Here is a 71600-nt window from a genome sequence, read left to right as displayed (position 1 = left end):
AATGGTATATTCCTATGATGCTTTCACTCTTTGGTAATGAGGACTTTTGCTTAACAGTCCTTTACACTTATTTTTAAAGATAAGAGAATGCACTTTAATGTTAAGTGTCAGTCTTGTGATTTTATAGGAATACAGTGTCATCTATTGTTACTGTCTAGGTGGCTTACCAGTTTAGGAAACTGATATATTTCTGTGCTTTCTGTGGATCTAGAGGTTTTATCTCTCTTTCTGGTTTTCCCCTTTCAACCATAATCTAGTCCTTAAAATAGAACAGTTTAAATCCATCATGTGGAAGATCACTTATTCTTTTATAAGAAGCAATGGTTTCCTTTTGCTGTGATTAAATTAACCTTATCAAAGGAAATTCTTTATAATCCTTCTTCCCTTGATTTGTAATCACTTATGTCTGTCATCCTATTTATTGATTTCATTCCCCATTGAAGTGCTGAATAAAATTCTAATTTTGACTTGACTAATGACAGCGATTTAATTATGAAATCACTTTAGAATTATCCAAAGCATGGCAATAAATTCAAATATGAAAGTGATGTTGAGATTTAAATAAAGGCATAACAGTAAGTTAAATGAATATTACTTTTTAGTAGCCCCAGGATGCTTAATTATAAGGTAATCAAATAAGACCACATAGTTGTGTAATACATCAAAGGGTATTTGACATGTATTTTATTTATTTTTTAAATTTTTTTTAAATTTTGTATATCACTGTTCACTTTTAAACAATATTTGCTTCCCCCCACCCACTCAGGTGTAGGCCCCATAGAGTTTCCTTCACCAATAGACCTGTGCATCATCACCTCAGTCCCTTGTGCTCCTCCCTCCCTTCCTCTTATCCCTCTCTTCCTCCTCCCCTGCAGTATGACATATATTTTAATAAGATAAATGAAAGGTATATAATCTGATTACAATGTTATGATTCAGTATTTATGACTAGAATAGTCCTACAGCAATAAACTACAGCAATGAGTTTTTGACACTTGTTATTGTAGATAGCTTTTTTAAAATCATGAGTTGCAAAGAAAGTAGTTACTTGGTAACAGTTTATTTTTTGGTTTTTGAAAGAATTTTTTCTCCCCGGCCAAGTCTCAGTTGCTTAAACAAACAAACAAAAAATCATCAAGACAATTATATGGCTAAAACTTGATTAAAATACAAATATACATTGATCATAATAGCTATCAGATTAAAATGGTCTTATTCATGTGATGATTTCAACCTTTCATTTAGTTTTGATATAGATACCTGGCTTATGGCTGATTCATTAGAGAAATGCTTGATGTGCTTATCATTTTCATATGTTGCCATTCCTAGCTGATCTGTTCTTGTTTTCAGACATTAAAATAATATTTTCAGAATCCTGAGTTCTGAAGATTATAAATTTTAATTTGCTTCTTTATACAAACAGAGCAGATGGCTGGTATGGAAAGAACATTACATCTAACTATTTTAGTGTGAAGTTAAGGAAGTTGGTTTCTAAAGGGTATTGCAGGACACCTGTGTTAAAAAATAAGTGAGCCCATTTTGTTTTTTATGGTGAACTACAATCCTTAAAAATAGGAGTTTTACATTAGAAAAAACAACCAACATTCAATTATTGCTTATAATTCCCCAGTTATGATATGCCATAACATGAAAATAACTCACTCTAAAAACCAAACACCGAAACTGGCTTCTCATGTATAAAAATAAGGAGGATTTATGTTTAAAACTCAATTCTGATCATGTGTTACCCAAACATAGCAACTTCTAAAAATAAATTTGATTCCCATAGAATTCCTACAGAATTACATAAAGTATACTTGCTATGTTAAAAAGTAAATGCAGATAAGATAAAAACTGAAGAAGGTCATGCTGCTCAGGTGTATGTTTTTCTACCATGTGTCTTATTTCTAGTTTCAGTACATTTGTCCTTATAGGAATGTTAACAACTCATTGCCATTTTAGGAAAACAGAACACTTAGAGGAAACAAGTCATAGACTTCCTGTCACTGTAATTCAAGTTACAAATCTTACTGGGAAATTGAGTTTCTTTTTTTTTTTTAAATCTCTGAACACAAATTCTGTACATTCTTCACATGCATGTTCCATAAAAGGAAACATTTGAAGAGATAAATATTTCATCCAAACTGGATATGTTCTATGAGCAAAAATTACTTATAACCTCTGAAATTTAGTTACTTACAACTCAATAAATTTTTGTTTTTAAAGAAATGAATACAAAATCACTTTTCCCATTCTTTCCAAGTTTTACGTTATCAATTTTAAAAACATTTTTCCTTTGTGGTTACAAAGTTAATTTCAGTAGATATTGGAATCTGTTTTCTATTATATAAAGACTAAAGTTTCCCTAATGTATTTTGTGTCTTGTTATTGTATCTTATTAAATCTAAATTATTTTCCATCCCTATCCTATAATATCAGTGTCATAGTTTTAATGAGATTTTATGTCAATGCCTCTTGGGAAGACAATGCCTCTTTACCAGAGGCACTTGGTAAACATCATATATCTTAAGTGTTTTGTACCCTTTCTCCCCAACTTCCTCTTAAAAACCATCAGCTCACAGTCTACCATGGTTTACCATACTTGACTTTTAGGAAGCATTATGTTGCTTTTTAGACATTTTTTAATTAATTGTTTTGTTGTCTTTTTTTTTGGTCTTTTTTTTTTTCATGTGTCTCTTTGCTTACAGGTCTACTATTTAAGAGATGTACGTTGCTGCTACCCACAAAGGAAAGACTAAAGTACATTCACAAGATACTTGCAGAAGTAAGGTTATACTTCTGAATTAGTTCACAATCTTGATTTCCAGTAAAGACAGTCTGTTAATAATGTCTTACACTCATTTTAAATCTATCTTTAATAGGACTTCATGAATTAGTAGTAAAAATTATTTGATGATAATCTAATCCTTTATAGTTTTCCAATTATAAACCACCAAAATGTAGTGCATCTGTCTTCTACTTATTATAAAACAACTTTTATGTATAACTTAGTATATCATTCAAGTTTATCAGGTTTATCAGAGTATAAAAGTATTTTTGCTCCACATGGAAATCCTGAGAATGTTTCAAAGTGGTGACTTAGATATTTTATTAAATGAAATAATTTTTTGAATGTTAAAATCTTACCATCCAAATGTACAAAAACATAAGAAAGTATGTTTAATATATATTTTTATGATAATATATGACTTGAAATTGTATATGAATGTGTTTGAATATAACCTCCAAATAAGACATTGAGTTTTACTATGCAAACCCAAACATGCATCTAATGTTGATGGTTCACTCCTACTCTCAATAGTAGGTGATTTCTGATGCACTGTTTTTTTTTAATGTCAGTATTTGCATTGTGTTCAGATTGATATTATTGCAGCAGCTTCCCATCCATTTCTTACTACGTGATACTTTTTTTTTTTTAGATTTATTTATTTATTTTTATTTATTTATACAAGCACTGGGTACAGTCAGAAGCGCGGGAGAGTGAGAGAATTCACCAGAGCCAGAGTGGGGAGCAGAGCAGGCAGAAGGACCGAAGTACACACTGCTGAGGGGAGCAGCGGGCAGCAGGAGAGGTCTGCGCGCCATGTGGGACCCTCCTCAGGTGGCCCGGGAGCAGCCGGGGATCGAACAGGCGCTGCAGAGGCTGCGGGCAGCTTCACAACCCAGGGCTCAACTGCTGCGCCACCAGGGAGGCCCCATGATACATTTTTAAAATATTTAATTATTTATACATACAAGAACTGGGATGTAGGCCAGAGGTGCAAGGGGTGAGAGGATTCACCAGAAACAGAAAGGGGAATAGAACAGGCGGCTCTACTGAAATACACTGCTGAGGGGAGCAGGGGGGCAGGCTGGAGAGGTCTGCTGAACCATGTGGCTTAGCTCCATGGCTGGGGATCAAACTCAGGCCAGGCCACAGTGCTGGCAATAGCTTGATAGTGCTGAGACTTTAACCCCTGTGCCACCAGGGAGTTCCCATTTTTTTACTATAAATCAAGGTTCTCTTCCTAAAGCATCACTTTCACCAAGTTCAGGTGCTTGTTTAAAAATCTTTCAGTGGCTACTCAATTTCAGGAAGCAAGGTCCAAGGAAGTTCATAGCTGTTATTTAGGGTTCTCTCTGATAATGCAAACTTATATCCTCCTAATTTGGACCCAATTGAGCTAGTATATCTTTCTTCTCAAATAAACCTTTTTTATTCGTACTTCTATACAGTTTTGTCCTTATTGTTTCCCTCACCAATCCTTTCCATTTGTTGTATCTAAACTCTACTTCAGGACATTGCTTCCCTTCTGTCATGGTTCTGATACAGTGTTTATTTGGTCATCCTAACATATTCTCACCTGAATTATCAAAATGATTTCACATGTGTATATCCTATTCTCTGAATAAGTGTTAGACCCTTGAATCAGAGACTATTTTATACATCTTCTTATCCCCACCTAATATATCATGATGCTTGTCAGTTATTTAGCTTTTTAGTTATTTTCATTTAATACTGAAAAAAATTCTTACATGTTTCCATTAAATTTGGATGTCAAACCATTTTACAATTCCACTGAAAAGGAAGAATTAACAGATATTCTCTTTATAGGTTTCCTGTTTTAAATTCAGTGGCTGTGCAGCTCCAATGCAATGTTTAGGATTACAATGTTATGGCATATTTTTACAGGTACACTTTTTTAAAAAATTTTTTTAAAGATTTATTTATTTATACAAGAACTGGAGTACAGGTCAGAGGCATGGGAGGGTGAGAGAATTTACCAGAGACAGAGCAGGAAGCAGAACAGGCAGACAGACCAAAGACACTGCTGAGGGGAGCAGCAGGCGAGGCAGGAGAGGTCTGCCACACCATGTGGGTTTCTCCCTGGCCGGCTGGGAATCGAACCCACGCTGCAGAGGCTGCAGACAGCTTCACAGCTCACAGTGCACGCTCAACCCACTGCACCACCAGGGAGGGTGTGCAGGTACATTTTTTTTTTTTTAATGAAGTAAAAGGGATGCTTTTTGAATTGTTAACAAGTAGAGCATGTAATTTATCTTTCCATAGCTTAATAAAAGTAATAATATAAAAAGGGAAGAAAAATTGTAAAGATTTGAAAATGTGTTAATCTAATAGTGTGTTTACCACCTCAAATTTTCTTCTTGAATTTCTCATGGTAAGAAATATTTAAGGTTTATTTGCATTATACCAATCTTCTCAAAATTTCCAGTCAATTATAAAGACTAAAAATATCATAGAGGGAGGAGTGTGTGTGTGTGTGTGTGTGTGTGTGTGTGTGTGTGTGATCAATTTTAAGTCTTGGGTCAGTTATTTAAGATGTGATTTTAGAAATCAACATGAAAAAAAATAATCATGGCAGGGTGACAGATGTGTTAACTAACCTTATTGTGATAATCATTTTGCAATATATACATACAATAGTCTCCCTTATCCTTGCATTCACTTTCCACAGTTTTATTATCCACAGTCAACTGCAGTCTGAAAATACTACATACACTAAGATAATTTTGAGAGGCCACATTCACATAACTTTTACTTCAGTATATTGTAATTATTGTTCTACTTAATTTTTAGTTATTGTTGTTAATCCCTTACTGTGCATAATTTATAAATTAACTTTATTAAAAGTATGTATATGTAGGAAAACATGTAGTATATCTATGGTTAAATACTATCCATGACTTCAAGCATCCACAGAGAATCTTGGGATGTGTTGCCAGTGTTGATAAGGGTAGACCACTATGTATAAAATTACTGTGCTGTGTAACTTTTTTTTTTTTTTTTTTTTTTTTTGGTGGGACCCTTGCTGGTGGCTGGGGATCAAACTGGCACTGCAGAGGCTGCGGGCAGCCTCGCAACCCAGCGCTCAACCGCTGCACCACCAGGGGAGGCCTTGTGTGCTGTATAAATTTAACTTTACACACTGTTACATGTCAATTATATCTCAATAAGCTGGAACAAAAAAGAAATGTATTTTCAAAAGAAATCAGCTGTGTGAGAGAAGATTTTGGCTAATCTTTTATTAGAAATAAAAGATTATAAAATAAAAAGAATTTAAAAGAAATAAAAGTAAAATAATATTATTTAGCGGCTTACATGTAATGACTTACTTAAGCCATACAACCTTATGAGGTTTGCAATAGTCATGCTCTTTATCACAGCTGGCGTATAGATGCCCAGATTCCAAGGCACTAAGCCCTGCTACTAACCCTCTTCCAAGATAGATTTTTTTTTTATTTGCTTGTTTCTTTGGACAGGTAATATAAGCACATGTAATCATATAAAATTAAAAAGGTACAAAATGGTAGAAAGTGAAAAGTAAATCTTGTTCCACACGTGTTCGTCAGCCACTGAGTTCCCTTGAACAGAAGCTTCTTGTATGTCCTTCCAGAGAAATTAAGATGAATTTTTAAACTACTGGAATTCAGTTCAATTATTTTAAGAAAAATTTATATGATTAATCAACCTTTGCAAAATTAATTATAGTGCTATAGCATTTGAATTTCCTTTTCATATATGTTTATCTGTACATTATGGTTTAAGATAACACTTAAATTTTGTCCTAATAAAAACATTTTGCTTACTTACATCCAAATGTCAAAAATTGTTGTCACATTAAAATGAGATCATTATCATTTGTAAGAAATATCATAAATGATAGTTGTGGGGGGGAAGAGGTTACACTCTAATTCATAATATAGTTATGAATTAGATGTCAGCTGTGTTTTAGGGTTTGGGCCTTACTTTATTTTCCTCATACAGAGTTACGGGTTTTCTGAAAAAAATACTCTTTTTATAACCAAAATGAAATTGGATTTTGGAGCATTTTTTAGCTTTTGTTTATGTAAATTTTTTTATTAATTTGAATAGTTCCATAGTGGATAAGAACTGTACATCACCTGGATCATGTGCTACAACAGTTACACTCATAAGGCAATAGTGACTTACATTTTAACTTGATAGCCTGAACATCGGCAACATTTCCTTTATTCTATTATCCTCAGACATTAACAGCAGGTTGGGATGAACTTGAGTGCCATCGTGTTTATAACTTCTTATGTGAGCTGACTAATCTCTCCCGCAAGATGCAGACAATTGTCTGCAGCAAACCAGGTAAAGAACTACAGTTCACCATAGACAGAGATTAAAGTGGGGAAAAAAAGCAAAGTTAAAAATTGTTGCATTTATATGTAGTAAAAGAACAAAGAAATGTAAGAGAATGATAGACTCTGAATTGGACAGGGAGCAAATAGTGTCTGTCATGTGATTAGAGAAAGATGTACTCAGAGGGTTTCAACTGTATTAATATTTTTTTCTTAAGATTCAAAGGTGTCCATTGTATATCTTTTAAACCTTTATGCATATCTAAAATACTGCATAGTTTTAAAATGATGGAACCCTATACCATATTAATTACACCGTGTGCAAGGAGAAATGTGTAAGGATGAGCATTAGAGCATGTCACCATGAAAAGCTGTGCACGATCCAAATGCCTATTGTCAGGAGAATGGATAAATGAATTATGGCACACTCATGAAATTAAAAATATTAGTAGTTATAAGGAAAGAACTAGAGTCACACATGTAAATATGGATAAATCTCAAAATGTAAGAAAAAAGGACACTTTCTATATTATATTAATTATATATGTATTTAAAACATGCAAAATAATTCTATATATTCTTTACATTAAAAATGTAAGAACATAGTTGGGAGATTTGATAGTTAATTTTGGTGTTAACCTTGGTAGGGTTGGGTACCCAGGTATTTGATCCAGATGTTTCCCTGAAATTATTTTTTAGGTGAGATTAATATTTAAATCAGTACACTTTGAATAAAGCAGATTACCCTCCATAATGTGGATGGGTCTCATCTAATCATTTGAAAGCCAAAATTGAAAAAGATCGAATGAACTAACAATTCATTTTTTTTATTTTTTTAAATTTTAAATTGACTTTATTCAGAATATATAAAAGCTACAGTAAATCAGAAGCAAGATTTTCCACCATAATTAATAAGGTGGTAGATCGTGTACATACTGCTCATTCTCATTTTAAACTCAGTTGAATTCAAATTTTTTTAAACTGAAATTTAAACCTTCCAAACAAGAAAGAATTCTCCCAGCAGACTGCCTTTACATTTGAACAACTCTTCCTTGCTGGTCTACAGTCTTCAGCTTACTAGCCTACCCTGCAGATACTGGACCTTCACAATTGTGTGAGCCTATTATTCTCAAGATAAATCCTTCTCTGTATATATACACATAACCTTTTAGTTCTGTTCTCTAGAAAACCCTAACTTATACAGGCGGACAAAACTCAAATGCAAGATGTGATTGTCTCTGGGGTAGAAGATGAAGGGGACTGGGAGTGATACATAAGAAGCCTTATATTTACAATGTTTTTAAAATCTGAAGCAAATATATTGATAGTAAAGCTTTGAGAAAGCTGGGAGTTTGGCACACAGTGTTGATTATTGTGTCTGCTTTTAGGCCAGCTTGTTTCCAATCTTTTTGGTATAGGCCTTGAATTATATACTTTACTTTAAATAGTATATAATATTTAAATTATATGTACTTCCCAAAAAAAAAAAACAGTTAAAAAAACAAACAGAAGATACCACTTCATACCTAGAATTTGATTTTAGGGTGGCTAGAATAAAAAAATCAGATAACAAGTGTTGGTGAGAATGTGGAAAAATTGGAACCCACTTCTGGTGGGAATGTCAAATGGTGCATTCACTTTGGAAAGCAGTCTAACAGTTCTTTAAATGATTAAACATAAAGTTATCATATGACCCAGCAGTTCTACCCCTACGTATATCCCCAAAAGAAATGGAAATACAGAAATTGGTACATAAATGTTAATAGCATTAGTTATAATAGCCAAAAGGTGGAAACAACCCAAATGTTCATCTGTGGATAAATGAATGAACAAAATGTGGTATAGTTAATAGTAGACTATCGTTTGGCCATAAAAATAAATGAAGTATTGATACTTGCCATTACATGGATGAACCTGGAAAACATTATGCTAAGGGAAAGAAGCCAGTCACAAAAGACCATATGCTATATTATTCCATTCACATGAAAGTCCAGAATGGGAAATCTGTAGAGAATCTAAATAGATTATTGATCATTTAGAGCTGGGAGTGGTAAAGGATAGGACAGAAGAGCGAGTGCTAAAAGAAGTTTCTTTTTGAGGTGATGAAATTTATTTGGTGATGACTGCACATTATCTGTCAATATACTAAAACATTGAATTGTACACTTTGTATGGGTAAACTGTGGTGTGTAAATTATATCTCAATAAAACTTTTAAAATTAGCCTTTTGCTAATCTGAAATTTTTAAGAGGAAAATAAAATACTGCTTTCAGTACAAAGTATATTGATGATGTCTTTGACGTATGCAATATACCTATCAACCTTTCCAGGAAGAATGATTACAATTCTTTTGTCTTTATAGGAAGTGCACGAAAACTGGAGTTAAGAATCAGACTGTTCTGTAGGAATGTCCTACTTGATCATTGGATACATCAAAGTGATTCTGCTTTTTGGTTGACTCGTATATTAAAACCATGGCCAATGGTGAATCAGGCAAGATTACTATATGTCATCTTTGGACCAATATCTCCTCAAGATGGTGAGAATCCATTTTTTTTTTTTTTAGTTTTTTTTTTTTTTAATAGAGGCATGTTTTTATTTATTTATTTATTATATTTGTTTGTTTTGTTTATACATGCACTGGGTACAGTCAGAAGCGCGGGAGGGTGAGAGAATTCACCAGAGCTAGAGCGGGGAGCAGAGCAGGCAGAAGGACTGAAGTACACTGCTGAGGGGAGCAGCGGGTGGCAGGAGAGGTCTGCGCACCATGTGGGATCCTCCTCCGGTGGCCGGGGAGCAGCCGGGGATCGAACCGGCGTCGCAGAGGCTGTGGGCAGCTTCGCAACCCAGCGCTCAACCGCTGCGCCACCGGGGAGGCCCGAGAATCCATTTTTTTAAGGACATCTGTCTTAACACTGGTTAATTATTTTTACTTCAGGAAGTGTATCTTTTTGTACCTGTTCAGCTTCATCATTCCTGTGCTTTATGATTTTATAGTTGTGTACAACATTAACTTGTGCATAACTTAAGTTTCAGGACAAATAATTATATTGTTGGCCTTTGCTGTATATATTCCCATTATCTTTGTCTTGCCTAAAATAGCTGCTTTTCATTTGTAGACATTATCTTCACTCAAGGTTATGTTTGGTGCTGGAGGGGGCTAATGGTACCAGTGAAGCAAAGTAGCAGTTAGATTTGATATTTTACTTAAATTTAGATGCATAATATGAATTTTTGCATTTTTTGCCTTTCTAATTAAGTTTTATTTAGATTCATGTTAAGATTAGCATATATTTCTTTACCTCATATTGCCTTATTTTAGGAGGTAACTGATTTAAAGTATTCAGAGTAGCAGCAGAAAGTCAGTCTGGGATTAAATTGTGTGTATGTAATTAACAAATATAACAGGCCATATAAGTAATAAAAATTGAATGGATTAATCAATTTTGATTTAAATGTTTGTGAAATTCTTAATTCAGCATGCTCTCTTGTTGGAAAGAAAGGTTTCACTTCTTTTTAATAAGATTACATCAATTGTTTATTCTAATTTCTGCTATAGGAATAGCAGTATCTTCAAACTAGAAGCAATATTCCACTTGGTGAAACTACCTTTTCTTTAATTCAGTTAGCTATCTATCCTTGCTGTGCCTCATCACATCATCAGAGTTGACATTTTGTTATGAAAATGAAAATAAAAGTAGCATATATCTAACTAGTGGACTCCATTATGCAATCCAATTTCCTTTTTAAACAATCCATCAAGTCTTTAGCCAGCTCTCTGTCATAGCTTAGTTTTTGTTTCAATTATCATTCAGGACAGGTTGTTTGGCAGAAAATGATAGAAGGGCCTACCGATGAATCCAATCTGAAAGGCTTGGCTGATGCCATAAAATTGCTGTATGACACAGGCACCAAAGAGTGGACAGCAGATGATGTTATCAGTCTTGTAGATGAACTATCAGGTAAAACATATATCTATCTATTTATATTTACCACACAGAGCAATAGAAATTTGTTATTAGCATATAGTTATAATATTGTAAGGATAATTCTACAGGTAACAAATGAACTACCTATGGGAAATCACTGAATGCTCTAAAATATTTAAAGAGTTTGACATGTTTGAAGAGAATGTGTGTAATGAACTTGCTTTCCTTAATTGCCAATTTTATAAATATGCATATATTACTATTATTATCCAAAACTTTAAAATTTAATTAGCTCAATTATTCCCATTTTGCCAGTTCTTAGAAACACCCTCCTAGATTATATAAGAAAGCCCTCTCCTGTTGGTACAGAAAGCTGAACCAATTTTCCCATACCTACAAGGTTTCTTTCCTTGTACAGAATTGGGCCACCTTGTCTATTGACCTATGGATAGAGAAATGTTTTGAGTATATTACACGTTCATTTGTAAGAGCTGCCTTGACATGACAGTAATCTTCACCTCTGGTTAAATGCTGTAATTGAAATACTTAAGCATTATTTCTGAGCTTTTCCCTTGACACACATTGTATTTCCAATCAAGTGATATAATAGTACATGTATTTAATGATGTTTACTATAGCTATTATGTAATTTCTCATTAAATAACTCTTTCCTCTCATAAAAGTGGTTCCCCGTGAGTGGCTGCTGGAGAATAATGCACGTCTCTTAATCCTAAGTGGAAACAACATCTGTTTCACTTTCATGGCTAGTAAAGCAGTGAATGGAAGGGCCATCGAACTGGCAAGACTGATAGTCTTTTTGGCTTTGGTAAGCAAATAATAAGTTTTTCTTTAGCAAGTTGTTTAACATGATAGTTGCCCTACCAGGGAGTTGCCATAAAGGAACTGAAATATGTACAAAACATTTCGAAAGAATAAGTACTTAAGTATATATGCTTGTAAAATTTTTAAATATAGTAATAAACTATCATATTTGGAATAATTACCTATATTAACTACTCTCCCCACTTCATGCCACTACACATCTCTTCCAAGTTATATTCTTTTTTTAAATTTCATTAAAAAAATAAAATACCTCATTTGATTTGCTTCAGAATTATCAGTGGGCAGCAGGGAGAAGATATGGAAGTGAATGGTGGTCGAAAGGAAACAAGACTGGTAATTGTTGAAGCTGAAAAATGAGTACTGAGAGTTCATTATATTATTTCCCTACTTTAGAATAGTTACAATGTTTTTCAAAATAAAACAGTATAAAAATATAATTAATATTCACTCATCTAACACAAATTGAGGTTTTACCCAATTTCTGTATGCTGTATAAGATTCTAAGACTATGGAAATTAATAGCACAAATCTCTGACCAAGATCTGCTTACAGTCTTTTAAGAGGTAATAAGATATATGTGAATAAATTCAGAGATATTAGTGAAAAATATATGTCCACAAGGTTTAGTGGTATCAGAGAAGAGCCGATATTGGGTGACTATAGAACACAGAAAAAACTCCCCCAATTTCAGTAGAAATAAGTTTTTTAAAATGAATAGAAGGGGGGCCTCCCTAGTGGCGCAAGGGGTTAATACACAACCTATGAAACTGTCCACAGCCACTGCAGCACAAGTTTGATACCCAGCCGGCCAAGGAGCAACCTACATGCACAGTAGACCTCTCCTGACTCGCCCTCTGCTGCTCCCCTCAGCAGTGTACTTCGGTCAATCTGCCTGTTCTGTTCCCCACTCTGTCACTGGTGAATCCTCTCACCCCCGCCCCCACACCTCTGGCCTGTACCCCAGCTCTTGTATGCATAAATAAATAAATCTTTTTTTTAAAAAAAAAAAAGGATAGTAAGAGTTTACAAGCAGGAAGAGTGGGCAAATAATTCAAGCATGCACCTGCATGTGTTACATAGAATCTCATTTATTTGGCTATCATCACAGATGCCAGACCAACCAGTGCTTCAAAAGCAATAGAGTAATCTTCTGTAAAGAGTAATTGATGGGATCTGTACCAAATGTTAAAACACAAACAAAACCTCTGTAGCTCTTTTTAAAATGTGAAAACTTGAGGGAAGCTACTAAATTAACTACATTTTCAATGTACATATTTATCTTAATAATTAAGCAAATTACCTCAGTAAAAAAAAAAAGAAACTGTATGGTTATTCAAGAGACTGTAAGTAATTCAGTATTGTTTCTGAAGAGTGAGATTACAGAAGAGGAAGTATTTTGTGGAGCCTGAACCTGTGTTTTAATAGGGAGCTGCTGAAAAGTCTTAGGAAGGGGAGAGACAGATCTGTTTTATGTTTTTGGAAGGTCTCTTTGGCAAAGGAGATAGAAAGAAGTCACTGGGGTGAAGAAGCTTTCTCTATAAAGTCTTCACTGATTTAACACCCCAACTCTGATAATTAATTTTCTCTTAATTGCTTCAGACTTGTCTTCTTTTTATCTTCCTTCACTAAGTATTCTTAAGTTGTTGTATGTGTGGGGTAAGTCATCTCCCAAAATAGATTGCAAGATCTTTGAAATCCAGAACTGTTTCTTTCATAGAGCCTGGTACTGTAACTTACACAAAAAGTAGTCGAGAAATCTTTCCTGTAATATTAACATTATTTAGCCACACTGCTACATATTTTATTTTCATTCTGGATATTATTTGCTTATGTAAGTTAAATTGGTCATTTAAAATGTTAGTAAATAAAACTTTTGTCAGTTTTAACTATTAATATGCAATCTTTATTTTAAGCATTTCTTTAATTACATTTTAAATACTAGAGACAAATATTCCCTACATATCTCAAAATGGAAATTTGCTATGATACCATAGAGTTCTCTTGCCTATTGAAATTTGCCTATTTATCTGTTACCTTCATTAGACCTCTTGAAAATATAAAAAGACCTCTTGATAAATGCTTTAAGCTTTATGTGTAAGCTTTATGGCTTGCCATTGTCTCTCTTAGCATGTGCTGGGTAAAGACTTATTGGATGAATGAACAGAGGTCATGTTCATGTTTGATAATTGTTTTCAAAATTAGTTCTTATATTAATAAATAATATTCTATGGTAATCTTGAACCAGGCTTTCCTTTACTTCACACATTTTCCCATTAAAATTGTACTATAGGGCCTCCCCGGTGGTGCAGTGGTTGAGCGCTGGGTTGCGAGGCTGCCCGCAGCCTCTGCAGCACTGGTTCGATCCCCGGCATCCCGGCGAGGGTCCCACATGGCATGCAGACCTCTCCTGCCGCCCGCTGCTCCCCTCAGCAGTGTACTTCATCAGTCTGTCTTTTCTGCTCTCTGCCCGGCTCTGGTGAATTCTCTCACCCTCCCGTGCCTCTGACTGTACCCAGTGCTTGTGTAAATAAATAAATAAATCTTTAAAAAACAAACAAACAAACAAAATAAAATAAAATAAAATTGTACTATAAACAAAGGAGTATTAGATATGGTTATTTCTCAGCTTCCATGTGATGTTACGTGCAATAAGTTCATAAACTGTCATTGTTAATAACATTTTAAAATTCCACAGCTTCCTTTATGTGAAGATTTACCATAATGCTTTATATGTCTTAATCAGGTGTGTGAGAAAGAACTATACTGCATGGACTGGGCAGTTAAAATGATGCAAAAAGTCTGTAAAGTATTTAGCACTCCAGTGGAAAGAAATAACTTCCTGCAAAGTGTGGCAAATGCATTTGCATGTGTCATAATGGAGATGCTACAGGCAGTTATGGCTGGTGAGTACATGTGTAGATCGTGCACAGGTGTGAGTAAAATGCGTTCTACTCTCCACTTAGAAATAATTTTGCGTTGACTTTTCTTTCTCAACTAAGAATAGAAGCAGCAGACATTTTTTGTTTTTCCATGAACTATATTTAGTTCCTGGTTTTGTCATTTTTAAAATCTGGTATTGGTTTTAATGGAAAACATAAAATTGAAAAGTCTGCTCTGAAAGGAACTAATTTCAATTTTCCACAGTGAAAAAGTTTAACTTCTTCACTTACCAATTATGATAATCATCACCATATCCTATGTTTGTATAGTTTCAACTTTTATTAATTACTTCACAGTTTTATTAGGTAGCCAACATAATAATCAACCCTATTTTACTTATGAGAAAATTAAGATTAGCAAAATTACCAGACTAGCTCAAGGTCATAAAGTTAGAAGCAATAAAATATGAACAGTGTCTTTTTCTTCTGACTTCCATTCCAGTCCACTTATAAAATTCCATGGCTATGGAATTTATAAATCAATAAACTTCATTGGCTATTATCTGACTTAGTAAAGATCACTAACTAGTCTTCTGCTACATATTATTAGAAAAAGTGGAACCTCTTATGTTTCAAATAAGTCACATTTCGAAAATGCTAACTGTCATTTTCTTTCCCCTGCTGTCCATTCGTGCATATGGCATATAGGAGACCGTGACGAAGATGACAGAAGCTTTTTGAATTTGTTCCATCTTGTGCATGCTCAGGCTAACTTCCATAAAGAGGTCTTATATTTGACCATGAATACTCTCTCTACCTAAATTCTCACAAAGCCTTGCCTTTAGAGAATGCCTCACTGAAATAACAGAAGAGTGCTACTTTCGCATTCTCAAAAATAGCATTCATGGAACTTTTTATCACCTAAATAACTAAGAATTCAGAAGCGGCATAGAATTCTAGAAGCAATCGTTTATACCATTATTAATAAAAAAAAAGTGTAGGCAAACCCAAGAATATATTATTTCTCAAAACAAGCTGTGCCTCTCCAGACTTTTATAAACCAAACACCAAATTAAATGGAATGTTAGTGTCCAAGAATCTTGGGCCTGCCAACCTGTATGTATGGATCTTCAAAGCAAGAGAAAATTCTGTTTTATACTTAGAGCAGACCCAGAGTCACTAGATAGTATGTACATGTTCACTTTGCTTAGGTTGGGTAGCTATAACCTAGAATGTTTTCTGAAGATTTACAATGTGTTTTAGAATGTGCCGATATAAATCACATTCTTTACCACCTTCTAGGCATATCACAAAGAACATTATACTTTGTTCACATTTTGCATGAACAGATCAAAAACCAAAGGAAGTAGGTGTGTATATAAAGACATATTTCCTTCTTTTAAGACAAATCATATACACACATATCTTTTTTAAGACAAATCATACAAAAAGTAGCTATTAATAGAGGGAGGTTTATATTGTCTTAATATAACCAGATCCTCTTTCATTCTTCCCTGGGGACTAGAGTAACATGTTGCAAATAAGATAAAAAGCAAAAGAAAGTAGTTATTTGCTGCCAGAACAGTGTTTACAAATAATTTATGTTTCTTCTAAACTTTTCTTTCTTCAAGTCCTCACTTAAAGAGTGGGACTTGAAGGAAACTAGAAGCATGGATTGTTAGAGCAAGAGCAGACCATGGGAGAAGGGTTTTCTTCACACCAGTAAATGGATTCCAGGAAACTCCAGGACTATGTCAGTCTGACTAGCATCTGCCACCACCAGTTTTGTTATTAAAGTAGAAAATAACCATGCCTCAGCAGGCTAAGATAATGCTGGAGCCCTCCTGGATCACCCATTTTCTTCTCCTTGGGTTTGATTTCCTTTTGCTGTAGACACACCCCTTCCCTTTGGGCATCTCAGAAGTTGACTTTATTTTCCTGAGTCCTTTACTTAGTTCACCTCAGGAGCTGATGAAGGGAAGAAACACTAAAAGATACAGAAATTATTCACATAAGTAGGATATAAATTGTGAGAAATTCTCAAATGTTGGGCAAGGGGGGCTCCCTAAGATTTTACAGGATTAAATGATTTGTAGAGAAAATATAAACAGTGATAAGATTTTTACTGTAGTTCAATAACAAAAGCTCTTACCTTAATTTCTGGAGGGTCAGAAATAAATTGCCATTCTTTGATGGTTGTCCAACTATAATTCCATGGGTGGCAGGAATTTTTACCTACAGAATTTAGCATTTGCATATTTATGAAAAAACTAAAGTCCATGTTTTTATCCTGTTTCATTTTCTTCTTAATTTAAGAATTCACCCACAACTAAATTATAAATGTTAAAAGCTGGCAAATACTAGAACATCTTTATCTGCTTTTTTTTCCCTCTCTTACTTTTTCCCATACATGCTTTGGGGAAAACCTAATCCATTTATCTAACACTGATGATTCCAAGTTGAGAATATACCTTATTGGATTATTTGAGGAAAAAGGGAAAAATACAGTGAAAAAGTAAAAATTTTCATATAAATAATGAATATTTTTGACATTCTACTAAGTAGATTTTGAGTTTTACTTACTTAGAAAAGGAATTTTGGCATTTTGAAGTTTCCTTAATTCCTTGAATTATCCAAGTCTCCATAGAAGTTATTTTCAGCTACTTTTCAAGATAGTATAGTTTAATTTAAAACATTTTTGAGCAAGATATTAACACAGTTGAACTGACACAGTTGCTGCTGTAATTTTTTTAAACTAACATTATTTCATTCTCAATAGTTATGAGATTATTAAGTCATCCTCTTCAGATATTTGGAACGTAAAAAATCTGATTCATTCTTTTCATTCTATTCATTCAATAGACAAATGACATCATCTAGTTAACAATAAAACGTAAAGTAACAAATTTGTCCTCCAATTATTAATAGAAAAAAAATATTTGAGGCCAAATTTGCAGTTTTCTCAATTGAGCAGTCTATTTTTTAATTGAATACATTTGCTATCAGGAATAAAATATGATATCAAATTTTAAATTGGGAAATTGACTTGCAAAAGCATATTTTATTATTAGTACTGATGATTAAGGGATGGGACAGGCAGTCATAATGCTGGCAAAAGAAGTGTTTGCAAAATAAATAACCTTCAAACTTTAGGAGACTGTCCACTTCTAACTTTAGACAGTCATACTAACATCACTGTGTAAACTAATAATGGGTCAGATAATTTATCCAGTCCCTTTTTCCAGATTAGAAGACTGATCTGGACTTCTAGCTCTTTTTTTCCTTTTTATTGTGATTTTCTTTGTCTCCTTTGACTTTGATTAGTTAATGAATTTTTCCCTTGCACTAGAAGGCAAGCTCAACCACAGAGCATTATATTTATCTTTTCTGTTTCTAAACACATCACACCATAACACAGTTGAGAAGTTCAAGTGGTTATGTGTCAGGCTGTTTTCTCCATGGCATGAACTATAGACATCTACTTCACTTCTCCAGCCTCTGTGATACAGTTCTTGCTTCCAGATCTCATAACAAAGATTTTATTGCCAGGTAATTTTTCACCTTTGTAGATTAGAACAAGCAAGAGGTGCCTAACACAAGGTACAATTGGAAGAACCATTTTATGCCCCTAATAAACTATCCTCTTCATATGATTATTACTTAAGAGTAAACCTCTTTAAGTGAATAGTATTCAAATACATGATCACACATTTTTATGTTAATAGGTATTGTGAAGGGTAAAAACACAAAGCCACTACAAAAGTAATACTTTTGTATTACTGAGTAATACTTCTTTACTGATTCCACTGGCAGGCAGGCGGGAAACCTGTTGACATCACCCTCTGGACACATGTTCCTTGGATTATTGAGACATCACTGAGAGCAGATAGGTGTCTTCTCCAGGTTAAAAAGAAAGTGCCAAGGAATTAGAAGCACTTTTTTTTTTTTTTTTTGGTCAAGAAAGTAAATATAACTAGAAGTTTACTTAATTAAAGACTTAAAAAAAACTTAGGTAAACCCTTTAAGGTTTTTAAATTAAAAGGAAAAAATTAGTGCTTATAGATATTCTGAGATCATTGTTTTCTTTAAAGTTCACAACACTGAAAAAAATGCATGGTTGTTTTTGAAAGTTTGTATCAATGGTAAAATATCTCTGATACCTAAGTATTTAATATTTGCTGTTTTATTTATTTATTTATTCCTATTAATAAAAATTAGAAACATTTTTAACTTGTTTAGAGTTTGTCATTATACAAATGATTGGTTTTGTAATTCCTTTAAATTATTTCTTGTACAGGGACTTATTTTTATTTAAGCTGTTTAGTATAGCTTTATTATGCTCAAAAGCCAAAATGTTCTAAAATAATGTTGCAATTAGCTATATATTATATATAAATGCTTAATTTTATACTTTATGAGTAAATAAATTTATCTACTTGCAATAATTCATAAATGGAACAGTAATTTATAAGTAGAACAGTATTCCATATTATTCTTCTGTTTAGTTCATAGACCAAATTTCTAAGCAAAATAACCGGTTACAAAATATATCATAAAATATATAAATTGGGTCTCCCTGGTGGCACAAGGGGTTAAGCACTGCACTATGAAGCAATCCACAGCCTCTGCAGCACAGTTCCATCCCCGGCCAGCCAGGGAGAAACCCACATGGCGCAGCAGACCTCTCCTGTCTCGCCCGCTGCTCCCCTCAGCAGTGTATTTCAGTCAGTCCACCTGTTTTGTTCCCCACTCTGTCTCTGGTGGATCATCTCACCCCACCACCCCCCGCATCTCTGGCCTGTGCCCCAGCTCTTGTATGCATAAATAAATAAATCTTTAAAAATAAAATAAAATATATAACTTACCTGCAATTTTCCATAGCTACAAAAGCTTACTGTTTTTCTAACAAGAAGTTCCTAAATGTGTCTAATTGAATATGACTTAGCATGTTTGAGTTTATAATGGAAGTTATGCCCACACCTTCTTCTCTTCCCTCCTTTATCTAAGACTCTGGTTTTATCTTGGTCTAAAATAGATGGGAGCAAAACTAAGCTTAGCAAACATTTGGAGTGCAATAAAGCCAGTGTAACTTAAAGAAAGCAAATTAGAATTTACAGATAATTTTCTACTTTATGCTTAAGTACTTTATTGAGGGAAATTCCAATATTTTGCAAAATTTAAAATTAAAATTATACTTTTAAGAGATTTTGAAGTTTGAACAGTGCTACATTTAAGTCTTTTTTTTTTTTTAAGATTTATTTATTTATGCATACAGGAACTGGGATACAGGCCAGAGGTGGAGGGGGGTGAGAGAATTCACCAGTGACAGAGTGAGGAGCAGAACAGGCAGACTGACTGAAACACACTGCTGAGGGGAGCAGCGGGCGAGACAGGAGAGGTCTGCTGCACCATGTGGGTATCTCCCTGGCCAGGGATTGAACTTGTGGGGCAGTGGCTGTAGACAGCTTCATAGGTTGTGTCTCAACCCTTTGCACCACCAGGGAGGCCCCGTTAAGCCTTTTAAACTCAAGCAAATTTTCTGAAATTTAGTAAGTCATGTCATGCTGAGTTTCAAAGTCAGAAAATGTGGATTTGATTCTACACATCCAGAACAATGAGTCTTAAATGACTATAACTAACTTACACTTTTCATTTTTTAACTATTTCCCAAAATATATCCTCTTTTTCCTAAAGTAAAATATATCATTTTCCCTTACAAACCCCTTATTTTTATCATGAAAGCATCTATTAATGTAATAATTCTTGACCTTATACCACACTATTTTTTCTTTTAATTGTGTTCCTTTCTATTGAAGTGAGGTTGATTTACAACACTATATATGATTCAGAGGTATAGGTTCACACCTCTTCAGAACAACTTTTTGTAATGAATTCTGTAAGTAGATATACAATCTCCTCAAATCTTTCTTTATACTGGCTTTCTCACCTAAACAAAGCAAGATAGGATTTTTGTTCTAATATCAAGTAACTAGTCATTTATTCTGGAATACAGAAACATTTAATATGTCACCATACTTTAGTAAAATCTTGTTACTCTTGTAAATCTAAAAATAACAATAATAACCATAATAGTAATAATAATATTTATAATCATGATTCTATTTTCTATGTTCCTGAACTTATATTACCAACCCAGAGAAAGTTTATTTCCATCAGATAACTCTAGACACTACTTTTGTTCTAAGTAATCTATAGGTGATGTGGGGGCAAGAAAAATCCCAATTTTATAGGCCATAATTACTCTTACCACAGACTTGTTAAAATTTATACAAAATTTTATAATACATAATTAGTAAACTTTTCAGTGTTTTATTAGGTTTTAGATTGCCAATATACAAATGGTTTAAATGTGGAATTAAAAAAAAATTATTGAAATGATTAACAGCAAAATTCTGTTATAAACTCACATATTATATGAATATAAACACAAATCATAAAAATTCTTCCAAAATGTATTTACTTTTTAAAATCATTTTATTTCACAAGTCACTGAAAAGATAGGTAATCTTGCTGCCCTTATAGTGCACCCACTGCCTGATATATTTTACTGGATTATACCTGAAATTGGTATATACCTTTAAATTGATTAGTCATTTCAATTTCATATGGCTTCAGGCAGAGAACCTTGACTTCATCAAAGACTTAAGAGTGTGGCTAGAGACTATACTATGAAGACACACACCATGATTAACTGATAACTTGGGCCTCTCCAAAACAGTGACGTTTGTCCTAATTACTATGATAAGGATATAGAACTGCTACCCTGACTTCATGTAGGAAAGTTTAGTTTGAAATACAAAGTTAGGCCAGAGTCAGAGGAAAGTTGTAATGAGACCTGTCACCTCAAGGACTCTGCAGACCCTCAAGATGCCGCTGAATGCCAGCATGTTCTCAGCCACGCTTCCTGCATGGGTATATCTGTCAGACGGCCTCTTTGTTACTTACCACCAAGTCGTGTTGCTCTTATTAATATTCCCTAACCAGCTTGGGCAAATTATCACTGACATATGTCTGGGGTAGTTGAGCATTGTCATTTTCTCCTCACAATGGGATTATTTTTTGGTGCCAAAAGAAGTTTTGCAGTTGAGTTTTGTGTTAGGAGAGAAGAAAAGGGGACTACTGGTAAACTATAAGAGTTTGTTCCATGGGAATTCTGTCTCAAAGGTATACTTTCCAAAAACAATGCAGTTGAGAATTGTAGAATTTTTAAAAAGAAAGGGACATTCACAATTTTCTAGTCCAAGTCTTTCACTTATCAACATAAACTGAAGCCCCGAAGGTCAAGTAACTTATTGAAGGTCACATAATTTATTGCCAAGACAGCTTTTAGAATAGTTTTTTTAACCAGAATTTTTAAATGCAAGTTTTCCATTTAAATTGTTGCATATATCTTACTGCCTCAATTTTCTTTCTTTTTAAAACATGGAAATTGAATACAATGTTATAAGTAAAAACGAGTTATATTTTCTCATTTATTTTTAAGCTAGAAAGAAAAATCAAATGTAGAACAAATAATATGGGCTTCTCAAAGGAATAAATACTATAGATTTGGGCCCTAATTCTGCTCTGGACCCCAGAATATTTGGTTTCCTCAATCCTAATTGGATAAAGAAATATCTTGGAAGTTTATGTTTTTGTTTTCAGAAAAGGAACATTTGACAATATAAAAAACCTTTCATTTGGGGTAAGAGATTCTTTTCTTTCAAATAAGAAGGTTGTTTTAATAATTTATAAATCATTCAGACATAAAGAATGAGTACCATATAAACTGTTACTGCCTTAAAATGAGAAGCTGGGGCATAAGAGGGGAAGATGTGATAAATCTTAAAAAGTCAAATAACAAGTTCCTTCTGGCTAAAGAGTAAGACAAGGGAAACCACACAACCTCAGATTGGGCAATCTCTAAAGATAAAGTGACAACTTCATTGATGAAGACCCACAACGTGCTCCTGAACCTTCAAGGGCACCCCTGCAAGTGAAAGAGAAAGTGAACAACACATTGAGCACAATATGCAATTGCATTCAGATCTCAGGAAAGGCTATAGAAATGAATTTTTGAGCAGTCTACAATTTAATTTTAATGAGTCTACATTTCAGCTCCGTGCATTCTCGACACCCTCTATCTACAGCTCAAACCCACGTAGCATCTGTCAGCCATGCTCATGAATTTCTGATGTCCCAGACGAGTGCCTCTGCCTCTGATCTCAGCTTGATCAGGGTTAACCATATCTGGAAGACTCTGGAAGAAGTTGAGGTGAGGTCATTTGTTGGACTGGAAACCAGGAGCTGTGGGAAATCCAGACACAAAACCGTTCAGATGGGAATGGTGGCAAAGGAACCAGATCCCAAAGGTACCAGCTCCCAGATGCTGCTCATGAACTAAGAATTAGGATCTCTTCTCTCCTCTCCACCAAACCCCATAGTTTGGAAAGAATGAACATGTCATCCCAAACCCCACTCCCCAGTAAATTTCACTAGCTGTCTCATCATCCAGTGAGGGTGAGTCACTAATTAATTAAACGATGCAACGATGCAGGCATAATTGTAAACCACTCTGTTGACATAAAGAAGTGCTTTGCCTTCAATTATTGGTAGAAAATGGCCATCTTGGAGTTTGAGCACCTAACTTTAAGGAAAAACTAGAAAAGAATAGTTCCCCCCACCATGCACACCACTCCCAACCCATTCTACCGAAAAATCCCACACACTATGGGTTTTGCTTTTAATTTAAAATTTTGTTATTTTAAACTAGATCCGAAAGAAGGAAGTTGGCATTCTTTTCAGAGGGGTCCGAGAAATGCCACAGCAATGCGTTTGAGGAAGGTTAAAAAAAAGGAAAATAGGATCACTTTCAGTTTGTTTTTGAATCAATACCCGAAATAATGACCAGAAGCAAAAATCCACGGGTGCGTCAGCAAGCAGGGTGCCTCGCCCGGCAGCTTCATCCTTGCCCCGGAGCCGGTCAGCGCCTCCCCGCCGCAGCTGCAGGACTACAGCAGATAGATAATGTAGGACAGAACGACCAAGCCTATGATGGCAAAGAACATCAGGATGAAAATATCCAGCATTGCGGAGGCCTTGGCTGATGAGGCCTCTGGATTCCGGGGAAATGCGAGCCGGGAGCACGGAGGTGGCACTCAGCGCAGAGAAATGGCTCCCTCTTCCCTTCACGGTTCAGCCCTCCGTCCCCTCCCCCTCCCAGGTCCCGAGACTCGGGGATGCTGCAGCTCCATCAGCCTTTACCCCCCAGCCAACCAATCACAGAGCCCGGAGCCGGTAACCAGGGAACTGCCCGATTTAGACCAGGAGGATCTGAAGAGACTCAATTTTCCCCCAAGAACCCAATCCCACCCCTTTGAATCTAAGTGGAGTCTGCATGATATGGACGTGGGAGGAGATCCGCTCTCCAGCCAGACCCCCTAGGAATGGTCCTGATTGCCTGTCTTCCTTTTTCCTCTCACTCGTCCCTGGCAAATTATCTCAGAAGGATAATGGTTGGGAGTTGGGTGGACCGTGGGCAAGTTGTCAGTCAGGTTATAGAGGAACCCCAGGCAAAAGCTTGGTGCCAGTTGAGGTTGGCTCCTCTGGGGTGTAGTGCTTGCCTTGTATGAGATTCCTAGGCTGTGCCAGACATCCAGACATGGCACAGACGGTGTCATTTCAGCCTCCCCACATGCTGTCTATAGAGGAGGCTCAGTGGACTGGGAACTTCCTGATGTTCCATGGGACAGGGCTGGCACCAAGATTCAAAACTAAGCAAGCCTGTATGTCCGTGTCCAGCTCCAGCCCAGCCCACCCTGTGAGTCCGAAAGACCCCAGCCTACCTGCACTGCCCAGCCACCAGGTTGTTGCTCACTTCACCCCACCTACTGGGTGAGCATCAGCTGTCCCTCGTCCCTCCCTCTGCAGACTACTCCTTTGTCTCCCTGTGGCTACCACCACCTACTTGTTCTCACACGCACTTCAGAGAGCTCAGCACAGCATTCTGCCCAGAGAGTTAAGAGTTTCTAGAAATGCACTCACCTGGCATCTTCCAAGGGGAAAGGAGAAATAGATGTTTTATTTTTTAAGTTGGGTGATGGGTGTTTAGTTACGTCTTGTGTTTTTATATCTCTTTATGTCTTGTTTCCTATTAAATTTATAAAATTCCTTGTGTAGCGTAAGGTAAAAAGTATCAGGCTTTTCTGCCCTCCCACCATTAGGATTGATGATGGATCCCTGGGGTCCTGAATGCATGCCTGATGGCAGACACCTGGAGTGGGGGGGGTGGGCATATGTAGGTGGGTACACCTGGGCTGAGAGACTGGGGCTTAAAAAGGCGGCGTCACGGGAAGCCAGCAGAGCAAGAGAGCAGAACAACAGAACAAAAGAGCGAAAGGAGCAGAGAAGCAAAGGCCACAACAGAAAGCCAGAGAGCCCGGACAGAGTGAAGATTCGCTGGGTGCTAGGAGGCCTGCCAGCCTCCCGGCCCCCCAGACACCCCAGCCTGCCGTGTACCAGGTAAATCCCAATAAAAGTCCACAAAAGCCACCGAGGGCTTCAGGACTCCTCCTTGGCCCGTCTACTCGGGTCATAGAGACCCGGCATTGTGGCCTCCCACCGCTACGTTTGGTGTAAGTTGGCAAGATGATTCCATGCAGACGGTGCGGAGTCCTGTGAAGACCTCAGGAGGGACTGAGGAGTAGCAGACTGAGACTGGACAACGCTGGAGGTGTCATGGCAGCACAGGAGGTGGACAAGGTCCAGGAGCTGTGGGACAAGACCTTTCCTGGAGGAGAAGACGGCCTGCAAGGACCAGCCAACGACCCCTGAGGCAGCAGAATCGTCCATGAAGAGGACCATGATTCAGAGCTTGCCAGTGCTGACGCAAGGAAAAAAAAAAAAACTGATGGACTTACGGAGGAACTTAGGCAGGTTATGTTTTGGGGGACCCTGGGGATGGATGGTGTTGTTTATAAACCCAGGAGATAAAAATTAAGGCATGGCTGGTGGGCCTTGGTAGAAGAGCCCACGACTGGCTGAGGGAGGAAATCTCGCCAAGTTCTCTGCAGCCAGGCAGAGGAAAAGCCAACTTAGACAGGCGAAAGCTGGTGCTGAGATTGGGAAGCCCTGGGCGGCTGTTAAACAGCCTAAATATGTTGAAGAATGCCAGTGAGTCTCTTAAAATCACCTGTGGGTGATGCACCGCTCATTTTTGAGTGAGGGTGAGGAGCTGAGGAACCCGTCATTGGGAACGTGTCTTGTGGCACCCACAGCCAAAGAGGGGACCCAAAAGAGGCCGCATGAAGAGCTTGTATCCACAGATCCCCCACCCACGTGCATGTGCAGTGGGTTGGCCTGAGAGCAGGGTTCTGCGTGTCGCATTGGTGGCTATGGAAGCCGAGTGTTGGAATGACCGCAGACAGCAACCCTGAGGATTGGGCGATACCCCCAAAGTACAGAATCGCCAATCCAAGATTGAGCGCATCCTGGGGGTGGATGCGGTGTGGCTTGTGGTCGAGACCACATTTGGAGAAGGCCAGGAAGCCTGACGGCTCCTGGCATGTGACGGCAGATGTCTGAGTTGCTCCCCGCTTGCATGAGCAGTGCCTTCGGCAGCAGAAGTGGTGGATCATCTGCTGGTGCCAATAATCTTGTCTTTTGCCACTAGGTTGGTGCCCTGCCCTGTGCTCATCCTGCTGCTACACCCTGTGACATTTTTGAGGCCTAGTACCTTTGGTTCTACCCCAAATAGTTCTAAGGAACTAAAGGATCTCAGGGTAAGTGCAATGGTAACCCCCTCCTCACGCTAGGCCTCAGGAATTAGGTCACTTCTAAAAGGGGGTCTAGAAACTCCTCTGTTGGCCGGTGCCCAGGAGGCAGAGTATAGAGCTTTCTGTGGGCCCGGACACTTGGCACTGAATCCCTCCCAAGCAGACTACCTCCTCATATCTTCCCAAGTCCTCCCTAAGTTACTCAGAAAGTGAATGAAGCACAGCTTCTGGGGAGAAGGGGCTGAATTTCTGCAGACAAAGCAGGGAGAAGGCCAATAGGAGGCAAGATTCACCAGCTGAGTTCCTTCCACCAGGCCTGGGGCGGGGAGCAGGTGTGTGCCGTCTTTAATTATCCCGAGCTGCCTGACACTCCCTGCTCTGATCTGGCCCTGCTGACTCAGCAGCATCCTTCTCTGCACCATAAAAACTCACTTTGGAGAAAGCCCCTCCCCTCTGCACCCTGCTGCTATCAGAAGCCTTCCGAAGCCCCAGGAGGGAAGCATCTGCACAGGAGGCCAATGGCAGCACCAAGCTAGGGTGGAAGGGCCTGGATTCCTTCTCCACTGCTGTCTCCCTTCCCAGCCCTGCAGAGCAAGAGGGGAGGTGGTTGGCTTTCTGGTCAGAGGTCAGGTCCCCTGGAGCAAGGTAGGGGGCCTGGGAGATGCTGACCTGAGAGGTGTGAAGGGCGTGGGTCCCATCCACTGTGGCGAGGCAGTGCCCAGTGACAAAGTCCTAGAACTCCAGCCCTGCTGCTGGGTTGTGCAGCTTCCACCAAACCACAGCTTTTCTGGGTCTCTTGGAATCCCATGTGTAAGATGGATATTGCAACAGTTCTCTCAGTGAGACCAAAGGTAAAAGGGACGTGTTGAAGATTGGTAAGGCATTATAAACTGCTCTGGATGGGATGGCCTTCTCATCCCATTGCACTGTCCCAGGCCCTGTCATTCCAGTCTTCAGATGTGCAAGCTCCTACTATGCCAGGCACCTAAAACTGCCCCAAGCTGAGCTCATTCATTAGTGCAACAATTGTCTGTAAGCCTCACCCTGGCCTGCTCTGTGACTAGACTGGCTGGTGGGGAGGTCGGGGCACAGGCAAGGGAGGCAAACTGTAGGAGACCATGGGAGTTCAGGGAAGCTTCTCGGAGTGTCACCCAGGTGGGTAGGTGGGTGCGTTCTCTGAGCCCAGGGCCCCATCGGAGAGCCGGCAAAGTGCCTCTCCCTTCCTCCCATGCTGCTGGCTTCCAAACGTTCTTTCTCTCCCTGTAGGACAATGGGTCAATGTCCCCTAACAAGATGCACACACACAGCAGCACCGCAAAGCCAGGGAGAAAACCAAGTCCGCAGGTAAAAATTATACTTTTATTTGAGTCACCAGGAGAAAGATTCACTTGTGGTCCAAGTCAAATGTTCGGAATCCTAATCCAGAAAGGTTTGATTCCCAAGCACAGGCCCACGAGGGAGGGGACCAAAACAGATCAAGAAAGGACAACCACCCCAAGTAGAAAGATGAAAGGACGGCTTCACACACGATGAAATGTTTGGACACAAATCGCACATGGTTATTTGTTTCTTTTTAAATACAGGTTTGTGGGGTGGTATTTTTTTTTTCCAGCTAGTAAAAAGAAAGGAGGGGGCCCAAAAGTGCATATGTGAGGGGAAAAAAGGCAGAAATTAAGCAACCAAGTTTTCCCTGGAGGGACATGAGGAAGAAAACAGGAAGCAGTGTTGAGAGAATTCACTTTTCTCACCATTGGGCTTCTTGCCTTTTATTATTGTTCCACTAAAGTTATATTCACAGTCTAGCTTTGACTCCTCTCCTTTCCTGGGAATAAACCGTGAACTATAAGGAGAGGCTGGGGTTCGGCCCAGCCCACGTTCTGTGCTCTTCTAGGGATGGATGACTATGGAAAGGAACAAGGACTCCCAGCAGCCCCTGGGTCCCTCAGCACCAGTGTGACAGTCCCTCTTCTCTCTGGGGATTACCAGAAAAGTTCCCCTATTTTTAGGATGGGAGGAGTAAGGGGCTGGTAGCAAGATTCCAGTGGTCTGCTTGCCTTGTTTTCAAAGATGAAGTCGAATGAAAACAGGCTGCTGTTTGGCCCTCCCTCTGCCCTTACACCCTCCCCTGCAGGCCCTCAGCTGGATGTGTCTCTGACCTTTGGTCCCAGAATCTGTGTTGTGCTTTGAGATCAAAGGAAAAGGAATAGACCAGCTCCCTCCCTGCCCCCTCATTGCCCAGTATGTCTGCACTACCCATGCAGACATACTGGGGGGACAGGGGCTCCTCCAGTCATTTCCTCGGTCTTCTGATTTGGGATGTGTCCCCAAGTAAACTCAAAAGCAGTTGGTAAAAACACCCCCAGGACACTGTGACTACGCCAGCACCATCAGCCCCCGCCCTCCCTGCAGGACACAGGATGTAAATTAGGCTGGGGGCCTGGTTGGACTCAGTGAAAATGAGAGCAGGGTGAGGGGGGACAAGAAAGCCCAGAGATGAAGACAGCCCGGCAAGGAGGGTCACAGCCACCAGAGAGTGAGCAAGGGACTTGGAGATAGCACCATCATTCCCTTCCTCATCCGGGGTCTGTGCTTCCAGTTTTATAGGCCTGGGAAGCTCTCCTTCTGCATCTAGGGGGCTTTAGGGGGAGAGGCCCTGGAGTGAGACACCCACAGTATGGGTGAACAGGGCCCTCTGGCCCCCTATTCTGCAGCCCAGGGGACAGAGATGGGGAAGAGAACATGCCTGGGGCCAAAGAGCCTCCCCCAACACCGTAAGCCAAGGCCCCAACATCCCCTTGCACATGGAAAGGTGGGCGTCCTCTGTTAGGGGGACAGAGGAAGAGGAGGAATTTTCACTCCAAAGAAAACGTAAGTTAACTTCTCTCCCCAGGGCCCTTTCCTCTCACTGGGTTTTCAGAAAAACTCCAGGGGAAGGCAGGTCTGTGCCCCAGGGAAGGCCGGACTCCTGCAGGAGGGCATGAGCCAGCTCACCACCGAGCCTTCCCCCCCCCCCCCCCCCCCCGCACACACATCCTGGGGAGGGTCCTGGGCAGGCCCTTTGCCTTCCAGTGAGGAGCAGGGGAGAGTGGCCCACCCGACCCAGATCTCGGGGCTCTGGGCTGGCATAGACTGGGAGGCTCCTTTCCTGGCCCCACCTTTCAGGACTGCAGCTCCAAGCCAGGGGTCCTGGAGACCGTAGGTGGGACTCAGGAAAAAGGGCGGCGGAGAGAATACCCTGTCCCCCTCCTTCCTGCAGCTGTCCCTCCGAGTCAGAAAGGCAAGAACAACCCGAGCTGAGCTTCCCGGGGAGCTCCTTGTCCACACGAGGCCTGCACGGGCAGGAGAGCAGAATCACAGTGTGAGAAGGAACACGTGCGGGGAGAGATGAATGCATCCCGAGGCGAGAATTCACCTCCGCTGTTGTCCTGGAGAGAGGCGCGGGTGGGGAGGCCCAGCGGCCCGTCTTTGAGAAGCAGAGGCAAAGCCCCTCTCCCTGGTCCCTACACAAAGGCCGCCCCCACCTGCTCCCCATCCCTGTGGGAGTGTAGGAAGCCCCTCCCCCTGGGGCTCAGGGGGTCTGGGCTCACCAGCCCTGGAATGTTTGAGTGTGTGAGAAGGGCAGCGGGAAAGTCTGAGGGGTGGGCGAGAGAGAGGACAGAGACCTGGGAGTTGATGGGTCCCCCATTCCAGACCAGCCCTCCCCCAGAGAGGCCCACACCTGTTCCATTCAGAGAGAAAACCAAGAGGTTGGTCAAGGAGAAAACCTGCCAGAGGAAGGAGCCCGCAGGAGCGGCAGAACAAGGCTTCGCTTGGCAGAAGCAGGAGGAGGGTGGGCAGAAAGAAGCTGTCGCGGACTTAAAAAAACAGACACTGACGGGCAGTCCGGCCCGGACGATGCGATGCCGTGGAATGCACTGGACGATGGGGCGGGGCGGCGCGGCGGGCTCAGATGGCCTCCACGTAGTTGGCCGGCAGCATCCCCGTGTCGCCGGTGCGCTCCACGGTCCCGTACATCCAGCCGTCGTCGATCTGCTGCACGTTGACGATGGTGTCCCCGTCCTGGAAGGAGACCTCGTCCTCGTCGGCCGCGCTGTAGTCGTACACGGCGCGGTACCGCTTCTGCAGGGGTGGGGCACAGTCAGCCGCGCGGGACACAGCCCCCTGCCCAGGGACCCCAGACTGCCAGGGGAGAGGGGACCTGGGAGGCAAGGAAGGGCCAGCCGCCCCCGCTGTTGTCACCTCTGAGGCACTTCCTGAGAACCATCACCCTTTTAATAACAGACTTGGCATCTACGAAGTGGTCAGGCACAAGGTAAGGGGGGAGGTGAGGGCCTCTCTGCCCGCCACCTCCGAATGCAGGACACCAGCGGGGCAGTAAAGATGTGCCAAGCCCCGCAGGCTGTCATCTGCACATGAGCTCGAGTGCTTCTTCGTGTCTGAAGCTGGGAGGCGTCTGCTCCACTCCCAAGTTCAGGCGGAGACCTCTTCTCGGGAGAAGACTCTCCAGGTGACAGGGGTGTCTATCAGGGTCGACCTTCCAATCTCAGCCCAAATCTTTGGCTGACACCCCACCTCTGGGTCTTGGGGTGGCCAAGGTCATGACAGCCTCTGACCTGCCCTCGACTTGACTTGTCTAGAGGGGGTGCTCAGCCTTCCTGGTCCCCAAGTCCAGGTCCTGAGATAAGGCTCAAGAGATGAGGGTCCAGGGCTGAATGGGAAGCCTCTGATGTGCCCCCACCTCTCCACGCCCGCTTCTAAGATCCCTGCTCCGACCCTCAGCTTCCAGTCCCTGGTCTCTCCTCTGCAGCTGTTCACCCACCGTGATCTCGGGATCTTTGCAAATGCAAACCCAAGCATGTTACTCTCTGGCTTTAAATTCTTCAAAGGTCCCGATCCTTTTCCACACTACATTTCAAGCCTTTCAAGTAGAAGGAACCAGCTCCACCGGCCCCCAAACGACCTCGGTCTCTGCCTCTGTCTCTCTGGCCCAGCCACCACTGTCTACACCTGTATCCTGTAAGAGCCTCCCAGCTTGCCTCTCCGCCTCAGCCTCCTGCTGCTGCTTCTCAACATCGCTTCCAGAGCCGTCTTTCAAAAATACAAGTCAGACCCTGTGACTACGCAGAGCTCACCAGTCACAAGGCCTTCCTGTGGCCCACGAGTCCCCACATGACCGGGCGCCATCTTTCATCCACTTCCCTTCTCCAGTCACTGGCCTTCCTGCTGATCCTCGACCTTGCCTAGAATACACCTGCCGCAGAGGCCTGGGAAGCTCTTGGCACTTGAGTGCTGCTTGCACTGCTCACGCCTTCCCTTCACTGAGGTTTCGCTCAACCCCCACCCCACCCCCCGCCATCTTTTTCTTTACAGCACATGCACGGCCTGACCTTACACCATATACCTGCTTATTTATGGCTTTTGCATCTGTCTCCCTGACTGGGAGGATAAATGCTCCAGAGAGCAGGAAGGGGTTCTTTTATTTAGAATCCTGAGTATTGTCAGGCTTAGTACGTGTCTGAAGGACTGGAACCTGACCCTTCATACAAATTCTTGGGTCCACCCAGCACCCCACCCACCACTGATGCGCCTTCATTTGCGTGTCCAGAGCAGGAGGTGGCAGCAGGCCTTTATCTCTGGCTATTTTATGTCTCTAAGAATTGTTTCTCCTCCTCCAAGAGCTACTTTGCACCCAGCTCAGAGGCGCTATCCATGGGGGGAGCCCAGTGCCAGCGGGGAGGGGGCGGGGGAGCCAGACTTATAGGCCAGGGGCTGACAAGCCTTGTCTTGCCCCACTTCCTACGTGGCTCCCTCATTTACTCAGCCCAGCTGACAAGTGCTCGCCCTGTGCCTCACTCAAGGAAAGGGACACCTTGTCGGCAGTCAAGCCCATGGAACACACACAGAAGTTAACGGAACTGTTTTTTAAGTCTGAAAAAGTACTGTGAAGGAACCCAGTGATACAAGTGTCATGGTGTCATGGGGTGGTCTGGGAGGGCCCCTCAGAGGCACGCTGATCTGAAAGGGGCGGGGGGTGGTTATTCTCAAGACTGGGAAGCAGGGCCTGGGTCTGGAAGGCCTCAAGCAGAAATGTATGCCTTGCACACCCCCTGGTAGCTGGAGTTGACCTGCCCAGGGTATAGCAGGTGCTGGAAGACAGGCCCTAATCCTAGCCCAGGGCTCTGCCCACTACACTACACTACTAACAGATGACAACTGGAGCCAGGGTCAAAGGTCAGGGGAAGCCAAGCCTTCTGGAAGGGGTTTTTCAAGGAAAATCCACGACCTATGTCCAGAAGTCCTTCTCTAGGCCCAACTACCTCTGACCTCTGGTCTCTGACCTCCAAACTCTGCAGTTTCTCCTCAAACCAGGGCTACTCACCCCGCCCCCGCCTGGGGCGCTGCGCTGCATGGAGACCGGGGCTGCAGGTTCCTTATAACCACCGTAGGACTGGGCCACCGGCTGCTGCTGGGGCTGCTGATAAACTGTAAGACAGACGGGACTGGCTCAGAAACTGTCTTGTCACACCCAGCCCCTCCAGCCCCTGTCTTCCCCCATGAAGCCCACAAACTAGCTCAACCCCACTTCTCAAAGGCGTACATCTGTGGGTGCATGTTGGTGGGTGCTGTTTTCTGCAGCAGTAGCTCTTCTCCCCCATCATGTTGGGGCCTAGCACAGGCCCTGCCCCGGGCTCATGCCCTGGGCACTCAGGATGGGACCTGAGGGTTTGATGTGTGCACATGTATAAGCATATGTGATCGCACAGGCGTCTCTCCAACATCTTCCCACCTGTAGCTGGCCTGGTCTCGGGACTTCTGCCCACACAGGCTGCAGTCTCACCTGGGGCACTGGTTGGGATGTGGTGAGGTTGCTGCTGCTCCTGGGGCCGCCGGTAGCTGCTGCTGTCCGGGGAATCTCGGCGCTCAGGCTCCAAGCCCTCCCCGCTGCTGGGGCCCATGCGGCTCTTCTCAAACTCCTCGTGGTATTTTATCTGCAGAGGCAGAAAGCCCTTTATGAAGAACCCACAGCAAACCCACAGAGCCACTCACAATTCTGGGAGGGAAGAGGTAGAGAGAGGCAGGTTCTGCTGGGGTTGGAGCAACTGTCTGCTCTTGGACAAGCTACTTAACCTTGCTGAGCCACAATGAACACCTCTGTAAAATGGTGTCTACCTCAGGCATTGCTGGAGGAGGTGAGGAGATGAGAGCTGTAAAAGGGCATATAAACCAAAGCATCAGGTGAGTGTGAGTTGTGATTTTTGTCCACAGCAGAAACTGGGGCCCCCCAGCTTCCTGTTGGGTCAGTAGTGGCAGCTCCTGCTTAATGATTACCTACTAGGTGTCAGACACAGTGCTAGGTGCTCTATATCCCAGGCTTACTTATCTTGTCAGCACCTATGAGATGATAGGTAAATTACATCTATTTTATAAATGACAGCCCCCATTTAACAGACACAAAGGAAATGAAGGCACTGACAAGCAAAGTGATTGATTCCTAATCAATTCTGCCTCTGCAGATGCCACCTGCAGAGCCAGAGTCCAGGGATGCTCTGCCGAGGACCCAGCATCCCTGGACAGGAAATGCTTAGTGCTTCCTAAAGGTGCTCCTTCTCTTAGAGATGGACTCTTCCTCTTGTCAGATTCCAAAAAAGAGCAAAATGAGGCCCGGGGAAGCCACACACCGCAGGCACTCAGCAAAGGCTGGTAGCGTCAAACAGATCAGGATCCTGGAGACCTTCCAGAGCTTCTGCTCTTAAAATCTGCTTCCACCCCACTGAATTGCTTGCTAGAATTCAAGTTCCAAGGCCTTCCACAGATCCTGCAAAATCAGGGCCGAGGTTCTAAAAGGGGAATTTATTGAACGCTCCCCAGGTGAGTCTGAATTTAGCAAAAGCTCCCCTGGCTGAGCCCCTCAGCCACGCTCATACTCCTGAACAGAGTGGTTCCTAAACATTTTAACATGTGCAGGGAAAACTCAAGAGGAATATTTCGTGACACATGAAATTTTGCTGAAATCCAAATTTCACTGTCCAAAAATAAAGTTGCATCGACACACAGCCACACCCTTCATTTACCTGTCATCTGTGGCTGCTCTCAGCTGTCACCTGAACCCAGCAGCTGGGACAGAAGCCACACGGCCCACAAAACTTAAAATAGTTACTATTTGGTCCTTCACAGAAAGTTTGCTAACCTCAGCTATGCACACTCCTGTCAGTAAAATATACGTTAGCACGATCCTCCTAAATTACATCTATTTTATAAATGACAGAGTCCTACTGGACAGATAAGGAACACATACTGTAAAACTTACATAAAATACACGAATTTTTGAAAGTGTAAGATGAAAAGGAGCTCAAGCGAGAAGACCTGAGCGTTTCCCCTGCACTCTCCAGGGGCACACAGCCCAAACCCCACCTAGAAGACCCCCCGTGGGGTGGGAAGCGGCTCAGGAAGGTGCTAAGGCCTGCAGTTTGAGTGTTCAGGAAAGCTGGGCTGACCTGGGGGTAGGGGAAGAGGAAGTGGGACAGAGAGTGACAGAATAGCTCCCCACACCCCCCAGAGGAAACTCGGAAAGCAGGACACTGAGAAATTGGTCCTGTCTCAGGCAGGCCCAGGTCCTGAATTCTCTGTAGGCCTCAGGCCACCTGACTGGAAACTGGTTCTCACTTCCTGGTCCACCAGGAACCTGCCCTATGATTATCTCATGGAAAATAGGGTGGGGATGGGGGCGGTAGGTCAGGGAAAGAAGAGGGACAAAACCTGCCCCCTCCCCCTGGCCCCGGGCAGTCCCCTTTGGCCATCCACTCCCACTTTCTCTGCTGCCTACTCCCTGGCCCCTCCCATGCCCCTGGAATTCATTTTGCACGGAGGGCAGGGGTTAACACTTGGCGGGAAAGGGCTTGCATCAGAAGCTCAGGTCTGAGCCATGGCCAGCTGGGAGCACTGGCCAGCTGGGAGCACCTGCGTGCTGCCGCTGGCTGAGTGACGGTCAGTGGGTCAGTCCCCGCAGCCTAGGCTGGAAGGACTGGCCCGGGAAGGGTCTGGTCTGGAGGCACAGAGTCTCACTTAGGGGTTCAGATCAGGACCAGCCCCCGCTTCTCCCTGCCCCTTCCCTCATGCCCAAGCAGGGCCCCACACCCGAATGGTGAAACACGCTGAGTGTATTCCTGAGGGGGCAGCTGCCCACCCTGGCCAGACTGAGAACCCACAGGAGCCCCCGACTCCCACTAGGAAGGGCAAGCAGGGGTGAAGTTCTCAGACACAAGGGCCAGTGCCCTGTTCACGGATTCCTAAGACATGGGCAAAAGATGAATCTCCCCCACCTCCACCCCCTTAGTAGCCCCCATTTGCTGGTGGGTGGAGCGGGGGCAAGGAAAGGGGACAATCCTCTTGAGGCCTCCAGGCTCACAAGGCAACTGCCCTTCCGACTTTTGTCCTGGGGTGGGAAAGGTCAGCTTCCCGTGTTTACTTTCTGTTAATGAAAGGAGGCTTGGTCCAGGGAGCCAGTGACCCGCCAATGTGGAGGCAGACAGAGGCTGTCACGGGGCCCGTGGGTGCAGGAGGTGGACTAGAGGTACAGCTACCCCGGGTGACAGTCCCCTCTCTCTCAGGTGTGACCCTATCTAAGCTAATGATGAGGTGACAGAGAACCCTGGGGAAAAGGGTATGTCTAGTGCCAGCTCCCTCCCTGCCAAGGGACTAAGACCCAGCGTGGGTCCCCTATCTGTGACCTTTGGCACAACCCTGGGGGATCAAGAGCCCTTCCCTTACTCATGTGGCCTCTCCCACTCTGGGCCTCAGTTTCCTTGTCTGTAAATGAGGCCATGGTACTGTGCACTCCCAGACAGTCCCAACTCGCTCTAGGTGCCTGTAGTGTAAGGTAAAAAGTATCAGGCTTTTCTGCCCTCCCGCCATCAGGACAGATGATGGATCCTTGTGGTCCTGAATGCACGCCTGATGGCGGGCACCTGGAGTAGGGTATGGGCCTAGGTAGATGGGATTCACCTGGGCTAAGACTGGGCTTTTAAGGGTGGTGTCACGGGGACGCCAGCAAAGAAGAAACATAGAAGCAGGGAACCACGAGAGAAGCAGAGAGAAGGCCGGAGAGCCCAGAGAGAGTGAAAACTTGCTGGGGGCTGGGAGGCCTGTCAGCCTCCCGGCCCCCCCAGCACCCCTGCCTGCTGTGTGCCTGGTAAATCCCAATAAAAGCCTACAAAAGCCACTGAGGGCTCCAGGACTCACTCTCTCCTCCTTTACCCGGTCTGCTGGATTAGAAAACCTGCTCCCGTGTCCTCCTGCCCCTACAGTGCCTAACCAAACCCTAGAGCTAAAAGCAAGCATGGACATGTGTGATTCCACAAGTAGCTGCTTAAAGAGGCCCTACTCTTGGGTAAATATTTATCAAACCAGGGCCAGCTGATGCAGGCAGATGGCGTAGTGGCAGCCTGAACACAAAATCCTGCCCCCATGGCTGCAGGCATCACCTGTTGTTTATTAACATGAATAACCTCCTCATTTACTCAGCTCTTCACATTGAATTCATAAAGACTCTTTACATATTATTGCCCTTGGCTCTGGCAATAATCAACCTAAATACACTAAGGACAGCTACACTATAATTTCCATTTTACAGAATAGGAAAATAAAGCTCCCAAGTTAAATGATGTCCTGCAGCATAGCTTTCCCCAGCTAAGGGCTGAGGTTGGTAACATAGGACAGAGTCACAGCCAGAGGGGCTCTTTCTTGAGAGCAGACGGGGAACAGGTGACCCCACACCCAAGTCTGCTCTTAGTCCCAGTTCAAGTCTTCTCTTCTGGAACAAATATTAATAGCATCCGCTTTCACTCTCAGCAAGGAGGCTGGTCAGAGGGTCACAGTAACTTGGAGAGAAGAGGGTGCCAGGCAAGGGAACACAGAGGCGGTGCCTGGCCCTGCCGCCTCTCCCTCCCCTCCCCCAGCAAATGAGCACACTGCTATTGTTTTGCTGACCTGCCTAAGTATGTGAAGCAAACAGGCACATTAAAAGAGCTTTCTACATCCAATAGGAAAAGAAATGTTTTCTAGACTACAAAGGCCTGGCAGATCTCTGATCCTAGCTCAGCAAACTTCTGACCACCTAAGGCCCTGAACGAGAGTCATCATACATCCAGAAATGTCAGCAGAGCCCCAGCTTAAGAACTGACCTGGGTCTCATGGAAGGACACAGGCTCTACTGAGCCCCAAGATCCAGGGACATGGGGGTTGAGAGGCCCAGGCCACTATTGGCCAGAACTCTGGGATTACTACTTGAGAGTTTGTTCCAACACTAAAGAAAACACATTTTCTCTGCTAGCAAATGTTCTGTTTTCTGGACCTTCTGCTCTTCTGATTGTGGTGGAAAACAAATCATACTCCCACATGATTCTATATCACGGCTACAGACAGTCATCAGGTTTTGAATGGAAGAATCAACTCGCTAGCCAGGGTCTATTTTTGGAACATCTGCTATTTTTTGAGGGCCTATTTTGTGCCCCTACATGAATTATCATTTCCTTTTTTCACCAGTCCAAGAACAATATATTCTTATCATCCCCCTTTTACAAATGGGGAAGCCAAGCCTCAGGAGGTAGATAAGCAGTGGTGCCAGAGTTCAGTCCTCACATCAAAACCTGAAGGACTACACAATATGAGGACGTCCAAAGCTTGGGGAAACAATCCAAAGGCCAATGAGCACCAGGAGCAATAAAATGTGGTTGAAGGTCCAAAGGGAATATTACACAGCAACGAACAAGAACAAACTACAGCTATATGCAAACATACATAGATGAATCTATGTATGAATCAATCTAGGAATCTCAATACCCAAAGGAAACAAGACACAAAAGAACACATGTTCTATGTTCAAAATCAGGAAAAACAAAACTCATGTTTAGAAATGCATAGTTGAAATTAGAGCTATAAATAAAATTAAGCTAAGGTTTATCCAACAAGGCTGCTTCCATGCCATTTGACTCTGGGGCTGGAACTTTCCTCATCTTAACTATTTACTGATTAGCACAGACTCTAAAAACTGCAGCTAACTTAAAGAATATAAGCTGCTAATTATTTTTGACTGATAGAAATGCAAAGAGTTTCTGTCTGTAGCAAGGATAACTCTGAAGTTTATGGTTCTGTGATCCTGTAAATATCAAACAGTTCTGTATCTAATTGTATCCAGCAGTTTCTTTCACTGACTAGGCATCATCTCTGCCTGTCAGATCCTCCAGCTAGGTCCTTAGCATTAAGTTAAATACGACAGGCTCACTTCATACACTCACCTGGGAGGTGAGCAGCAAGCGACATACAGGTGCACCAATTTAGCTGCATAACAAAAGGGAGGCTTCTAAACAGCATCTTTCCCAAGCCTTTCTGGAGGTGAAACAACTTAGTAATGGCTCTAAGTGTGGTCTGGAGTCTCCTGGAGTTCAGGGTGCAGCCAGGCCTGGTGCCCTCTGACTGAGGCCTCGGTGAAGCTTTTTCAGACTCTTAGGTAATGGTTCTCAGACGTCAGTGAGCAGCCCAGTGACCCAGGGGATGTGTGTAAGATGCTGGTTCTTGAGGCCCTCTCTGAGATGCTGAGTTGGGTGGCCCAGGGAAGAGAATTATGAATCTGCATTTTCAACAAACCTTCCCAAGAGATGCTCACAGCTGTGTGAAGGCCCCTGTAAGATTCTAAATGCAGTCACTAAAACCAAGAGTCCCAGCTTTGTGGTCACACCTCACAGGACCCAACCAAAGCTGCAAAAGCAGAACCATGTCAGCTTCAAGACATCTCCCCACCCCAGCTCGGAGCAGAAGGCAATTAGCTAAATGCAGCCTGTGGTTAGCGATAAGATGGCTATCTCTCCGGTGTGGATGTCTTGGCCGCAGGCAGTGTGCTCGGTGACCAGGACTCCCAGATGTGAACACCTCCATTAACGGGGCGGGGGGAAGAAGAGCAGTGCAATCAGCTGGATGTGGAGTCTTCTGGAAGCCTTCCAGGAAGGAGGGAGGCAGGCATGACTGTGCTTACTTGTCCTCACTCCACCACCCCATCCCGCTCCCATCTAAAACCCACAGGCTGGAAGCAATGAGTGTGTCGGGGAGTTGGGGCTGCAGAGGGGGAGTGAGTATCAACCATAAAAGACAAAAAGTCCTCACTATGAAAAACCACAGGAGGAAGTTCTGGGGTGTGAAACCAGGCCCCAGCTTATCAAGAAGTAACAAGAGAGGCGACATACTATGCAATTCCAACTATGTGACATTCTGGAAAAGCCAAAGCTGTTGAGACAGTGACATGATCAGTGGTTGCCAGGGGCTGGGAGGGCGGAACAGGTGGAGCAGTGGGGGTTTAGGGCAGGGAAACTACTCTGTACGGGACTACCTTGTGGTGATATGTCACTGCACATTTGTCCAAAACCCACAGAACCTATACCACCAAGAGCGAGCCCTGACACAAACCCTGGACTTGGAGTGATTATGTGTCAGTGTAGATGGATGGAAATGTACACTCTGCAGGCGAGGCCGTGATGGGGCAGGTGGTGTATGAGTAGGAGGAAGGGTATCTGGGAAATCTCTATACATTCACCTGAAATTTGCTGTGAACCTTAAACTACTCTATAAAAAACAAAATCTTAATACCTTAAAAAGGAAACAAAGAGGACCGAATGCTGGAAAAAGAGAAGGAAGCAACTAAAACAAGCTATGGAGGAGGGGGACAAGGGAGACCAGGGATCACAGTCCTGGAGGCATGCCCCACCCCCGTCACCCCCCCACCCAGGCCCAAGGGCATCATGAATTGCAAACTGCAGGTCAACAGTCAACAACCTCATGGAAACCATTTAGCTAAGTCTGCAACTCGCATCTTTACAAAATAAAACAGAACAGATAATATCTGCGCGCTCTCCAAATTAAGAACTCTTGCACGAAAGCTCTGACCATGTTTTCTCTCTACCTAAGCAAGCGATTTATTTTACGTGGTCAGTCGCAGTCCATGTTGGAGAGCCACACCTTGGGCAGGGGCTGGCTCTCCTGACAAGAGCCCTGGCTTCTGAAATCCACCTGAACTGTGCTGGCACCTCTCTAAACTAGGCCCAGAAGCTCAGAAGGAGTGTCCCACCAAGGAGGTAGCATCCCAGGAGGAGTGTGGAGCCAGGGGTGGGTGCCAACTGGGCCACCTGAAATCCTCGCCCTCCATAGCCTCTATCCCCAGCCCCTCTGCCCATGCTGACACTGGGCAGCTCACCAGTGCCTTCCTGCCAGATGTGAGGACAGCTGCTTGCCCAGTTTCTCAAGGACAAGCCCTCATCGCCCAGGCTGGCTGGACACTCCCTGCCCCTCCATGTCCCAGGACGCTACACAGAACCCGTGTGTGGGCCTGCAGCCCACGTGCTGTGTTGGTGGCTCATAGCAGCACCTTGCCCCACGTAGCCCAAAGCCCCCTTAGCTGCCTCCCCTTAAGCTCAGAGTCACATGGGCTATTGGTCTTTGGTTCTGCCAAGCAGGAAACCCAGACCTGTTCTCTGGCCAGAGGTGCCATGGGGCCCCATCGATGTACCGCCCACTCTTTCATGCAAGCCCGGACCCAGCCAGGCACTGCTGGCCGGCCCCAGCCCAGGAGGGCCAGCACAGGGGGTGCGAGGCAGCGGGCAAAGCAGACTGGGGTTTTTAAACAGGAAGGAAGAGCTAGCCAAGGTGGGGGAGGGGGCCCAGGGCGGGCGGAAATGACTGCAATGTCAGCACCCAGAGGCAGACAAGAGAGGCCGACGCCTCCCCATCTCTGCCACCCAGTTTTCACTTTGACCTTTGAGCTTAGACAAAACTGCCAGTCTGGACCAGGAAACCCACAATCTCCAGGGCAGAAAAAAGCAAAACAAAAACATCAAAGAAAGTGGGGGTGATTTAGCACACAGGCCCTCCTGGCACACACCCCCAGCGCAGAAATGCCATGTGGGCAGTGAGCAGGAAATGAGAGAAAGCCTCTGGGACCCCCAAACCCTTCCCTTCCCTCTGCTCAAGCAGCCACCAGCCAGGCAGCCCTGGAGAACAGGGGCAGCAGAGCGCCGGCCTCGTTGGTGTCTGCCAGGCTGGCAGGGAGGGGCCAGCAGGTGGTTAGAGGGCACTTACGTTACTGATCTGGTCCTGGGTTTTCTTGATTCTCTGGAGCTCGGGTGTGTCTGCCACCACGCTGAAGCCTTTGCCCTTGTTCTTCTCAAACTCCTCCTTGTAGCGCACCTGGAAAGCAAGCGGGGAGAAGGGCTGGAGTCAAGCCAGGGGGGGCAGGGAGGGCCCCAGCCTTGGCCACCCCCAAGGCAGCCACCAGCCGGGAAGAGATTCTGGCCAGAAATCCCACTGTGGCGGCATCCACCCCACACCCCAACTCAAAGCAGCAGCCTTGGCCAAAAAAGTATTAACACATTAATATGTATTCGGGGCACTCTGCGTGGCAGGCACAGTGCCAAGCGCCTTACACGAACTATGCCGTTTACGCCTTACGAGATACTATTATTAGCTCCCTAGTGCAGTTAAGGAAACTGAGCCACAGAGCGGCAAAGCCCCCTGCCCAAGGTCACACGGATCGGCAGCAGATGTCCAGAGCCACCGAGCCACAAGCCCTGCCTGCCCCCTGCCCTCACGGCCAGCCCATCCTGCCTGACGGAAGGAAGGAGGGGTCTTTGCACAGCCCAGCTCTCACCCTCGGGAGGAGCCAGCCCTACCCACCAGAAGCACAGGGATGCTGAGGGACGGCTGTGCCCAGGGACACAGTGGGCACCCAGAAAGGAGGCTCGTTAATGAGCCTCGGACAGAACTGGTGGCTTCTGGGAAACTCCATGCCGGCTTCTGTGGCCAGTGCCACGGGACAGGTGAAACTGGCCAGGGGTGGAGACAGAGAGGAGACAGCACCGCAGAACAGCTCCAAGGAGGAACCCCACCACCCACCACTTCCAAGAACACCGTGGAAAAGGCGTACTAGAGAAACTCAAGTCAGGACTTCCCTAACACTAACTGAACTGAATATAAGGAACATCTTATTCTCCCTTGGGGTTTTTCAAGAACAAAATGGAAGTGGGAAATGCCCCCAGGACAGAATACTGCCTCAGCTTGCAGTGACATCACGTCCACCCAGCAGCCAGCTGTTCAACGCCCACCAGCTGCCTGTATTTCCGCCACAGGCTGCACTGTCCGGAGGCAGGTCAGTCCAGGACACCAGGCCCTGGACTTGGGAGTTTCCAGGATGGGAGGCCCAGGCAGCGCCCAGGCTGGAGCCATCCGGCCACACTCTGACCCACACAATCATTTGTGCGCCCACGCGTGCGCACACACACACACATACACACACACACACTATGGCCACACCTGTCAGTTCCTCTGCACACCCCCCCCCCCAGGAGTCCAAAGTACTTGTTTGTCTCCTGGAGCCCTGGTCCATCCACCCATGGGGTTCCCCTTCCTAAAAGGTTACAGAACCTCCTTTGTTCTCATGCAGGCTAAAAACAAAAGCCTGGGGGCCTCCCCGGTGGCGCAGCTGTTGAGGGCTGGGTTGCGAAGCTGCCCGCAGCCTCTGCAGCGCAGGTTCGATCCCCAGCCACCGGGCGAGGGTCCCACGTGGCGCGCAGACCTCTCCTGCCGCCCGCTGCTCCCCTCAGCAGTGTACTTTGGTCCTTCTGCCTGCTCTGCTCCCCGCTCTGGCTCTGGTGAATTCTCTCACCCTCCCGCACTTCTGACTGTACCCAGTGCTTGTATGCATAAATAAATAAATAAATAAATCTTTGATAAATAAATAAATAAATAATAAAAAAATAAAAACAAAAGCCTGGACATGCTACTTCCCACAATGTAGATGCAGGTGCCAACACACCTCTGAAGGCCAGAACTGCCCCAGCAATAAGCTCTTCCAGGAAGCCCCAGCAGGCATCTTAGTGTTTGGGATGGGGATGGAGGGCATGAGGAGCCCTCTGAGCCTCAAGGAAGGTAAGACACTTAGCATCAGAAAAACAGCCCTGATGCAGTATCCCAACGTGCAGAAGTCCCAAATCCATGGCCAGAGGCCTGTGAAAGACTTGTCACAGGAACCAGCTAAGGTTTGGGAGGGGGCATCCTATCCCCAAGAGGTAGAGCCAGAGGGAGCTGGTACCAACAAAGGCTCAGTCTCCCCCTTGCTAAGGGATCTTGGCCAAATGACTTGACCTCTCGAGCCTCAGTTTCCACACCTATACATTGGGGATCATAATACCATCCACTCCAATCAAAGGTGCAGGTCACAGCTGCGGCTCTAAGGCCCAGACACGTGCCGGGGCCTGCAAAAGGACCCACTCCAAGCTGGTGCGGGTAGGGGAGAAAGTGCTTCGTCAACATTAAAGTGCTGAACAAATGGCCCCACTTCTTCCCCTACTTCCTGGCCTTGCAAGGCTCAGCCTCCTAATCCAGAGGAATAATCGCCATGGCGACACTGCGATGACATCAGTTAGTTCCCAGGCTCGGGAACTGCCTCTCCCTCCCTGCTAGGGAAGGATAATTCATTTCACTCCTGGCACAGGCCACCCAGAGAGGGCAGGGCTGGGGCAGAGTAAAGGCTACACTCAGCACCACTTGCTGTGTCCCTGGGCCAGCCAGTCCCCCTCTCTGGGGCCGCTTTTAGCTGATCTCTAAAAGCCCCTCCCCGCTCTGGCATTTGTGCCATCTTTAAGCCTCTGCAGGTCCTCACTATGGAGAACCAGGTGGGGAAGGGTCTCTGAGAGGCCTTGGGTGCTGGAGGGAGTGGTGGAGGTCCTGTGTAGGCAGCCAGGACATAGAATGGGCTTGGCCTGCAGCCTGTCCATTAGGGCCCTGTTGGCACCCAGGCAGGAGTATGTGCCCTGGTCTGGGACCCCTCACCAGGACATGATGGGGGGGGGGGTGTCTCTGCTGAAGGAAGAGACCCTCTGCCCAACATCACCCAGTCAGGGGACCGCTCAGTGCTCTGGCCCAGGGCCCTGTCTCAAGGACTTGAGGCAGGGTAGGGCCTGATCCTTCATGCCCAAATAGCCAACACCAGGAAACTCTACTTTTTATGTGTAGGTTTATCAATTATTCACCCTGGACCTATCTTGTTCATCCCTTACCCTAGTAAACAGTAGCTGCAAACAAATGTTTGTTGGGCGAGTGATGAATGAATTGAAAGTAGACACAAAATGTCCAAACAAGCAGCAAAATTTAGAAAACAACTGCCTTGCTGGCCCGACAGAAGAGGAAAGCTCGTGACTTAAAAAAAAAAATGTTTTTTTATTGAGCAAAATACAGTGACCAGTAATTTTTACTTACTCTGCGTGCCTAAATGTGCTGGGCCCACATACTCTGTAACTTGCCCCCTTGGAACAAAAAAGAAATCTTTTTTTTTATTAGACACATGGATGGGGAGGCGAGCTAGTGGAAAAGGTCAGCGCTGGAAGCAATCATCTAAAGGTCGCTGTGTCCACTCCCCAGCCACAGTGAGCCCACGTTCTGCTTCCTCTCCTTTCCAGGGGAGTGGTAGTGGCAAAAATTTATTGAGGGCTAACACTGTGCCAGGAACTGTTCCAAACGCCGAATATAGACAAACAGCTTCGCTTTACCGACAAAGGCACTGAAACTCCAAGAAGTTAAATCACCTATGTGCCCAAGGTCATTCGGCTAGTGGCGAGAGATGTGGGCTTGACGTTGGGCCAGCTGGCTCAGGTAAGAGGCGACAGGTGTGCTGCTGGCCGTGCTGGCCACAGGATCCAAAATAAGAGCATGGGGCCCCTGCACTCTCCTGTCCCCCATGGCATTTCCCATGCTGGGTAGGGATGGCACAGCGCCATGCAGATGTGATATGAGCAGGAACGAAAGAGACCCTCCTCACACTTCTCGCCCGCCCAGCTGCACAGACACACCAGCCGAGCCCCCACTCACGCACAGCAAAGCTGCTGCCTCCACTCTGCCAGAGACCCAGCTGCCAGTTCCAGCCTCAGCCAGGCTGGATAGGACCACCCAGAGAGTCATTTCCGGTCATCCCTGTGGTCACCTCCCCCACAGGGGACAAGACAGGTGTCCCAGACAACCACAGCACAGCTCTGGGAGCCAATCCAGAGATAGGAGAAGCAGCTCCCCAGAGGAGGGCTGAGACCTGAGGCGGCAGGGCCAGGAAGGCGCCTGGGAAGAAACCTGGTGGGGTTGCGGCAGGGGAGGCCCCTATTTCTCTTCCTGCCAGCACAGGTGGCTGTAGCCAGCTCTGCCCCCACAAGGGCCACAGGAACTAGGTCCTGTCGCCAGCCCCAGGCAGGCCCACTCAGCCCTTCCAAAGCACCAGTCCCAGCCCCCAACCTTCAGGCTCTTGGAGTTTGCTGTCCCCACTTTTCCGGGGAGGCAGCGGCCAGCCTCAGACCACACAGCCAGTAGGTGGTAGAAGGAACACAAAGCCAGGCTGTGAAAGGCAGCAGGGCCCTTTGATCCACCCTCTGCCTGCCCCAGTCTCCAGGAACCCCAACTGCAGATTACAGAGATGTCCTCAGGGCAGAGCCCCACCTCCCGTGGCGGACACCCCTCAAGCAGAAAAGGTAAACTCATGATGGTCTACCGAGGACTGCCTCCTTCTGGCTCCCAGGCCAGCTCCAAGCCTCTCAAGTCCATCTGTGGGACCAAAAGCCCTCATCAGAATCACCAAGTGAATCAAAATGCAGATTCCTGGGCCCCGTACTGCCAACCAGAAGCCCTTTTGTGAGGTCTAGGAAGCTGCATTTGAACAAGCCTCCCAACAATCAGTAGTCGTATGGTTTGAGGCCTGGGCTGGGGCCAACAGCGGGCTGAATTGCTTCCAGCAAAGGGCTTGAAATCTGCCTCTGTGCTGTGGGCACACAGGGGTCTCTCTAAACCTCGGTGCCCCTCTGTGGGATGGAGACACAAGAATGTCTCTCCTTTATCTGGCAGCTGAGGGGTTTAAATGTGGTCAAGACCTGCAAGAGATTAGGATCTTATCAGTGAGGACCTGATGACAGTGACTGCTGAGCAACAGAAATCCAGACCCCCTGGAGGTAAGGAGCAAGCCAGGCCCCTGGCAAGCAGGAGGCACAGGTCAAGCAGAGGAGCCTTCAGATCCTGTGCATGGTGCCCACCTCCCTCAGGAGGAGCAGAGGTGGCTCCTGCCAGCAGTGAGCCCACACTGTCCACCTGCTCCCTGCTCTGATCCAGTCCCAGAGCCAGAGGCCAGCTGGGACACTTCCTCACCCAGACCCCGCCTCTCAGGGGTCAGGTTCCAGGGGCAAAAAGAGACGCAGCTGAGCTTTTGTGGCACTACAAAGGCTAGGGAATTAGCCAGGCTTAATTTTCCTCCTGAGAATAGGAGTATGTGTCCCTGGCCTCTGCCTGAGTGTGTGAACACACCTCACAGTTTTCAAAGACCTGCGGTTCTCTGTTCCACCTTGGCCTCCAGGTCTCTCTGGTGGGTCTCTGACTGCCCCCCTCAAGCTGTGGGGTGTGTAAAGGTGGCCCTAGTATGTTTGCCTGCCCTGTGAAGCCCCACCCTCCTCTGGCTCCAGTAAGCCACCTACAGGGCGGAAGTCCAAGGAGGTGTTTGGAGCTTGGCAAGGGTCTGGCCAGAATCTTCCCAGTGCAGGGTAGGCCCGGCCCAGCATACCCTCAACCCCTTTCCTGCAGCTGGGCCACCTGGCCGACTCAGTAGGCATAGGTCTGGCACCCAAAGACGTGGCTGCTGTCCTGGGATAAACAAGCTTCCCCAGTCACTCCCTACTAGGCCACATGGGACCCAGGTCTCACTACCCCGGTCAAGGTCACTGACTCTGAGCCCAAGACTGAAAACCTGACTTACAGTGTGTGTCAGGGAACAGAGTCTGCTGCTTCCCTCAGCTTCGGCTCCCTCCTCTGATACACCCCAACCCCACCCCACCCCACCCCACCCCACCCCACCCCGCCCGCCCCAGCAGGTCAAGGATAAATGAGGTGAAGGAGCTGAAAGCACTTGTTAAGTATCGAAAGTTCTCCCCAGTATAAGGAACTATTGTCCTTATTATCTAGGTGGAGATAGTTCTCCTGGGGAGCTGGGTGGAAAAAGGGGAAAGAACACAAGAGCCAGAGTCCCAGCAGGTCACCATTCAAAGGCACATCTATTTGCTCTTCCATAAAACGGAATGACCCTGCCTGGCTGTGCTGCAGCGGCGGAATGAGCTAATGTGCACAGAGCACACCACCCTGTCTGCTAACACTGCTGTCAACTACTGCCGCCGCATGATCTGCGCCTGGTCTCCTCATCTGTACAAAGGGGAAACAGGGGCCTCCCTGGTGGCGCAAGGGGTTAAGCGTCATCACTGTGAAGTAATCCACTGTAGCACGAGTTCAATCCCAGGACAGGGAGCAAATCACATGGCACAGCAGACCTCTCCTGACTCGCCCGCCGCTCCCCTCAGCAGTATATTTCATTAGATCTGCCTGTTCTGTTCCCCACTCTGTCTCTGGTGAATCCTCTCACCCCCCACACCTCTGACCTATACCCCAGTTCTTGTATGCATAAATAAATAAATCTTTAAAAAAAAAAAAGGAGGAAATAGCTTTTCCTCGAAGGGCTGCTGGGAGAACTGATGACAGAAAGCAAGCCAGTCACATGACTGACTGGAAGCCAGGTGCCCAGAGTCATATCACCATCAGCTGGTGGGATCCCACCCCCCAGGGGGGCAGGGGCAATGCCCTTCTGTGGCCCAGGTGGATCCTTTGTAACATCTTCTTGGCCCTGTGCACCCTGCTCGCTGGGTGAAGTTTCCCAAGGGGGCTTTGGTAAGCCCCACCCCACCCCACGATGCAGCCAGGCTTGTCCCAAGAAGCACCCACAAGGCCTCCAGAGACAGTGGTTGCTCTGGTCTCAGGGTTCTGGGTCCCTTGCTCATTCCTCTGTGGCACCTCCTCTCTCGCCACAGCAGATACTCAGAAAAATCAGGCCCAAAAAGACGAAGGCAGGACAGGCCCCTCACCTCTGGCCTGCTAATGATGGAGATTTGGAGACACGGCTGTGGAGGGCAGGCTGTGCAGCCTCAGGGTGGCATGTGCCAAACAAAGATGAGAGAGGCCCGTCCTTTGGGGCGGTTGTGAGTGGCGAGGAGGGAAAGAGAAACAACTTCCTGGAGGAGGCAGACTTTAAGTTGATCCATGTGAAATATCCCGGAGCAAGAAATCGGACACCCACACCTCTCCAGCCCACTTTAGGTAGGAAGGGGGCACGCTCTCCCCACTCCTGTGATAAAGTCAGGAAATATGAAGTAACTGCGTGTAGGCGTGGGGGGCAGGGAGACAGGGCAAGTGCCAGGATTTCAGCACCTTGGCCTTGCTAAGTAACCACAGGGGGAAGGAGTCGTTGCCAAACCCAGGGGTTACAACAGCCTCCCCCACCGCCGCCTCGGGGGCTGCCCCGCCCCTCACCTGACTCTGGAGCTCGCTCTGTTGCTTGAGGCGGAGGTTTTCCGGGGTGTCAGCCACCATGGTGAAGGACTGCTTGGGGTAGTGTCTGCAGGACAGAAAAGAGTGGGGGTCACTCTGAGGGAAGGAAGGGAGCTCCAGGCTTTCACAGACCTCTGAGGCCTTTCGCCTTTCCTGGAAAGTTCCTCAAATCCCTGGGCAGCCCCTGCCCAGCAGCAGGACCGGGGTGTCCCCGACCCATGGCCAAAGGGAGATGAGGATTTCTCAGACTCACCTGGGCTAGACAAGGAAGACATATCAGGGGCCTCCCCGGTGGTGCAAGGGCTTAAGTGTAAGCACTATGAAACTATCAGCAGCCACTGCAGAGCGAGTTCAATCCCTGGCCAGGGAGCTACCCACATGGCGCAGCAGACCTCTCCTGTCTCGCCCACTGCTCCCCTCAGCAGTGTATTTCAATCAGTCTGCCTGTTCTGTTCCTCACTCTGTCTCTGATGAATCCTCTTCACCACCACTACCCCCACCTCTGGACTACACCCCAGCTCTTGTATGCATATATAAATAAAATAAATCTTAAAAAAAAAAAAAAGACATATCAGGCCTAAGTGGCCCAAGGGACGTCATGGGGACATTCTGAGGGTTTCAGATTACACTTGATTGGTGATAACCCAGGCCTTTCAGACTACCACACAGGGAGGTTGAGGATGCAGGGCCACAGGGAGGCCCAGCCAGACTGGGGAGACCATGAGCATGGGGTCAGGACAAAGTTCAGCTTGGACCAGAAATGAAGACCAGTCAGGCAGAGGAGGGGACACAGAGACAGAAAGGGAATGAGACATGCATATCCAGGAGGGCTTCCTGGAGAAGGAGGGGGATAAGGTATGGGGTGAGAAGGAGAAGGAGGGGGATAGGGTATGGGGTGAGAAACAGAGAAAGGGAGAACATACGGACACCTCTAAAAGTAGAATTTCAAGGGCAAACAAGGTCCTTGGACCTTGGGGGGCAGGTGAGATCAGCTTGAGGCCAGAAAGGAGGTCATCCACTGGTGACAGGTAACACACGAACAATCGAACAATCGGTATCTGCCCTGTGCTCAGGGCTCACATTCCTTAGTCCAGCAGTACTCACACCGGCATTGCTCCCCTCAGACACGTGGGAGAGCTAAGGCTCAGGAAGCTTAAACAATGTGGCCCCTGGTCAAGGGTGGTGGCATCTGATCTGCACCCAGACACCCCCCCAAGGCCCGGCATCTGAGTCAACCTACAAACTGCAAACACAAGACAGAGCAGGGGTCTGTCCCCCAGAGAGAGGGCTGACCTGGAAGGAGTAGGAGCCAGGCCACCCTCAGAGCCAAGCCTACGGGGACCTCCAGGCCCATCCGGGCCAACCCTCTGATTTCCCAGGGGAGGAAATAGCGTGCTGGCGCCAGGCACTCAGCTGGCTTCATAAGTGACTTATTTATCACATTGGTTCATTGTCTTCTATGTGTCCCTGAAGTGAGGGATCTTTGGTCTCTTGCTCAATGATTCACCCCAGGAACAGTACCTGGTAGTCAAGAGATGTGTGGAGTACGTGAATGTCACATGGGCGATGAAGCTGGGCCGGGTGGGTCTCCTTCCTGCCTGGTCATCATGAAGTCCCCCAGCGAACCAGCCAGAGGAGAGGAACCCCCAGTGTCTGGTTTGTGGGTATGCGTCGGCAGCGCCATGGCAAGAGGTCAACACGGGCCCTGGCTATTTCAGGGACTGGGGGTGGTTTCTCCAAGCAGGAGTCTGGGATGTGGCCATTTTTAGCCCTGGCTGACCACACTCCACCACGATGGTGACCACCAGCAGATTCCTGATTCCCAGGCTGTCCCGGGTGAGGGAAGGACGGTCTCCTCCCAGGCATGTTCCACCCCGGTTGGCTGACACGCCCTGCAGCTGGTCAGGAGCTACCTCTGTGCGCTCCCCAAACCTGGCACGTCCTCCTGCTGCCCACACCGCCCTGAGTGAGAACTGCCTGCACTCACATGGCTTCCCTCTGGAACACCATGGTTGAGGAGTGTGGAAGACTAAACCAAGGAGGGGCATGAGTAGAAAGGGCGCCGTGTCGGGCTCTGCCTTGCCACTGACTGGGTGACACCAGCAGATCCTTTCTCCTTTGAGCTGCCTGCAATGTCCTGGGCCCAGGCGGTTCCAGCTGTGCCCCTCCCCCAGTGTCCTGCCTCCCAGGTCAACCTCCAACTCTCCCAGCAAAGGGAGGGAGGGAGGAGACTGCAAAGCAAACACAGGTGCCTGCAGCTGACACCTGAAATGGTCCGAGGAAGAATGCAGGGCTGAGGCTGCGGGTCCCACAGCTGATGAGTCCATTCAAAATCCCTGAGCAGCTTCAGGGAATGGGAGGACAACTGGGAGGCTGTTTCCAGATATCAGAAAGACAACAGCAGGAAGGATCAAAGCAAGATCTCCAGCAGCACTGCCCAGCCCTAAAGTCCTAGGAGTGGAGGCTTTGAAGCTGACCCTCCCACCAAAGCATTTTGAAGGCATCCTGGGGTGGGGGTAGGGGGGTGAGGGGGTAATGGTGAGGTTATGGTGAGGAGTGTCTGTAAGCAGAGACTCAAGAGGCAGAGGAGACAGCTCAGGCCCTGGGTCTGGGATGGAGCAGCAGTCCCCCAGTGCTGCTCTCCCAGAACCTGCAGGTTTGGTTCCTTGGGGCTGGCACTGGTTAGCCCTTGGTGGGGAAGGATGGCTGGCACCTATCCTGGGGAGCCAGTCTGCCAACCTGGGGCAGACCGAATGTACAGAGTTAAAATGGAGTGTCACCCCCAGGGGCCCAAGGACCACCAGATACGTGCACCTGGCACACGTCCCCACGCCGCAGTCCCGAGGCCCGACACACCGCGTTCTTCCTCATGCACCATGCATACAGATCCAGGCCTCCGCGGCAGTGCGTGCCTCCCAGACACAGGCCACAGGCCCTCGTGCAACAGCACCGTCACAGCCCTCTCTGCATGCCACCAGGAGGGTCTCGGAAGCCCCCCGACATGCTGCAGGTACAGGCTGGAGGGTATTTCATCCTCTCTTTGTAGCCATCGTTACCCCAGATCTCAGCTCCCCACAGTCAGAATACTAATCCCATCAGCTGGGGGGTACAGCCTAGAACTTGGCTTAATCTGGCAGGGGAGGAGGACATTAATCCTGCATCAGGTTAATTAGATTAAAGAGCTCCAGAGTCCCCACTCTTACCCTGAACCCCCAGCCCGGAGGAAGGTAGGCTGCAGTCCTCCCTCTGGGTCAACCCTGTCCCCTCTCCATAGCCCACACCCCCCCAACCCTAGTGAGACAACCCTGCCTTTCCCTTCCCTGCTCACAGCGCTTCAGGTTCCCATGGCAACCTCATCCTCAGCTCCAGGCAGGAGAGCGCCAAAGCAGCAGACAGAGAGGGGAAGTCTGTGGGGGTGGGGAGGAGACAGAGACAGCAGGGACATCCTCAACTGCAGAGGAGCCCGTGAGGGCAAAACCAGGAGACTGTCTGCAGGAGCCTTGCACACAGCTGAGGTAAGGCGGGCAGGCTTGGGTTTGATTTTAGCAGGAACATCAGGGCTGCGCCCTTCCCCCACCAACATGACTGCCTTCCAAGAGGGCTCCAGCAGATGTGACCTCCTTCCAGAAACAATTGCGGGGAATTTTATCCCTTTACTCCCTTTCTCTGTCCCTCACCCTTTACACTGGGACCCCAGACAGATGGAGGCATGTGTGCCAATGGGTGCACCACCCATCCCACTTAGTGACCCAGCGCAGCCCGATCAAACTGGGCCAGGCAAGGCAACAAGGGCGCGGTGGAGAGATCAGGACACCCCAGCCCTGGCCTGGAGCTGAGGACAGCTGTTCTTTGTCCCTTCCAACAGTCTGTGCTCTGCCCCTTGTTAATCATTCCAAGCACTGGACCCTCCAAGGATGCCCCTCCCCACCCTTCAGCAGTAATATCAGCTGCTGTGGGGAAGACAGAGCTTGCAGGGACAGGAAGCCGGGGGCCAGGGGAAGGGACCTAGCTACCACCCGCACAAAGACAGGGACCCGGCGGGCAATCAGGCAGCTGCTGGCAGCAGCTACAGATGCACAAAGTGACTTCCTGAGCACATTCTCTTGGAATCTGCCAAAGGCTTTGGGCTAGAAGGCAGGGGTTATCACTGTGTCCATTCTACTGATAAAGAAACCGAAAAGCTCCACATCAAGGACAGAGACCCTGACCAACGCACTCCCCCTCCTGCACAGCTGCCTGCTCGGGTTGCCTCTTCTCTGCCCCAGCTCCACCTCCCAGCTCAGAGCCCTGGGAAACTTGCATTGGGGCCGGTCAAGAACAAAGCACGTCACCCTTCGAACCCAACTGTTTCCAAGCATGGCCATTATGAAAGACACCTGCCTCACAGGCACCAAGTCAGGTGTCTCCTTCAAATTTTTCTAAAGCAGGAGTCCAATGACCTGTGAGACTGCAGCAGAAGGGGCATCTGGCTGAGGGTCCCAGGGTCACCTTCCAGCCTGGAGGGACCACAGAGTCAGGGTGGACGCAGAGGCACTGCACATCTCCACTCAGGCCTGGCTGTGACGGGACGGCTTGTCAGCACTGCTCCCCCCCAGCCCTGTGGGAGCTGTGTGCCAGGAGCAGAACAAGAACAGACCAGAGAGCCTGAAAGCCCAGCTCCCCCTTTCCACATGCAACCTCGCCCCTTCCAGCCTTGGACCCCTTCAAAAACCACAGCTTTTTGTTCACAGAGGAACAAAAATACATCAACAAAAGCAACAAGGAGCCTTTGGTTTTACCAAAAGGGGAAAAAAAACCCACACCAGCCCCTACATCCTGCCTCTGACTCCCCTGCTGGGAACACTGCCCAGGGACAGGCGGGGGGCTCCCTGTTAACCCAGTTTCTCACCAGCCCCCCGGCCTCAGCAGCTAAAATGGGGGGATAGGAAGCAACAAGGAGGCATTGTCTGGTCAGAGGGAAGAACAAGCGGTCAAAGAGATAGAGGCTAGACACGAAGAAGAACTTACCAGGCCTCGGGCGTGCAGGCAACAGGAAAATCAAAGCTGGCACCTGCCCCCGATGGCTATAAAGAGCAATGAGTCTGCCTTTTTTTTTTTTCAAGATTTATTTATTTTTATTTATACAGGCACTGGGTACAGTCAGAAGCGCGGGAGGGTGAGAGAATTCACCAGAGCCAGAGCGGGGAGCAGAGCAGGCAGAAGGACCGAAGTACACTGCTGAGGGGAGCAGTGGGCGGCAAGACAGGTCTGCACGCCATGTGGGACCCTCCTCGGTGGCCGGACAACAGCCGGGGATCGAACCGGTGCCGCAGCTGCGGGCAGCTTCACAACCCAGTGCTCAACCGCTGCACCACAGGGGAGGCCCAATGAGTCTGCTTTTTAGCTCATAGGTGGACAAGGCATGGAAGCACTAGGTCTCAGTTTCCTCATCTATAAAATGGGGGTGTTAGCAAGCAAAGGGATCCCTGAGATTCCTTGAGGCCCTAACATCTCAGTTTAAGGATCTAGGGGGCTACTTTGAGGCTGACCACATTTGGCCACTGAGGATGCCCCTTTGAGCTTAACCACCCCCTTCCAATCCTGAACACATGCCACACACTCCACTCCCACTCCCCTACCCATGCCACCCCAAGATCCTGGCTAAGGGACTGGTCAGGTGGGCAGGATGTAGAGGCCTCACACATACTTGCTCACTGGAGGGACCCAAGTCCCTGGCAAAGTGCCAGGAGCGGTCACCTGACCCTGTGGGTCCTGGGCAGGAGGTACTGCTGAGAAGGAAACCAGGCCTGAGGGCCATAAAGCAAGGCCCAGCTGGAAGTAGGGGGACAGTTGCACCCTGGAAACCCCAGGATTTGGGGACCTGAATTCTCGCGGAGGACGGGGCCAAGGCGGGAAGAGAACAGGAAGGAATGAGAGCAGATACTCAGCACAGTGCCTGCAGGTGTTCAGTAAATTCCTGGCCTAGGGTCCACTGTCCCCGGATGGGAATTTGGAAGCACGAGAAACTGAGGCTCAGACTGGCCAGGAGGGCAATCCTTGTAGGCAGGGCCTGCGTCGGGTTTGCTCTGGAACCTCCACGCCTGGCTGGCTGGCACAGGCCACTACTCAGCGGATGCTGGCTGAGAGAGTGTGAGCGCCATGGGCAAGGTGCTACTACAGCTGCTGGAGTGCAGCAGAGCTGAGGCCACACGTCCCCACTCACCCAGACTCCTCCCAGGTAACATGCCAGCTGGGCCAAAGGGCTATTGGCCATGGCAGAGGCTAGGGGGGAAAGGCGAGGCCGGCCTGCTTCTTCAGCTAGGGGCCAGGAGAGAGACCTTCATGGGAGGGTATAGGGGGGCAAACTCTCCCAACCTCAAGGGGTTGGAAGCAGCACCCAGAAAGGGGTGATTCATCTTCTGTTCCCCTCAACAACTGCAGCAACTCCTCAACCCTACTTGTTGCAACCTCCCCAAAAGAAGGCAAGGAAACTAAGCTGGAATTTTGGTGCTAGACACAAAGCTTCAATCCCCACCACCCACCAGGCTCCAGGGCTCAGCCAGACTTCTGCCTGGAAGGTGGAGGCTTAGAAGCTGCTCCCCCAAGGAGTCTGGGTGCCCAGAATCCAGCCTGTGGTCCAGGAATGAAGGGGTTAACTGCCCTAGCTACTGGCTTTGCTGAACCCCACCCCACTCCCCAAAGCAGGGAGGAAGGCAGAGAATCAGGGCTTGTGTGAGCCCTTAAGAATTCAAAGAATGTCCCATTTCCCTTGGGGGGGAGGGGGAGGGGTTGGAGGGGGAAGAGGACCAGTGGAAGCTAATAAAAGAGAAGGGGCAACTGGAGGAGGAGTCGGGACAGAGTGTGACAATCCTACCGAGGCAGCCCGAGGCAGCCCAACCCTCCCGGGGACAGCATTCCTGCTGCTTCTATGGGCATGAGATTTTATCAGAAATCTATCTTCCCAGCACCTGGCACAGGCTGGCATACAACAACCGGCACGCAATAAATGCCTAATGCATGATCAAACCCCCAAGGGGATGAGGCTGCAGTATTGGCAGGAAATGGGGTAAAGTACTGGAGAGACAGCCTTTCAAAGGGGGTTAAGTCCCTAACCCCTTCGAGTTGAGTCCCAAAGCCCCCCCTCCTGGGCATACTTCAGCTGCAAAGAGCCTCCTGACTGAGGATTCAACAAAAAACCCTGGACTTCAGTCAGATCCTGAATCTTTGAATATTGATGTTGCCCCCTCCTTGAAGTGACTTGACCTTCCAAGTCCCCCCCAGCAGGGTGGCCAGCATGAGTGGGCCTTGCTGTACACAAGGTCAGCCTGAGAGTGGAAGGTGGTGTATTTTCTGGAACCAGGTGGTGTGGGGTGGGTGGGGTGAGTGGGGTAGGAAGGGATGGGGGTATCCTTCTGGGATGGGGACTCCCCATCTCTCCACCTTCTCGCAGCAGGCCAGGCTGCAGGTCCCAGCAAGGAAGGAACAGAGCCCAAGCTAACTGCAAGAGAGACACAATATGTCCTCACCAGGCAGGGGAGAGACGAGCCCTTCATGTTGCCCCCACTTCTCAAGACATGAACACTAGATCGCTGCCACCAGAAGCCCCCAAAACCTAGAGCCTGGACACTCTGCAGGGCAGGTGAGAGGAAACAGTCAGCTGCTGGGGGCTCAGTGGACAGAGAACACAAATGGCAGAAACAGGGCTGGTCACTTGTTCTAGAAAAAGAACACACTGGTCCCCTCCCTGCCATCAGGCTACAATGTGAGAACCTGGAAAGAACATGCCTGCTTTAGCACCCAGATGCTGGGTTTGAACTGGCCCCCCACTAGCCATGGAATCTTGGGAAAACCCCTTCCCTTTCCAAGCCTCAGTTTCCTTTTCTGTAAGATGGGAACAACAGCACCTCCTTCCTTAGCTCACTGCGGGCTGGGTGATGAACACCAACACGCAGGCTGCGGACTGCGCGGCAATGTCGCCTTAGGGTGGTTACAGAAAGGAAGGATGAACTGGGGGGAGCCCGGGGCCCTCCCGGTCCTCCATCCAAAGCAGGACTTACGCGTTGCAGTAGGGCTTCTTCTCGTAGCCCTTGTAGTTCTTCATGTTGAGTGTCATCTTGCAGGTCTCACAGTGGAAGCATGCTTTATGCCAGAACTAGGGGCAGAGGCAGAGAGGACACCTGTCAGACACCAGGGCTTCAGGAAGGGGTGCTCCATCCCAGGGACTGACCCGGGCCCATAACCATGTGGAGAACAGAGTCACCCCGGGTGAGCAGGGGACATCTCAGGTCACGGGTTCTGCTGCTGCTGACACCCCCTCCCCTTCCCCACATCCCACTAGCCAGCCATTCGAACTGTCAGAAGGGGAGAAGGGCAGACAGGAAGCTGAGTGAGTTACAGTGACAGCAGGAGCCTCCAGAAGGTTGGCTGCACCTCCTAGGCCACTCCTCAGCCTTCAGCTGGAGAAGCCTCATTGCTTATGCAAAGCTTCACCAGGGTTGCTAAGAAGCAGCTGCTGAACTCTGAGGGGCTCAGCCTTGACAGGGCCCAGAGAAGATGGCCCAGCCCCCATACACCCCACTGCAGAACTCAGATGCTCCTGGCTCCCACAGCAGGCCCTCAAGCCCCACAGGAGCCCCAGTTGATGCTCCAGCTCTGGTACCCTCTACTGTCTATAAGACCCCCAGGGGCGGGGCCCCAAACTCTGGTTACACCTTTTCTACTCTCCCTACAGGGTAAGGCTAGGAGAGCACCCTACAGTTGATCCCCCTAAGGAGCACAATGATACCTGCCCCTCTTGGGACTGTTGAGGATTAAATGAGCCCTTGGCACAGCACCCGGTACCTCCAGGTACCCAAATGTTAGATGCAGGCGCCACGGCTATAAACCTCAGCCACGGGACTCTGGAGCACCCACGGGAGCTTGTGTGTGCTGGGGAGCAGGGAGGGCTCCACTGTGCCAACCAGAGATAGATGAGTGTGAACGACAAGGTGAGACTCCTGCAAAGCCCAGAAAGGGAGCGAGAGTAGAAGGTGATGATGGAAGGGGAACGATGCAGCAAAGCATCCCCATCCTAAGAAATGCGGATGCTCAGGCAGTCACTAGCAGGCAGAAGACCCTAGCACCCTAGTCCAGGCAGAAGACCCTAGCACCAGCGCCCACTATCCGCTTTCCAGGACCCTAGAATCCAGGCTGCCTGGCTGACCTGTCTCTGCCCCGTCTCTGAGCAGTTGCAGGAGGGGTTCCCCAAACCCTTAAGGAAGGAGGGCAGAAGCCAGGGAAGGTGCCCAGCCACTGCTGATTCTGAGCCCTCCCTCAAGGAATTCCCCCAGGTGGGACTTTTCAAAATGTATTTCCTGGGGACAGAGAGGGGACAGAAGGGGAAAAGGTAATAGGGGAGTGGCACTGGAACTTGGGAGGTGAGTCTGTGAAGCACGTACACATATTAGGGGTGAAGCTGTACCTCTCAAAGTTTATAGATTTGTAAATGAATAGCTAATCAATAACATTTGATGGATGGAAGGGGTGCTTCTGAGACACTTTGGAGGAGGGCACAGGAAAAGAGACAGCTGAATTTGGGATACCATCTCCCCACCTGGACCACTTCAACCAGGGTCCAGGAGGCCACTGCCTTCTGACAGGGCCCTTTCCCAGCCCAGGAGGCCTGAAGGACTCTCCACTGGCTGAACACTATCAGGAGCAACAGACCCACTCTTTGGGGAAGAAAGCCCGATGGAACTCTGGAAGCAAAGGGATGGCCCCCAACTAAGTTTGGCCCCCACCCCAACCCCGGCCTAGCCCAGAGCCCAGCCCAGACTCCTCCGGTGCAAAACCCCAATAAATACACCCACAGGAAAATTAGAGCAGGGAGTCCCTGGCCCCACCGGCCCCCAAAAGCGGCAGCCCCTCTCCCTCCCACAGTGCCTGGGAGGCGCTGGCAGAGTGCCCCAGCAGTCCTGTCACCACCCAGTCTGCTGGCCTCTGCCTGCTCAGCCACATGCCCCTGCCTGGGCCCCTGCCTCCACCACCCCCGCAGGGCCTGCCAGGAAAAACATTCTCTGGAATCCAGACCATGACCCACTTTCACACACACACACACACACACACACACACAGGCGCGCGGAATACGCACTGTCCTAGGACTGGGGACCTCCAAAGTCACCTCTTGGGGGAGACAAAAGGAGAGAGACAGACACCCCTACCCTAGAAGTTGGCCAGCTCCCCCATGTGAAGCCACCACGCCTCTTGGGAAGGAGGACAGAGTACAGACTGACAGGGTGAAAGTCCAGGGCCAATGCCTAATCCGGGGGTCCCACAAAACCCCTCCAGGCTGCCATTTGGAGGAAATGGAATGGTACCTATTCCCATCAGCAGCTCTCCTGCCACCCTGAGGCCCTTGCTCTAGGCCTGGGGCGGGGACATCTGTCCCCTTACAGGGGCTGAGCAGCAGAACGCTGTAGACAGCACACTGAGGAGCCTGCAGGGTCACTCCTGAAAACTCAAATCTCTATGTCTGTAAACAGAGCTGACAGCGTGCTCCATGGAGAAGCAGAGCGGTCTGAGCAGAGGTGGGCTCTGGGCCTAACCTGGTAGCTCTGCCTGCATCATGCCCCTTCCCTCCACTCTCTGGAACAGGGTTCCCAGGTTCATGAAAATCCAGGAGCAGGCCACTGTGTCTGTCCTCCTTGAGGCAGGAAAGCTGAGGTCAGAGGGGTAGAATGTGGGGAATCACTCAGCAAGACGGGGTCAGGGGCCCCACAGTGAAAGAAACCCCATTTCTGTCTCAATAGGGTCTGGTGAAGGAAGTCAATACAACCCACAACGACCTTGCATCTGCCTCCCCCCTGAACCAGAAGCCAGGGCAAGAGTCTCCCTTTCCTCAGAAGCCCCAAGAAAGATTCAAAGACACATCCCCGGGACTCAGGATTCAGGGAGCAAAGTTCACCGACAGGTGGGCAAGTGCCCCCGGGGAATCCTTCTGGTGCCATGAAGTTCATGGTCTTCCTGGTGACACACACAAAAAGACCTCTGGTGCCATCAGCACCCTCTCAGCCCATCTCCCAAGTTCCCTTGCCTGCAGTTCCAAATTGCAACGCACTGCACAGAACACCCACTCCACAGAAAGGCAAGCGGAGGCTGGCGCAGCAGGGGGCCAGATCCATGGCACTTCCGCTGCTGGGCAAGTAACTCTCTTCACATTCACCATGGCAGTGGGGGAAGGGCTGCTCCCAGCTCCGAAGAGGGCATGCGGAGCTTCAGGTCACTGTCGCTGCAGCCTGGCATCCTACCTTCTGCATCCAGGCTGCCTGGGGTGGCCGTGACTCAGGGTTAAGAGTATGAGCGGTCTTTCCCTTCCTTCCTATAGCCCCGGGTTACAGTTTCTCCCTGGGCCAGGGGCAATACCAGCTCCACCCTGGCTAGGTCACCAACTCAGCTCTGCCAGACACCTGGCTGGCTGCTTACAGGTGTTGACCTTGGCTACTGGTTCCTGAATTCCAGGGGAATTCCACTATTATTCCTAAGGCCCCAGGCCCTGAGCATTTCTCAGGACAGGGAGAGGAAGGGGTGGGAGCCCCCTGGGGTAATGAAGAGGACTTTTTACAAGCACAGAAGAGCTGAGTACAAAGAACTTTGGATTTCACTTCCAGCTTGGGGGTGAGGGGAAAGAGCTGTGTGGCCTGACTGAGTTCATGGGGTTCTGAATTTACAAAGGCAATCACATCTGTTTTATCAAGCCCTGTGAAGACTGAGCCTGGCACCTTGCGTTAAGTAGTACTAGTACTAGTATAAAAAGGTGATCGTGGACATACTCAATTGTGTGGCCAGGAAAATGGAACATCATGGCAAGGATTGTGTCCAGCCTCCTTCTATCTTGCTGCTGCTGTGTGTGTGTGTGTGAGAGAGAGACAGACAGACAGACAGACAACCAAAGGCAGAGCTCTCCTAATGGGGAATATTCCAGAATTAGCTACTCGCCAATCCTCTACCCCTTCCAGATGTCTCCACCTGTTTTCACACACCCCAAAAAACAAGTCAGGGGAGAGGGATGTAGCAAGATGCTTAACAATGCAGGCCCCCAAATACAAATGCTTCCCAACAGGGTCTGGGACAAAACTTTCCACCTCTCTCCAAATACAGAGGACATAGGAGAGACAGGAGTGGTGAGTGGGGAAGTGGGTGATGCAACCTCTCCTTGGCAAAGGCCCTGTGGCAGTCCTTCAAAGTGCAAGACACTAAGTAGATCCTCAATAAACAGTTGTTGAATGAATGAACAAATAAGGTCATCCTAATTGCCCCCCCATCCCAGAAATCTTCCTGGAAAGCAAATCTCAATCTCCTTCCTCAAACACCACCATGAGCATTATATATTTATTCAGCGTGCAGAGCACACTGGGAACTGCAGGTTGGGGGCAGGGTAGCTATCTATCAGAGGTAACATGGCCTTTACCCACCTAAGACTTTGGGAGATAAGGCTCAGGGAGGAGAAAAAGGTTAACACCAAGGACAAACACATGCTTTAGGTGACATTGTGTGCTCCGTGCATAGAGAAACTACAGCGAAATGGGTAAGTCTATCTGACTCTGTCCTATTGTAAATGGGAAGCCTTGGAAAGTTGGTTAGCAACCATGCCTGTGGGACTGAATGTTCCCCTCTCCCAGGTCTCAGTCCTCTGGGCACCAGTTCCCCAGTTGAGGTGCCTGTCTTTACCTCCTGGAGGGGGTTGGGAGAAATAAGGACAAAACCTGGATATTCCAGGCCTCCTGCTCAGTGCAGGAAGGCAAGGTTTCCCCAAGGCCATCTCCTGGAGGGAGCGCTCTAAAAAAAGGGAGAACTCACCATCTCCCACTTCCCAGGGCAACCCCCACCTGAATGCCCTTTTTCAACTGGGGCAAAAGAACAGGACACCTTGCAGGATCCCTGCCCTTCCCTCCCCCAACACCAGGAACTGAAGGTCTTTATAAAGGGGCCAGGTGTGGCGCTAGATAGAGTATCCCAGAAAGGCAACCATGCCACAACCCCTCCAGGCACTTTGGCAGGCACTTTAGTGCACTGCCCCACCTCCAAGGAAATGACATCATCACACCCATCTGACCCAGGCGAAACTGAGGCCTGGAGCCATTCATACAGCCAGGGGAAGCAGCCTGGGAACTACAACCAAGTCTCCCAAGTCCTGGGCTCGCCAACCCTCCACTGTTGATTGCTTCTGCTTCATATACGGGTGAACATGCTTCCCAATTCATGGCTGTGGAGAAGGGGATGCAGGGATTCAAGACACAGAGACCAAAATTCCTACCACTGGGCAAGGGCAAAAAGCCCAGTGTGAAGGGAGAGCTCTTCTGTCAGTGCCTTCAACCTCAGGTCCTGCCCTCAAGCGGCTGGTACAGTCACTGGGGAAGGTCAGCACCCACATCCCTTATGCCAACAATATGGCCCTTCTCTCCTCCTGCCCAGCCAAGCCCAGGAGAGAGAACAGGAGTCCAATACACCCTCTTTCTCCAAGAGCAAGTTCAAACCCCACCCTCTCGCCCTGACTCAGAGGCTAAAGGTCACTGACGGAGCTTCAAGTCCAAGCGGGAGGGGAGAGACACAAAGTATCCAAAGAACTCTCCATTCGCAAACAAAATCTGGTTTCAGGAGGGCGATGAACTTGACCCAGGGCCCTACACCCCTCTTCCATCCCATGCCTCTCACTGCTGCCAGGTGTGATGCAAAGGAAGGAATATTTGGACTTGACGCTTGGAGGTGAATAAAAGCCACGATGAGAAAAGGTAATAATCACAGAGGCCTCTCCCTCAGACTGGGAAGGGGATGCAGGGGAGGGGCAGATTCTGCCCAAGGATCTCACAGAGCTTTAAAAAGGGCCGGATCCTAACCCAAACTGCTGGAAACACCCAGTCCTACTCTCCACCCCTCTCTCAAAGTATAATGGCAACCAGATGAACTAGTCCAGCATGGGGGGGGGGTACACGCATAAGGACCCCCAAGGGACAGTGAATTTCCAGAAGGCCACCTTCCCCTCCCCCCAAATACCCCCCCCTTTTCTTAGCTTCCCCTGAACTTAGCCAATCCCACCCTCCATTGGGGAGACCTGCTTTGAAAAGTTAGCTCTTTGTTCTTCAAGCCGGGCTTAGGTTTTTGAGCACAATTTCAGATGATCTCTGCTAAGCACCCCCCCCCAACACACACACACACACATCCTACTCCAGAACCCCGGCCCGCCCGGTTCTGACCCGGCAGCCCTGCGTCCGGACTTGGCTTCATATTTGGGGTGGGGGCTGGGAAGCTGTGGACGGGGTCTGCCAGCCTGTTAACCACTGAACCACCAAGGGAGCTTCCGGTCGTCCAAAAAAAGGGGTCTGGCGGTGGGGTCGGGTCCTCATCCGCAGCCCAGCTCTCCAGACGTAACGTTCGCCGGCCGGGGGCAGTCCCCGCCGGGGAGCCGGGCGGTCCACTGCGGGAGCCGACGGTTTCGCCGGGCTCCCCAACCTCTGCCCCGCCCCCCGGCTCTCCCCCCACCCCAGAGCCCCGCTTCCGCCTACTTGGCGCTCCGCTTGGCGGGGAGAGGGAGCGGCCGTCTCCTTCCACTCCCCCGGTCCTAGGGGGCGGGACTGCACCCCTAACCTTCCCCACCCCCCCATCCCGGGGCCTGGCTGCCGACTCCTCCCGCGATCCCTCCACCCGCGCCCCGAGCCCACGCGTCCCCAACAGCGGCTGCTCACCACGCGTGGACCCTTCCCGGTCGCGGAGCTCCACGTTTCCAGGCTGGGGTCTCTCCCCGCACCCCATGACACCGCCCGCCGCCCCCTGAGATCGCGGGGTGAGGCAGCAGAGACCCGGCCCCCCGCTCCTCGCCCGGCCCGGAGCCCCGCTCGGGGTTGCACAGACACGTCTCCCGGCCCCGGGCTCACCTTATCCAGGCAGTTCACCTTCTCCGTGGGGTACACGATCTTGCCGCACCGGGCGCAGTTGGGGTTCATGGCTCCGGGCAGGGCTGGGGCGGAGACCCCCGAGACCGCGCGTTCTCTGCCGGCGGGCGAGCGGGCTGGCGCCGGCCGCGGCTGCAACGGCACGGGCGGCGGCGGCGGGAGCTGGGACTGGCCTCCGCCTCCGCCCTCCTTCCCCTAATAAACACGGGGGGAGGAGGGGCTGCGCGGCGGGGGCGCGCGGGGCGGGCGCGCGGCCGGGCGGCGCGGGGCTGCGCGGGGGCGGGCTCCGGGGACGGCCGCCCCGCGGAGGGCGCGCGCCTGGGTGCACCCCCGGCGCCGCGCCCCGGCGCCCCCAAGCCCGGGCGAGGGGGAGAGGCGCGGGGGGGGAGAGGCGCGGCGGGGCCGGGCGCACGGCGGGGCCGCGCTGGCAGCGCCTCGGGGGCGACCCGGCTGCGGGGGGCCGGCGAAGCCCTCGCACCCGTCGAAGTGGGCTGGGAACCCTCCCGAACCCCAGACCAGATCCACCGGAGTCGGGGACTTTCCTTTGTACCCGACGATATGAACCCGGGGCCGAATGGGAACGCCCTGCCCCGCCCCTCAGGTGGCGGCCCCCCTCTCCCGACGCCACCCCATCTTTTGCCACTTCTGCAGGGCGGAACCGGGCTCTCGCTGCCGGACTCAGGGCCTCGAAGTCCCGGCTTGTCCCGCCCTTCCCGCGCCTCGGCGTGCAGTTGTCTCCGAGGTTCCCGGATCCGGGAACCTCTGCTTTCTGCTTGCCCCCCCTCAGCCCCCCCTTTCCTGTTCAGTCCGCCTTACCTTTGCTTCCCACCTCAGTGCAGCAGGGTCTTCGTACTCAGAAGAGCCATCTCCAACCGCAGCCACGGCGCGGGGGTATAGCTCAGTGGTAGAGCATTTGACTGCAGATCAAGAGGTCCCTGGTTCAAATCCGGGTGCCCCCTTGGTGGTTTTTCCTCCCCCTTTCAGCTGGTGTAAACTCCTTCTCACCGTTTGCATTTTAACCTTGAGTCCTACGTTCAAGAAAAACCGTATTTAAAAGTCTCTTCCTCATTTCCCTCCCTTAGAGAAAAGCTTTAGGATTTGATTTATACGTTTCAAAAAGATGGCGTGCTACAGGCACAAATCAGATGACAGCTGTGCGTTCCCCTTCCCTGAGCCAGAGGTAGTGGAATATCCGCGCCCACCGCGCACAGCCTCAGGCGTGTCAGGTAGCTTGAGGCTCTGGACTGAAGGGACTTGAGAGACTCCCCCAAGCTGGGGTTCAGTTTCACTTTTTCTGGTGGATGGGGAGAGGTAAACCCACAGACAGGGCCTTCTCCAATTTCAACTTTCTTTATTACCGGTAACCTGGAGTTGCTGTGTTGGCCCTTTCTTATTGCTCATGACACAAGTGTAGAGTGGAAGCTTCAAGAATGTTAAAATGACCAGTGTACATCCATAAGCTCATTTTCATTCACAAAAATAAAGTTACCTCCTGATGCAAACGGATGAAAACTAATGTTGTGGTTCCCAAACTTGAGTATGTTTCAGAATTACCAGGATGGCTTGTTAAAACGGCACCAGTTTGGGGGGGGGGCCTCCCTGGTGGTGCAAGGGGTTAAGCACAGCACTATAAAGCAACCTGCAGCCTCTGCAGCACAAGTTCGATCCCCGACCGGGCAGGGAGCAACCCACATGGCGCAGCAGACCTCTCCTGTCTCGCCCGCTTCTCCCCTCAGCAGTGTATTTCATTCAGTCTGCCTGTTCTGTACCCGACTCTGTCTCTGGTGAAGCCTCTCAACCCCCATGCCTCTGGCCTGCACCCCAGCTCTTGTATGCATAGATGAATAAATCTTTAAAAAAAAAAAAAAAAAGCACCAGTTTCTGATTCTGTAGGTTTCTGGTGGGACCCAGAGAATATGCATTTTCAACCAGTACCTTGATGATACTGTTGAGCAAAGAATCGTACTCAGAATCATACAAGGCCTCGGAGTTTCATAGCCTACAGGTGAGGACCCATGTGTGCTGATTGTGTAACTGACAGTATCTCTCTCAAGCAGAAGAAAAACGTAAGTGTAAAGGGAGCAAGGGTGTCACCCTCAACTAAGTTTTGCCCAAAAAAAGGAAAAATAAAGAAGAAAGAGTGAAGCAAGCTCCCTGGGTCAGGGGGCAGCTGTGATATTTTAAACCCGGAATCTCATTGTGTCATCCTGGGAGCCCCAGGGGAATACTGGAGCGCATTTTTCTCCATGGTTCCCATTACTGTCTCCAGGCTGGCCTTGGGGGCTGAGCAGACCTGCGGTCCCATGGAAAGCCCAGACCCAAGGTATGGCCAGCTTTTTACTCCTTTTCTGGCAGCAGGCCTCAAATTTAGCATCTATAAGTTCTCAGCCCAAAGAAGAAGCTGTCCACTTTTTACCTTCTAGCTTTTACCTGTGCTATGTCCTGTTAAACATTGAGAAACCATATAAATGTGGATTTTTTTTTTAAGATTTGTTTATTTTTATACAAGAGCTGGGGTACGGGCCAGAGGTACAGAAGGGTGAGAGGATTCACCAGAGACAGAGCAGGGAGCAGAACAGGCTGACTACAGAAATACACTGCTGAGGGGAGCAGTGGGTGCAACAGGAGAGGTCTGCTGTGCCATGTGGAATTCTCACTGGCCAGCCGGGATGGAACCAGCACTGCAGAGGCTGTGGGCAGCTTCACAGCGCGGCACTCCACCTGCTGCGCCATCGAGGAGGCCCTAAATGTGGATTCTGAACGTGAATTCGTTCTTCTAGTCTTCTGGTCAAGCATAAACTAGGCAAAATAATACTGCCCTGCCCTTGACACACCGTTTTTACCCAAAGAGGAACTGTAGTTAATGGTTTGGTGCCTTCTTTCTAGCTACAAGAGTACAGGAGGGGTCACTAGGAAGGGGGTGCTGGGGATGGCCATGCTGCCGCCCATCATATGCCACAACCTGTTCTGCTTCAACATTAACTTGGATGCACTTACAGTAACATGGGGTTTCTTTTTACTTACAGTGCCTGCCCACCCCACTAACCAGAGTGGTTCATGGTTGTAGAGGCACCTGGTGGAAAGTGAATGGTTTATATTATGGGTAAAGCAGAGGCTCAGGTAGCCAGGGAAGAATGGCCCAGGAGTATTACAGTTCTGGTACCCCAGAAAGTTGATGCCTTAGTTTTGTTACTAAACTTATGGAGTTACTAGAGATTTTAGAAAGAAAGAGTGGATGGTTTTTGTTGACCACTTGGTAAGGGTATGGGACCAAGTTGCAGTGAAGATGGACAAGCCACTGGATTGAAGAAAGTACTTTACAGGGTCACTGAGAAGAAATCCATCCTGCATAACCCCATCCTGTGAGGCCTAAAGACTTTAAATGACCATGGGCAGTGGCTCTTAGGCTGACGCTCCAGATAGTTTATGGACAATATTTTTTTTTACTGGATGTTCTTGGCATTCTATTAGGAGAAAAGTCATCATTTAGGTCTTAAAGACTTCCAAAAAAAAAAAAAGGTTATACATTTATTTTAGATCTCTTTTCCAAATAGTAATATCATACCTACTAAAGGTATTATTTTTTTAAAGATTTATTTATTTATGCATACAAGAGCTGGGGTACAGGCCAGAGATGCGAGGCGTGAGAAGATTCACCAGAGACAGAATGGGGAACAAAAGAGGCAGACTGACTGAAATACATTGCTGAGGGGAGCAGCAGGTGAGACAGGAGAGGTCTGTTGCACCCTGACCGGCTGGGATCGAACTTGTGCTGCAGAGGCTGCAGATTGCTTCACAGTGTGGTGCTTAACCCCTTGCACCACCAGGGAGGCCCTGCTAGAGGTATTGTTATAATGAAATTCAATCAAAAAGGCAGGTTGGTGGGAAGGAAAAATTCCAATATGCTAAGGGAAAAGTTTGTTGGAATCTCCTCCTAAATTCTGTGCCTGAGGGCCGCTTCTATGTGTTTTTTTTTGTTTTGTATTGAACGGCTAATTGAAGTTTTAAAATCATATGTGAAATATGTAAGTCTAAGATATATAATAAAATACATTGTTGAGTTTAAAATAAAAAGCACAGGAGGGCTTCTTGCTGCTGGGTTGAGGTATATGTTAGATTTCTCCATTGCATATCTCTGAGGTCTTGGTGTTTCTAAGACATGGAGAATGTTTGCGGGTGGAAAATGAGGAAGAGACCAGTGAAACTTTCAGAGAGTTAGGTTTCACAATCAGCTCAGCAATAGGGGTGATTTTGGGTTAAACCTCAATATCTGTGAAAAACTTACAGCTAAGGAAGGGGGCACCCGGATTTGAACCGGGGACCTCTTGATCTGCAGTCAAATGCTCTACCACTGAGCTATACCCCCTCTACTGGCAAGCATCTGCCAGATTTCCTTTACATCAATATTCAATTTATCATATGGAAATTTGTTCAAAATTCCCTTTTCCCTCTTACATTTCTTAGATGATTCTGAATTTGTTGATGAGAAAACACAAAATTAAAGGACCAAATGAAAACAGAGTATTTGAAAACATGTAAACTTACAATTTGCCCTTTCTAGACTCAATTAGTTCTGTGTCTACCACCCCATCCACCTCTTTAAGAAGAGAACAACCTCTTACAACACTAGGATAGAAAATCTTTCCCCTGATTCTCTAAAAAGAATACAAATACCAGCTAAAATGTCATCCCCAGTGAGCAGCGTTCCCTGGCTATCCTCACTCTTTTTGTGACACGGTGATGATGTGTCCCACTATAGGTGTAAAACGCATTTTCGGTAAGATACAAAGGTTCTCACTCTCATGTTTAAAAATCTAGTGGGGACAGTCTAGAAACAAAGTGTGCAAATGAATTAACAAGGAAATGCCCAGTACTGATAAAATGATTAAAGTAAAAAATAAAATGGTGAGTCAGGGAAGTACTGGGGACTATTTCAGGTTGGATGACCATGGAAGGCCTTGCTGTGCAGTTATTTTAGAATTAAGGCCGGATCCCCAGCTGCCGGCGAGGGTCCCACATGGTGCGCAGACCTCTCCTGCTGTGCCCACTGCTCCCCTCAGCAGTGTACTTTGTCAGTCTGCCTGCTCTGCACCCTGCTCTTGCTCTGGTGAATTCTCTCACCCTCCCATGCTTCTGATTGTTCCCAGTGCTTCTATAAATAAATAAATGAATCTTTAAAAAAAAAAGAATTAAGGCCGGGATTACATGAAACAGAGAGTCATTTGGTCAGGGCAGGAAGCAGGCACTCTCTGTAGTATAAATGGCTTCAGCACAGGTAGGAGGGCCAGAGTGGCTGGAGGAAGGTGGATAAGGGGAGAGCATTTCAATTCAGCTAATACTATGGATACTTTGTAGGTCAAGTGAAGGAGTTTGGATTTTATTCTAAATGGATAAAAAGCCAGCCATGGGGGCCTCCCTGGTGGCTCAAGGAGTTAAGACGCAACCTATGCAGCTATTTGCAGCCACTGCAGCATGAGTTCAATCCCTGATAGTATGAGGACAATATGTTCAACTTCAGGTGTCCAATAGACATGTGAGAGGAGATGTTCAGTACACAGTTGGAAATCCAGTTAATTCGGGAGTTCAGGGAGATATAATTTTGGAGATATAATTTCAGGAGTCGGTGTTTAGATGGTAGTGATGAAGGAGGTGTAGTTTCCTGAAGTGTGCTGGATTTGGCTCTTAGTGGCTAGTGAGAATCCATGGTTAAATTTTCAGGAATTTTAAGTCAGTTGACTTTGGTAGCCTGAAATGGGCAGATGGGGGTATTTGTATCACAGAATTGGCAAATGGTATAAATCAGGCTTCCCATCGCAGTTGATCATTTGTCTCTAACCACCACATCTGCATCTGATTCTTATTTTCTGCGAAAAGGAAAAGCCAAGGTTTTCAGCTAAGAGAATAAGGAAGAGAGATGATCTGTAGAGAGTCTGAGACAGAGGACATGGGTGAGACAATCACTTTGGAGAGTGAGAAAGTGATCTCATCAGGCAGTGATTTGGAACACTAAACAAAGTGTTTCAGGTTAGTGGAGTGACACAAACTTGTGAACTTTCTCTAACAACATTCAACTGCTTGGCTGCAGGCATGGTGTGATATGATAGTTGAGTTTAAGTAGGATTGTGGTTAAGAGGGCAAGTAAAATCTAAGGCTTATAGGATAGGAAAAGGAATGCGACATGATCCTTCCCCTCAAAGAACAGAACAGGCTAAATTGGAGAAACAAGATATTTGTGCATAGGGAAAAATAACTCACAGTGGAGAAATCAGATGCAGAGAGTAGCTGAATTGTGGAGCTGAGTAGTGATAATGAGAGAAAGAAGTCTCAGACTCTTAAATATTGGCATCTAGAACATGGTGTACACCTTACATTTTTACAATGATGCATGTCAATTAACAATAAAACTGTGTAGTGGGGCGGGGCGGGGGAGTGGTAGTATGAAAGAGAAATGGACATGCTATCACAGCTAATGGAAGGATTTTCCAGTCTAGGAAATACTGATGATGTTTGAAGGAGCCAGGGGAGAGAAAGTGACTTACGATGCTGGAGAGAACCGAGACAATGAGGCCACATCTGGTAGGAAGGACAAAGGAATTATTTCCTCTAGTGTGCAAAGCACTGGACTGGGGATTCAATGCAGTTCAAGTAATAGGCTGAAAGGATGGAAATTAGACTTGAAGATGCCTGAGGTAGAAAAGGCAGTCGTTAATGGAGGAGAGGAATCCCGACATACCCACCCACAGGACTTTCAAACCTGGGTCTGAAGAGACTTCTTCCTCTCCCAACGCTTAAATCCCGACTGCCTTTGAAAACTTCTCTTGAAACAGAAAACCTGAAGCAGTTAATTATAAATACAAGACTATTTTTATTATTATTCCCGAGATGGGTGGCGGGTCAGAAAACACTACATTCACTACCATTAAGTTGTAATCTTCCTTCCACCAGCAGAGGGGGTATAGCTCAGGGGTAGAGCATTTGACTGCAGATCAAGAGGTCCCCGGTTCAAATCCGGGTGCCCCCTAGGAGCTTCACTTTTAAGCCTCACGGTCCATAAATAGAGTAGTATTTACTGAGGCAAGCATCCTCGGTGTTTTCTCAAAATAGAGCAAAAAAAACTATGGTTTCAGAGATTTCACGTTCTCCTGCCGATATGTAAGGGGATTATATAACAATGTGTTGTCTGCCTCAGTCCAGGTGACCTGTGATTAGTGAAGTGTGATCTGGGGAGAAGGGACGATTAGGTGTGATCCTTCCTGGTAGAAAAAAAAGCTACTTATTTAAATTACTACATTAATTAACTGTTTCACTCCTGTTCTTTCATCTGTATACAGGTGAGCTTTCCAGAAGAGGCTACATGCTGTTTCTCTCCTGTTCTTTCATCTGTATACAGGTGAGCTCTCCAGAAGAGGCTACATGATGTGTGATATCTTAACAAATTAAAAGTGAAAACATGAAATTTCAACTTTTATTAATTGAGGTGTTAAAGGGGATTTCTAAAATGATGTAAAGTAAAGCCACTCCTCTTGATAGGTGTTAGGGAGGGGTGGGGATCTGGTAGGACGCTGTCATGTTATAGTAGAAATCTACATCACATACTGTTTATCTCCTGTCAACTCTGAGTTAATTTTCCAGCCCAAGGACACATCTGGAGGAGTACTGGGAACCAGTACTATGACCGGCGCCAGACCAGACTGGGGCCTCCCTGGTGGTGCA

At 47.4% G+C, this 71600-nt stretch overlaps 2 protein-coding genes across 3 annotated transcripts in view; one reads left to right on the top strand and one right to left on the bottom strand.

The window, feature by feature from the left end:
- FBXO47 (F-box protein 47) overlaps positions 1-15777 on the top strand; it is a 16728-nt gene extending 951 nt beyond the window's left edge. For both annotated transcript variants that reach the window (XM_084236477.1, XM_084236476.1), the window contains 8 exons: positions 2709-2785; positions 4616-4693; positions 7030-7138; positions 9491-9667; positions 10944-11090; positions 11741-11883; positions 14644-14803; positions 15488-15777. In XM_084236477.1, the coding sequence (XP_084092603.1) occupies positions 2709-2785; positions 4616-4693; positions 7030-7138; positions 9491-9667; positions 10944-11090; positions 11741-11883; positions 14644-14803; positions 15488-15600 (1004 nt within the window). In that variant the 3' untranslated portion in view covers positions 15601-15777. The remainder of the gene's footprint in view (positions 1-2708; positions 2786-4615; positions 4694-7029; positions 7139-9490; positions 9668-10943; positions 11091-11740; positions 11884-14643; positions 14804-15487) is intronic.
- Positions 15778-30498: 14721 nt separating this feature from the next.
- LASP1 (LIM and SH3 protein 1) lies at positions 30499-63938 on the bottom strand (the record flags this gene model as incomplete). Its single annotated transcript, XM_084238668.1, has 7 exons — positions 30499-30672; positions 32933-33036; positions 33392-33542; positions 41674-41781; positions 48967-49051; positions 57021-57115; positions 63870-63938. The coding sequence occupies 7 exons, from the start codon at positions 63936-63938 to the stop codon at positions 30499-30501; spliced, it is 786 nt and encodes a 261-aa protein (XP_084094794.1).
- Positions 63939-71600: the final 7662 nt, after the last annotated feature.

Source organism: Talpa europaea (genome assembly GCF_964194135.1).
Source record: "Talpa europaea genome assembly, chromosome: 7".
Lineage (NCBI taxonomy): Eukaryota > Metazoa > Chordata > Mammalia > Eulipotyphla > Talpidae > Talpa > Talpa europaea.
The sequence above is the reverse complement of the archived record's forward strand: the minus strand, read 5'-3'. Positions and strand labels throughout refer to the sequence as shown.